Below are 72,089 nucleotides of genomic sequence, written 5' to 3' on the forward strand. Positions count from 1 at the left end.
ATAATAAAGAGCTTCATTTAAAAACTGCATTTTATGTTACTTGTGTTATCTTTGTCTAATATATTTAATTTTGTTTGCTGATCTGAAACATTGTGCGACAACCATGCAAAAGAATAAGAAATCAGGAAGGGGGCAAACACTTTTTCACACAACTGTACAAATATTTTTTTATTTAGTTTTATATACCATTATTTTATTTTTAGACTTACCGTATATACTTTAGTATAAGCCGACCCGAGTATAAGCCGACCCCCCTAATTTTGCCACAAAAACTGGGAAAACTTAATGACTCGAGTATAAGCCTAGGGTGGAAAATGCAGCAGCTACCGGTAAATTTCAAAAATAAAAATAGATACCAATAAGAGTAAAGTTAATTGAGATATCAGTTGGTGAAGTGTTTTTGAATATCCATATTGAATCAGGAGCCCCATATAATGCTCCATACACTTCACGATGGGACCCATAAGATGCTCCATATTAAAATATGCCCCATATAATGCTGCACAAAGGTTAATAATGGCCCCATAAGATGCTCCATAGACACATTTGCCCCCTACAGTACTGCATACAGGTTAATAAGGGCCCCATAAGATGCTCCATAGAGATATTTGCCCCATATAATGCTGCACAAATGTTGATTATGGCCCCATAAGATGCTCCATAAAGATATTTGCCCCATATAATGCTGCACAAACATTGATTATGGTCCCATAAGATGGTCCATAAAGATATTTGCCCCATATGACGCTGCACAAATGTTGATTATGGCCCCATAAGATTATTATTATTATTATTTATTGTTATAGCACCATTTATTCCATGGCGCTTTACATGTGAGGAGGGGTATGCATAATAAAAACAAGTACAATATTCTTAAACAATACAAGTCATAACTGGTACAGGAGGAGAGATGACCCTGCCCGCGAAGGCTCACAATCTACAAGGGATGGGTGAGAATACAGTAGGTGAGGATAGAGCTGGTCATGCAGCGGTTTGGTTGATCGGTGGTTACTGCAGGTTGTAGGCTTGTCGGAAGAGGTGGGTCTTCAGGCTAGTATAAGATACTCCATAGAGATATTTGCCCCATATAGTGCTGCACAAACGTTGAATATGGCCCCATAAGATGCTCCATAGAGATATTTGCCCCATATAGTGCTGCACAAATGTTGATTATCGCCCCATAAGATGCTCCATAGAGATATTTGGCCCATATAGTGCTGCACAAACATTGATTATGGTCCCATAAGATGGTCCATAAATATATATGCCCCATATAATGCTGCATAAATGTTGATTATGGCCCCATAAGATGCTCCATAAAGATATTTGCCCCATATAATGCTGCACAAACATTGATTATGGCCCCATAAGATGGTCCATAAAGATATTTGCCCCATATTGTCAAGGAGAGACTTGGTGAGCGAGAGCTAATAACCCGGGCTCCTGCAATTTCCCTAAGACTAGGGAAATCCTGACTGACCCTCTACCTGAAGTTTACACTGATGGTGTGCATGTTCAGGCCTCGAACCTCACCCTAACTCCTGAGCTCAGCCCTAGGCGGAAACCTCAACCCACCACCCAGTGAAGAGGTAATACTTAAATACCCACAGTTAGCACAGACAAGGGTAAAGGAAAATATACACCACGCCGCAGACACTCAGGAATACACTATAAATGTGCAGGGCAAAATAAACACAAATATAGGAAGGAGTAAATAAGACGAAGGAATATACACCACCAGCAATGAATCTCCAACCACCAGCTCTCCACTCCAGACCGAGATAACAACGCAAGACAGAAGCTATAATCAGCGACGCCCAATGATCAGGAGAACTATTTAAAGGCCATGGAAATGGCCCAGCTTCCAATCCGAGGATCAGGTAAATTAACCCCGGAACAGCTAGACAAAATCTAGCAGATGCCAATGAGTAAATAGTGGTCAAAAGCGGAATTACCGCTGTCTGTCAGACGACCTGGTCTGAACAGCGTCCGACATGACAGTACCCCGCCTTCTACGAGGGACCCCAGAGCCCTCACGGCTTATAGGACCCGGCTTGTCCGGATGACGGCGGTGAAACAACCTGACCAGCCGGTCAGCATGAACGTCCGAGGCTGGTACCCAGGACCTCTCCTCAGGCCCGTAACCACGCCAGTGTACCAAGTACTGTAAAGTGCGACGCACTACACGAGAGTCAACCACCTTGGAGACTTCAAACTCCAAATTACCATCCACCAAGACTGGAGGTGGCATAGGCGCCGCGTCCACAGAACCCACCACCTTCTTTAGAAGAGACCTGTGGAACACGTTGTGTATCTTATACACCGTAAGGAGCTCCAATCGGTACGCAACTGGGTTAATGACGGCGGTGACCCTAAATAGACCAATAAACCGTGGAACCAATTTAAGGGACGATAGCTTGAGTCTTATGTTTTATGTGGATAACCACACCCAGTCATCCACACTCAGGTCCAGACCTGGCACACGCCTACTGTCAGCCTCACGTTTGTACCTAGCACCCACACTCAACAGGCGCTGTTTAACTCTCCTCCAGACTGATGACAATTGTGTTCCTAACTGGTCCTCCTCCGGAACGCCGATAGAGCCTCTCTGACTCAACGTACAAAATTGAAGATGTAGCCCGTAAACACAAAAAAACGGAGACTCCCCAGACGACTCCTGGCGGTGATTATTGATGGCAAACTCAGCCAAAGGAAGAAAGGTAGACCACTCCTCCTTGTTATCCGAGACAAAGCAGCGTAAGTACTGTTCCAAATTTTGGTTCATACGCTCAGTCTGACCATTTGACTGAGGATGAAACACCGAAGAATGAGATAACTTGATTCCCAGCCGTGAGCAAAACGCTCTCCAAAATTTTGCCACAAACTGAGACCCCCTATCAGACACGATGTCAGACGGAACCCCATGAAGTCTGACCACCTCCTGCACAAATACCTGAGCCACAGTCTTAGCGTTAGGCAACGAAGGCAAAGACACAAAGTGCGACATTTTAGAAAAACGATCAACAATCACCAAGATGACCGTGTTCCCAGCTGAGGAGGGCAAATCAGTGATGAAATCCATGGAGATTTCCGTGTCCATGGCTTACTAGGTACCTCAAGAGGAAGTAGTGTGCCAACAGGACGGGAGTGGGGCGTCTTAGCCCTAGCGCACGTGGTACAAGCTGCCACGTATGAGACCACGTCCTGTCGGATCTTGGGCCACCAAAACCGACGTGACACCAACTCCAAGGTACCTCTAACCCCTGGGTGACCAGCCAGGATGGCATCATGATGCTCCGCCAAAACCTTTAGGCGGAAATGAAGCGGAACAAAAGATTTGTTGACGGGATGCTCAGATGGTACCTCCTCCTAAGCCTCGGCAATCTCAGCCTCAACCTCGGTAGTGAGAGCTGAAACCACAACACCCTTTTGGAGGATAGGTACTGGATCCTCCCGAGGTTCTCCCCCCGGAAAACACCTGGACAGAGCATCCGCCTTAGTGTTTTTAGACCCCGGTCTGTAAGTGACCACAAAATTGAACCGCGTGAAAAACAATGCCCAACGAGCCTGCCTGGGGGACAGACGCTTGGCTGACTCCAAATACAGCAGATTCTTATGATCGGTAATAACAGTTACCTGATGGACCGACCCCTCCAAGAAGTGTCGCCATTCCTCAAAGGCCAACTTAATTGCCAACAACTCCCTGTTGCCGATATCGTAGTTACGTTCGGCGGACGACAGTTTCTTGGAGAAATAGGCGCACGGACGTAAACCACTCAAAGATGAGCCTTGAGATAGTACCGCCCCACACCAACCTCAGACGCATCGACTTCCACAACAAATGGTTTAGATACGTCTGGCTGCACAAGAATGGGGGCTGAAACAAAACTGTTCTTAAGAAATTCAAATGCGCGCACAGCAGCCTCAGGCCAAACAGAGAAATTGGTACCCTTTTTAGTCATGTCAGTTAGCGGTTTAGCAATGATGGAAAAATCCTTGATAAATTTCCTATAGTAGTTAGAAAACCCAAGGAACCGCTGAAGTGCTTTCAGGTTATCAGGACGTTCCCAATGCAGCACCGCCTGCACCTTAGCGGTGTCCAATTTAAAAACAGAAGCAGACAATATAACCCAAGAAAGGCAACTCTTGAACAGAAAATACACATTTCTCAAGTTTAGCATACAGCTTATTCTCTCTGAGAAGCTGTAACACCTGCCTGACATGATCTAAATGAGCCTCATGGTTGCAAGAATATATGAGAATGTCATCTAGGTACACGATAACGAATTTCCCCAAAACATGCGAGAACACATCATTGATGAAATGTTGGAACACTGCAGGTGCGTTAGTCAACCCAAACGGCATCACCAAATTTTCAAAATGACCCTCAGGGGTATTAAAAGCCGTCTTCCACTCATCACCTTGACGGACTCTTATGAGGTTGTACGCCCCCCTGAGGTCAAGCTTGTTGAACCACTTAGCACCTGCCACCTGGTTGAACAAATCTGGTATCAGAGGCATAGGGTATGGATCACAAACCGTAATCTGGTTCAACTCTCTGAAATCCAAACACGGGCATAATCCGCCATCTTTCTTCTTCACAAAGAAGAACCCTGCTGCCACCGGCGAGGATGACGGCCTGATGTGCCCTTTGCTCAAGCTTTCCGCAATGTAATCTTTTAACGCTTGTCTCTCCGGACCGGAGATGTTAAACATCCTTGCTTTAGGTAATTTGGCCCCTGGTTTAAATCTGATAGAACAGTCATAAGGACGATGTGGCGGCAACTCTGAACAACCCTTCTCAGAGAACACATCCACAAAATCCTGAAGTGACTCTGGAACGCTTGAAGTCACCGCAGCCACACATGTGGCCAGGCAATTCTCCTGGCAGAACTCGCTCCACCGAATTATGTCCTGAGTTTTCCAGTCAATTACCGGGTTGTGCATAGACAACCAAGGAAAACCCAAAACCACCTGAGCAGGAAGATTCCTGAGCACCTTACATGTAACCCGCTCAGAATGTAGAACTCCAATGTGGAGTTTCACCTCAGCCACAAATTCAGTAATCTCCCCCTGAGAGAGAGGAGCAGCATTGATGGTGACCACGCGGAGAGGATGAGACAGTTTTTCAATCCTAAAACCTGCTGTGCGCGCAAACCCCTCATCAATGAGATTTGTGGCTGAACCACTATCCACAAAAACAGTAATTGGCAGCTCACTGCCAGCAACAAAAACCTTAGCAGGGAGCATGCACTGAGAAACCACCATGGAGGATATACATAAGCTCAGACTGGTCTCCTCCACACCCTCTGAGCTCAGAAGTTTTCCGCCGTTGTGTTTTTCTTAGGCAGCAGAGGACAGATGTTAATAAAATGACCAGTTTTACCCCAGTAAAAACAGGCTCCCTGCTTCCTGAGCTCAGGGGCTCGATGCTTGACATGTGACACCCCTGCGATTTGCATAGGCTCCGTGGGCTCACCTACAGCAACCTCACGTGAACCTAAACCCTCTCCCATAGGCGGTGTCTCATGCTCCCCCTGACGCAAACGGCGATCAATGCGGACAACCAGACTCATAGCGGAATCTAGAGAAGTAGGAGTCTCGTACATCAGAAGGGCTTTTTTAACCCTTCCAGAAGTCCCATGTATAAACTGACTCCGCAATGCTGCATCATTCCATTGGGTATCGATCGCCCAGCGACGAAATTCAGAACAGTAATCCTCTGCAACTCGCTCCCCCTGGCGAATAGAGCGTATCTTAGATTCTGCCAGAGCCATTCTGTCAGGTTCATTGTAGATTTTCCCAAGAGAAGAAAAAAAACTCTCCACAGAGACAAATGCCGCAGAATCAGATGGCAAAGAAAACGCCCATGCTTTGGGATCCCCACTTAACAATGACAACACCAGGCCCACACGCTGAGCCTCATTACCCGAAGATATCGGGCTCATACGGAAATATAGTTTGCAAGCTTCATGAAAAGAAACAAATTTACTGCGTTCCCCAGCAAATTTTTCAGGCAACGGAAATTTAGGCTCAGTAACTCTTCCTGTCGCTCCAGCTTGCACATTGGACACTGCTAGTCCCTGTTGCTGCACTGCCCCCCTCAACTCAGTGACCTGTAGGGACAACGCCTCCAACTGGCGGGTTATGGAAGTCATGGGAGCCATGACAAAACAAAAAAAAAAGAAACCCCCTTTTTTTTTCTTTGTTGTTGTTGGGCCGATTATAATGTCAAGGAGAGACTTGGTGAGCGAGAGCTAATAACCCGGGCTCCTGCAATTTCCCTAAGACTAGGGAAATCCTGACTGACCCTCTACCTGAAGTTTACACTGATGGTGTGCATGTTCAGGCCTCGAACCTCACCCTAACTCCTGAGCTCAGCCCTAGGCTGAAACCTCCACCTACCACCCAGTGAAGAGGTAATACTTAAATACCCACAGTTAGCACAGACAAGGATAAAGGAAAATATACACCACGCCGCAGACACTCAGGAATACACTATAAATGTGCAGGGCAAAATAAACACAAATATAGGAAGGAGTAAATAAGACGAAGGAATATACACCACCAGCAACGAATCTCCAACCACCAGCTCTCCACTCCAGACCGAGATAACAACGCAAGACAGAAGCTATAATAGGCGACGCCCAATGATCAGGAGAACTATTTAAAGGCCATGGAAATGGCCAAGCTTCCAATCCGAGGATCAGGTAAATTAACCCCGGAACAGCTAGACAAAATCTAGCAGACACCAATGAGTAAATAGTGGTCAAAAGCGGAATTATCGCTGTCTGTCGGACGACCTGGTCTGAACAGCAACCGACATGACACATATAATGTTGCACAAACATTGATTATGGCCCCATAAGATGCGCCATAAAGATATTTGCCCCATATAATGCTGCACAAACGTTGAATATGGCCCCATAAGATGCTCCATAGAGATATTTGCCCCATATAGTGCTGCACAAATGTTGAATATGGCCCCATAAGATGCTCCATAAAGATATTTGACCCATATAATGCTGCACAAGCATTGAATATGGCCCCATAAGATGCTCCATAAAGATATTTGCCCCATATAATGCTGCACAAACGTTGAATATAGCCCTATAATATGCTCCATAGAGATATTTGCCCCATATGAGGCTGCACAAATGTTGACTATGGCCCCATAAGATGATCCATAGAGATATTTGCCCCATATAATGCTGCACAAATGTTGATTATGGCCCCATAAGATGCTCCATAGAGATATTTGCCCCATATAGTGCTGCACAAATGTTGAATATGGCCCCATAAGATGCTCCATAAAGATATTTGACCCATATAATGCTGCACAAGCATTGAATATGGCCCCATAAGATGCTCCATAAAGATATTTGCCCCATATAATGCTGTTGCTGCGATTAAAAAAAAAAAGACATACTCACCTCTCGTCGCTCAGGCCCCCGGCACTTGCAATACTCACCAGTCCACATTCCAGCGCCGCTGTGTCTTCAGCGTCTTCTGCACTAACGTACAGGCAGAGGGCGCGCACTAACCACGTCATCGCGCCCTCTGACCTGAACGTCACTGCAGAGGAAGCGGAAGACGGAGTGGCGCCGACGGTGGAACGTGGTCCCTGGCAGCTTCCCTGATGGACTCTCCGGGCGCCGGCAGCTTCTTCCAGCGTTGAGCGGTCACTGTTACCGCTCATTACAGTAATGAATATGAGGCTCCACCCCTATGGGAGTGGAGTCGGGTCCATATTTAAAACTGTAATGAGCGGTACCATGTGACCGCTCAACGCTGGAAAAAGCTGTCAGCGCCCGGAGACCGGAGATGCAGGGACCTCGCCAGAAGCAGGTGAGTATGTCACAGCCGCCCTGACCCCCCAGGGACAATAACTCGAGTATAAGCCAAGAGGGGCTCTTTCAGCCTAAAAAAATGGGCTGAAAATCTCAGCTTATACTCGAGTATATACAGTATATATACTTTTACAAACTTTGATATAATTTTATATACTTTTTATTTAGTTTTACACTTTTTTTATGTATTTTGTTATACTATTATCTAGGCATTTTCTTTACCTATATGTACTTTTACATACTCATATCATTTTATTTAGTTTTTATATTTTCATATACTTATGTATTTTTATATACTATTATTTAGTTATTTTACTCACTGGTATATAAACTTTTACATACTTTTATATCATTTTATATATTTTATTTAGATTTTGTACTTACCGTATTTGTTCTTTAATATAGTTTTATATACAATTATTTTGTTTGTAAAAGCACATATAACAACTAAACAGTATATCAAAATACATAATGTATAAAAACTAAATATAAGTATGTAAAACTATATTAAAGTTTGTAAAAGTGTATATAATGAAATAGTATATACCTGTATAAAAACTAATGAAATAATAGTATGAAAAAACAACATAAAACCATTTGAAGTACATGCAAAATGATAAAGATATCCTATGCAGAAAAGTATAACCCGATACCATATCTTTTTTGTATGTTAGTCTGTGACCATGTTCACACATAGTGTAAATGCTGCTCCGTCTGTGGAGAGCCTAAAAAAGTATGTAAGAAAGAAACAGACTTCAGTTTTTTATCTGATTCTACTAGGGGGGTGTAGCTTGCACACCATAGCATGTTATATGGTGGGTCGCTAGTTCTTCTGGTGCAGACCCCTGTGCTCCTCAATTCATCTATATAGAAAAGTGGTTTGGAGGAACCACCCACCGGTCGGCACAGGTATGCTTTAGTGGTTTTATTAATTGCTTCTCATATCCAAAAATCGCACCATTTCAATTGACTGACATAAGGTGACAGTAGTTTAGCTTGATGGACATCATACCATTTCTCGTACAAACACACAGGACAATCATGGGTCTTCTTACTAGGGATTATTGTTATTCTCACTAATGTAGTTCCAACATATTCTGCAGCGCTGTACAGATATTGTCATCACTGTCCTCATTGGGGCTCACACTCGAGATTCCCTATCCGTATGTTTTTGAGGTTTGGGAGGAAATTGGACCCCAAAAACACTTGGTGCAAATACAAACAGATATTGTCATCATTGTCCCCATTGGGGATTAAAATCTAGATTCTCTATCAGTATGTCTTTGGAGTGTGGGAAGAAACGAGAAGCCCCGAAGAATATCGACGCAAACACTTGGAGACCATGCAAACTTCTTGCAGATGTTGTCTTTGGTGTTACCCAGGACCCCAAAGCTGGCTGAAAGATGCACCAAATTCATTAGTCTTCAAGGGGTTTTCCATGTTTAACACAAATGTGTAATCCACATACATTACTTTCTTGGAAAGCTCCTGAAATAAGGAGGGACCCCCAGGACTCCTGGAAGAGTCAGATAGTCTCCTAGGACCTGACGAAGTTGCCTAAAACATCCTGGATGTTTCTTCATTCAGGGAATCAGGTAATGGTGTGGAGGGGTATGATTTAAGAAAAGGGGCATGGTTACTGGTGAAATTTGTGTTGCATGCCACAATTGGATTCCTCTACCAGATGCTAAAAGTGAAAAGTTGGCAGGTATGGCATGTTGGCACAGCCAAGGCTCTTGGAAGAGTCAGATAGTCTCCTGGGCCCTGACAAAATTGCCTAAAACAACCTGAATGTTTCTTCATTCAGGGAGGCATTGAAAGGTGAGTAGGAAATGGGTAATGGGTATGGAGGGCTATGAACTAAGAAAAAGGGGCATGGTTACTAGTGAAATTTGCTTTGCGTTCCACTGAAATGTCAGGTATCGCATGTTGGTAATCACATAATACATACCACGTTGGAGAACTTGCTCTGCTAGCCCCACCATCCAGCTATTACCCTATGTCCTAGTGATTTCAGGCTATAGTTGGTTGTAAGTCATCAGACCACAAAGACCCCCCATGTAGACAATTGTAGGCTCATATCTAGTAGATGACTTCCACGTTTGCTCTGAACTACTAAGACGGATCTCTTATGTTGGTGGGTGGTTGGGGGGTAAATACTTTTTGGTACCTCATGTCCTGATTCTGGATTTTTATATATAGAACAACAAACATTTCCATCTTGGCTTCTGTCAAAGAAAGTCGTTCAATAAACATAGCCTGGTATCCAGCCAAGGCTCTCAGTGGCAGAGTACTCCAAAATGACTGCGCTTTGGTGGCCTGAGCCTTATGAAAATAGTCCTAGAGTTTACACAACTAAGCCCTGTTTGTTTTATCTGTCTCCAGCCGCCTTTCCGGCCCCCTGTGGAATCTTCGTAGTCATCTTTTATTTTTGGATTTATCTCCTCACCGTGATAAATAACATTATCTAGTATTGTGGAATATCAGTTACACGATATATCATAAATCTCGTCCCGCCATATCTTCTGTTAGGACTATTATATATACAGTACAGACCAAAAGTTTGGACACCTCATTTAAAGATTTTTCTGTATTTTCATGACTATGAAAATTGTACATTCACACTGAAGGCATCAAAGCTATGAAATAACACATGTGGAATTATATACTTACCAAAAAAGTGTGAAACAACTGAAATTATGTCTTATATTCTAGGTTCTTCAAAGTAGCCACCTTTTGCTTTGATTACTGCTTTGCACACTCTTGGCATTCTCTTGATGAGCTTCAAGAGGTAGTTACCGGGAATGGTTTTCACTTCACAGGTGTGCCCTGTCAGGTTTAATAAGTGGGATTTCTTGCCTTATAAATGGGGTTGAGACCATCAGTTGTGTTGTGCAGAAGTCTGGTGGATACACAGCTGATAGTCCTACTGAATAGACTGCTAGAATTTGTATTATGGCAAGAAAAAAGCAGCTAAGTAAAGAAAAACCAGTGGCCATCATTACTTTAAGAAATGAAGGTCAGTCAGTCCGAAAAACTGGGAAAACTTTGAAAGTGTCCCCAAGTGCAGTGGCAAAAACCATCAAGCGCTACAAAGAAACTGGCTCACATGAGGACTGCCCCAGGAAAGGAAGACCAAGAGTCACCTCTGCTTCTGAGGATAAGTTTATCTGAGTCACCAGCCTCAGAAATCGCAGGCTAACAGCGGCTCAGATTAGAGACCAGGTCAATGCCACACAGAGTTCTGGCAACAGACACATCTCTACAACAACTGTTAAGAGGAGACTTTGTGCAGCAGGCCTTCGTGGTAAAATAGCTGCTAGGAAACCACTGCTAAGGACAGGCAACAAGCAGAAGAGACTTGTTTGGGCTAAAGAACACAAGGAATGAACATTAGACCAGTGGAAATCTGTGCTTTGGTCTGATGAGTACAAATTTGAGATCTTTGGTTCCAACCACCGTGTCTTTGTGCGACGCAGAAAAGGTGAACGGATGGACTCTACATGCCTGGTTCCCACCGTGAAGCATCGTGGAGGAGGTGTGATGGTGTGGGGGTGCTATGCTGGTGACACTGTTGGGGATTTATTCAAAATTGAATGCATACTGAACCAGCATGGCTACCACAGCATCTTGCAGCGGCATGCTATTCCATCCGGTTTGCGTTTAGTTGGACCATCATTTATTTTTCACCTCCAGGCTGTGTAAGGGTTATTTGACCAAGAAGGAGAATGATGGGGTGCTATGCCAGATGACCTGGCCTCCACAGTCACCAGACCTGAACCCAATCGAGATGGTTTGGGGTGAGCTGGACCGCAGAGTGAGGGCAAAAGGGCCAACAAGTGCTAAGCATCTCTGGGAACCCCTTCAAGAGTGTTGGAAGACCATTCCCGGTGACTACCAAAGCAGTCATCAAAGCAAAAGGTGGCTACTTTGAAGAACCTAGAAAATAAGACATAATTTCAGTTGTTTCACACTTTTTTGTTAAGTATATAATTCCACATGTGTTAATTCATAGTTTTGATGCCTTCAGTGTGAATGTACAATTTTCATAGTCATGAAAATACAGAAAAATCTTTAAATGAAAAGGTGTGTCCAAACTTTATATACAGTTTATTGGTGCTTGGAGATGTCAAAATTATAGTCAACTTTATAACGGGCCTCTACACCTAAACAAATTCCCAAGTATGTCACTGATATCAGGTGCCTTACATATGTTTCTGTGGGTTCTAAGACACAGACTGTAGCGTCAGTGTCCCTGCTCGCAGCTACTCTTCCCAGGCATGGATGCCGACTCACCGCTGCATCCCCTGTCCTGCATTCCTCCTTCCTCTCCCGGAGCACTATGCACAGATCCCCGGGCACTGTGCTTAGGGTGCATGCGCTCTCCCTCCTTATTGGGGCCACTCGCCATCCTAAAGTGTCCTCCGTCAATGGCTGGGAGACACTTATTATTTAAGGGACAGAGAGGCGTGTGCACTGCAACTAAAAGGTGCATGGGTAGGTTCCCAAACCGTAGTAATCAATTAAACAAAACCCAGCACTCAACTTTGCGGTGAGAAACTAAAAGGAATTTATTGATCCCAATGCGTGATAAAGACGTTTCGGTCCCTACACGGGGCCTTCATCAGTAACGTACAGAGGGATATGTGGTAAGGAAGACGGCTATGGAAGCCAGTATCATGGATGTGGTTATAGAACGAGGGTTTCCACTTAAGGTAGGGACAAAGCCTGTGTCCTGTGGTGCCGCGGTATCCACAGGCTTCCATAGCCGTCTTCCTTACCACATATCCCTCTGTACGTTACTGATGAAGGCCCCGTGTAGGGACCGAAACGTCTTTATCACGCATTGGGATCAATAAATTCCTTTTAGTTTCTCACCGCAAAGTTGAGTGCTGGTTTTTTTTTAATTAATTACTTATTATTTAAGGCACCTCCACCTGCATGGAGGTGCCTGTGCAACGTTGTTAGTTTGTTCCGAACACGCTTGCTAGTTCTCAGGTCCCTGTCCATTAGTTCCTGTCTAGTTCCACTAGTGTCTGTCCGTCCCTATTCCCCGTGCCAGTACCTGCCTTGTCTGTCTGTATTTCAGCCAGGCCTACCTGCATCTGCCATGCCAATCCTTATATCAGCCGGACCCGCCAGCACCTGCCGTGCCAATCTGTATATCAGCCGGACCCACCTGTCATTCCAATAAGTATATCAGCCGGACCTGCCTGCACCTGCTGTGCCAATCTGTATAATAGTAGGACCTGCCTGCACCTGCTGTGCCAATCTGTATCAGTCGAACCCGCCTGAACCTGCCGTGCCAATCTATATATCAGCCGGAACCGCTTGCATCTGCCATGCTTATCTGCATATCAGCCATACCAATCTGCATCTGTGGTTCCTGGGTTCCTGCCATGCCTGCCTGTCTGTATCTGATGTACTCTCCTACTGAGCTGTTCCAGCTACCTGTCCCTTGGGGATCAGCTGTCGTGCGTCCATGATCTGTCCTGGTGTAGCACCTGGTGTTCATCAGGAGCCAAGCCTAACGGAGCCAAGCCTAACCCCACCATCAGAGGCTCTAGTGAAGAGTCAGGTGCTAACCTAGTCACGTGCCTCCAGGCTCTCCTTGGACCACGGTACAGTGGTTCCACCACTCCCGTTACACAAATATACAGTGCTGTGACAAGTTTTAGGCGGTTATGGAAAAAATACTGCAAAGAAAGCTTTAAAAAATAGAAGCTTTAATAGTTCATTTTTATCTAATATAATGTAGAGGGATTGAACAAAAGATAAATCTAAATCACTTCAATATTTGATGACCGCACTTTACCTGCAAAGCAACATCAATTCTTACAGGTACATTTGGAAAAAGTCAGGTATTTTGTATAGTCAGGTAAAATTATAAAAAAAATAGGATACAATAATCATTTTCATATGTGGGTTGTAACCGTCATTAATTGAAACAGAGTTGTGTGAGAGACTTAAAGCTGGGTGAGGAACAGCCAAACTGCTACAAAGTTGAGGTTGTGGAAGACAATATCATGTCGGATGTCATACACCATGGCAAGACTGAGCACAGTAAAAAGACACAAGGTAGTTATACTGCATCAGCAAGGTCTCTTCCAGGTAAATATTTCAAGGCAGAGTGGGGGTTCAAGATGTGCTGTCCATGCTCTTTTGCAGAAGCATCAAGTAATGGGCAACATTAAGGACCATAGACACAGTGGTCGGTCAAGGAGCTTTAGTGCAGCACATGAAAGACACATCATGCTTATGTCCATCCAAAATATGAAGCTTTCCAGCAGTGCCATCAGGTCAGAACTCGCCACAACCAAGGGGGACCATCTAGACCCATTTACTATTCAGAGACGTCTGGCCAAAAGTTTTATTCATGGAAGAATTGTGGCCAAAAAGCCCCTACCTTCTAATTGGAATCAAAGTCAAACAACTCAAATAAGAGCGCAAACATAGGAACTGGGTTGCAGAAAAATAGCAGCAGGTGCTCCGGACTGAGGAGTCATAATGTGAAATACTTGGCTGTAACAAAAGGCAGTTTGTCCTCCGAAGGGCTGGATAGCGGCACAATTATGAGGGTCTGCAGGGACAGTGAAGTTCGGGGGAGGGTCCTGCAAGTTTGAGGCTGCATATTAGCAAATGTAGTTGGGGATTTTGTCAGGATTAATGGTGTTTTTAGTGCTGAGAAATACAGGCAGACACTTATCCACCTTGCAATACCATCAGGGAGGCATCTTATTGGCTCCAAATTTATTTTGCAGCCGGACAACGACCCCAAGCATCCAACCAATGACATTAAGAACAAGGAGTTTCTGGAAGTGATGATCCGGTCCCCGAAGAGCCCTGATCTCACATTATCCAGTCTGTCTGGGATCACATGAAGAGACAGAAGGATTTGCACAAGTGACATCCACAGAAGATCTGTGGTTAGGTCTCCAAGATGTTTGGAACAACCTCCAGCTTTCAAAAACTGTGTGCAAGTGGCAAGTACCTAGAACAATTGATGAAGGCAAAGAGTGGTCACCAAATATCATTTAGATTTCTCTTTTGTGCATTTGCAGTGCCCCAGGGTCCTGGTCGTTGCAGTAATATCATTCTCCTCTAGGGGGCAGTGATGTTACGTTTGGAGGCAATAAAGGAGATCTCCATACCAGGTAACACAAACATACAACACATTTCATACTCCAGTCCACCAGGGGGAGTGTTGTGAAATTGGATTTTGGGCTCCCCCGGTGGCCACTGGTGGAATTGAACTGGTGTGCATCATCCTCTCTGTTCACCTGTTTCCATCAGGATGTGGGAGTCGCTATTTAGCCTTGCTCCTCTGTCACTTCCATGCCGGTCAACATTGTAATCAGAAGCCTTTCTGTGCATGTTCCTGCTGCTAGACAACTCCCAGCTAAGTTGGACTTAGTCCTTGTTTGTTTTTGCATTTTGTTCCAGTTCACAGCTGTAGTTTCGTTTCTGTGTCTGGAAAGCTCTTGTGATCTGAAATTGCCACTCTGATGTTATGAGTTAATACTAGAGTCTTAAAGTAATTTCAGGATGGTATTTTGATAGGGTTTTCAGCTGACCATGAAAGTGCCCTTTCTGTCTTCCTGCTATCTAGTAAGCGGACCTCAATTTTGCTAAACCTATTTTCATACTACGTTTGTCATTTCATCTAAAATCACCGCCAATATTTGTGGGGGCCTCTGTCTGCCTTTCGGGGAAATTTCTCTAGAGGTGAGCCAGGACTATATTTTCCTCTGTCAGGATTAGTTAGTCCTCCGGCCGGCGCTGGGCGTCTAGGGATAAAACGCAGGCTACGCTACCCGGCTACTGTTAGTTGTGCGGCAGGTTTAGTTCATGGTCAGTTTAGTTTCCATCCTTCCAAGAGCTAGTTCGTATGTTTGCTGGGCTATGTTCTCTTGCCATTGAGAACCATAACAGTTTGACCGGCCAGAAGGGTTAAATTAATTGACAGAGAAAGGAGAGAAAAGAGAAGTCTGCTGAAGATTTTTTTTTTTTTTTTTTTTTCCTCAGTTCTGAGTGTGCTTGTAATTGAATCTCTTGCAAGTCTGCCTATATTGCAGCCTTTCTCTCTCTCTCTCCTTCTAATCCTGGAATGGCTCTGTGTTCACCTGTTTAAAATGGATATTCAGAGTTTAGCTGCAGGTTTGAATAATCTCACCACGAAAGTTCAAAACTTACAAGATTTTGTTGTTCATGTTCCTATATCTGAACCTAGAATTCCTTTGCCTGAATTTTTCTCGGGGAATAGATCTTGCTTTCAAAATTTCAAAAATAATTGCAAGTTGTTTTTGTCCCTGAAATCTCGCTCTGCTGGAGATCCTGCTCAGCAGGTCAGGATTGTGATTTCTTTGCTCCGGGGCGACCCTCAGGATTGGGCTTTTGCATTGGCTCCAGGGGATCCTGCGTTGCTCAATGTGGATGCGTTTTTTCTGGCCTTGGGGTTGCTTTATGAGGAACCTCAGTTAGAACTTCAGGCGGAAAAGGCCTTGATGTCCCTATCTCAGGGGCAAGACGAAGCTGAAATATACTGCCAGAAATTCCGTAAATGGGCTGTGCTTACTCAGTGGAATGAGTGCGCCCTGGCGGCGAATTTCAGAGAGGGTCTCTCTGATGCCATTAAGGATGTTATGGTGGGGTTCCCTGTGCCTGCGGGTCTGAATGAGTCCATGACAATGGCTATCCAGATCGATAGGCGTCTGCGGGAGCGCAAACCTGTGCACCATTTGGCGGTGTCTACTGAGAAGACGCCAGAGAATATGCAATGTGATAGAATTCTGTCCAGAAGTGAACGGCAGAATTTTAGACGAAAAAATGGGTTGTGCTTCTATTGCGGTGATTCAACTCATGTTATATCAGCATGCTCTAAGCGTACTAAGAAGCTTGATAAGTCTGTTTCAATTGGCACTTTACAGTCTAAGTTTATTCTATCTGTGACCCTGATTTGTTCTTTATCATCTATTACCGCGGATGTCTATGTCGACTCTGGCGCCGCTTTGAGTCTTATGGATTGGTCCTTTGCCAAACGCTGTGGGTATGATTTGGAGCCTCTTGAAACTCCTATACCCCTGAAGGGGATTGACTCCACCCCATTGGCTAGCAATAAACCACAATACTGGACACAAGTAACTATGCGGATTAATCCGGATCACCAGGAGATTATTCGCTTTCTTGTGCTGTATAACCTACATGATGTGTTGGTGCTTGGATTGCCATGGCTGCAATCTCATAACCCAGTCCTTGACTGGAAAGCTATGTCTGTGTTAAGCTGGGGATGTAAGGGGACGCATGGGGACGTACCTGTGGTTTCCATTTCATCATCTATTCCCTCTGAGATTCCTGAATTCTTGACTGAATATCGTGACGTTTTTGAAGAACCTAAGCTTGGTTCATTACCTCCGCACCGGGAGTGCGATTGTGCCATAGATTTGATTCCGGGTAGTAAATACCCTAAGGGTCGTTTATTTAATCTGTCTGTGCCTGAACATGCTGCTATGCGAGAATATATAAAGGAGTCCTTGGAAAAGGGACATATTCGTCCTTCGTCATCTCCCTTAGGAGCCGGTTTTTTCTTTGTGGCTAAGAAAGATGGCTCTTTGAGGCCGTGCATTGATTATCGGCTTTTGAATAAAATCACGGTTAAATATCAATATCCGTTGCCACTGCTGACTGATTTGTTTGCTCGCATAAAGGGGGCCAAGTGGTTCTCTAAGATAGATCTTCGTGGGGCGTATAATTTGGTGCGAATTAAGCAGGGGGATGAGTGGAAAACCGCATTTAATACGCCCGAGGGTCACTTTGAGTATTTGGTGATGCCTTTTGGTCTTTCAAATGCCCCTTCAGTCTTTCAGTCCTTTATGCATGACATTTTCCGTGATTATTTGGATAAATTTATGATTGTGTATCTGGATGATATTTTGATTTTTTCGGATGACTGGGACTCTCATGTCCAGCAGGTCAGGAGGGTTTTTCAGGTTTTGCGGTCTAATTCCTTGTGTGTGAAGGGTTCTAAGTGCGTTTTTGGGGTTCAAAAGATTTCCTTTTTGGGATATATTTTTTCCCCCTCTTCCATCGAGATGGATCCTGTCAAGGTTCAGGCTATTTGTGATTGGACGCAACCCTCTTCTCTTAAGAGTCTTCAGAAATTTTTGGGCTTTGCTAACTTTTATCGTCGATTTATTGCTGGTTTTTCTGATGTTGTTAAACCATTGACTGATTTGACTAAGAAGGGTGCTGATGTTGCTGATTGGTCCCCTGCTGCTGTGGAGGCCTTTCGGGAGCTTAAGCGCCGCTTTTCTTCCGCCCCTGTGTTGCGTCAGCCTGATGTTGCTCTTCCTTTTCAGGTTGAGGTCGACGCTTCTGAAATCGGAGCTGGGGCGGTTTTGTCGCAGAGAAGTTCCGATTGCTCCGTGATGAGACCTTGTGCTTTTTTCTCGCGTAAATTTTCGCCCGCCGAGCGGAATTATGATGTTGGGAATCGGGAGCTTTTGGCCATGAAGTGGGCTTTTGAGGAGTGGCGTCATTGGCTTGAGGGGGCTAGACATCAGGTGGTGGTATTGACTGACCACAAAAATCTAATTTATCTTGAGTCCGCCAGACGCCTGAATCCTAGACAGGCGCGCTGGTCGTTGTTTTTCTCTCGGTTTAATTTTGTGGTGTCCTACCTGCCGGGTTCTAAGAATGTTAAGGCGGATGCCCTTTCTAGGAGTTTTGAGCCTGACTCCCCTGGTAATTCTGAACCTACAGGTATCCTTAAGGATGGAGTGATATTGTCTGCCGTTTCTCCAGACCTGCGGCGGGCCTTGCAGGAGTTTCAGGCGGATAGACCTGATCGTTGCCCACCTGGTAGACTGTTTGTTCCTGATGATTGGACCAGTAAAGTCATTTCTGAGGTTCATTCTTCTGCGTTGGCAGGTCATCCTGGAATCTTTGGTACCAGGGATTTGGTGGCAAGGTCCTTCTGGTGGCCTTCCCTGTCTCGAGATGTGCGAGGCTTCGTGCAGTCTTGTGACGTTTGTGCTCGGGCCAAGCCTTGTTGTTCTCGGGCTAGTGGATTGTTGTTGCCCTTGCCTATCCCGAAGAGGCCCTGGACGCACATCTCGATGGATTTTATTTCGGATCTTCCTGTTTCTCAGAAGATGTCTGTCATCTGGGTGGTGTGTGATCGTTTCTCTAAGGTGGTCCATTTGGTTCCCCTGCCTAAGTTGCCTTCTTCTTCCGAGTTGGTTCCTCTGTTTTTTCAAAATGTGGTCCGTTTGCATGGTATTCCGGAGAATATCGTTTCTGACAGAGGTACCCAATTCGTGTCTAGATTTTGGCGAGCATTCTGTGCTAGGATGGGCATAGATTTGTCTTTCTCGTCTGCTTTCCATCCTCAGACTAATGGCCAGACCGAGCGGACGAATCAGACCTTGGAGACATATTTGAGGTGTTTTGTGTCTGCGGATCAGGATGATTGGGTTGCTTTTTTGCCTTTAGCGGAGTTTGCCCTCAATAATCGGGCCAGTTCTGCCACCTTGGTGTCTCCCTTTTTCTGTAATTCGGGGTTTCATCCTCGATTTTCTTCTGGTCAGGTGGAATCTTTGGATTGTCCTGGAGTGGATGCTGTGGTGGAGAGGTTGCATCAGATTTGGGGGCAGGTAGTGGACAATTTGAAGTTGTCCCAGGAGAAGACTCAGCTTTTTGCCAACCGCCGGCGTCGGGTTGGTCCTCGGCTTTGTGTTGGGGACTTGGTGTGGTTGTCTTCTCGTTTTGTCCCTATGAGGGTTTCTTCTCCCAAGTTTAAGCCTCGGTTCATCGGCCCGTACAAGATATTGGAGATTCTTAACCCTGTGTCCTTCCGTTTGGACCTCCCTGCATCTTTTTCTATTCATAATGTTTTTCATCGGTCATTATTGCGCAGGTATGAGGTACCGGTTGTGCCTTCCGTTGAGCCTCCTGCTCCGGTGTTGGTTGAGGGCGAGTTGGAGTACGTTGTGGAAAAAATCTTGGACTCCCGTGTTTCCAGACGGAAACTCCAGTATCTGGTCAAATGGAAGGGATACGGTCAGGAGGATAATTCTTGGGTGACTGCCTCTGATGTTCATGCCTCCGAATTGGTCCGTGCCTTTCATAGGGCTCATCCTGATCGCCCTGGTGGTTCTGGTGAGGGTTCGGTGCCCCCTCCTTGAGGGGGGGGGTACTGTTGTGAAATTGGATTTTGGGCTCCCCCGGTGGCCACTGGTGGAATTGAACTGGTGTGCATCATCCTCTCTGTTCACCTGTTTCCATCAGGATGTGGGAGTCGCTATTTAGCCTTGCTCCTCTGTCACTTCCATGCCGGTCAACATTGTAATCAGAAGCCTTTCTGTGCATGTTCCTGCTGCTAGACAACTCCCAGCTAAGTTGGACTTAGTCCTTGTTTGTTTTTGCATTTTGTTCCAGTTCACAGCTGTAGTTTCGTTTCTGTGTCTGGAAAGCTCTTGTGATCTGAAATTGCCACTCTGATGTTATGAGTTAATACTAGAGTCTTAAAGTAATTTCAGGATGGTATTTTGATAGGGTTTTCAGCTGACCATGAAAGTGCCCTTTCTGTCTTCCTGCTATCTAGTAAGCGGACCTCAATTTTGCTAAACCTATTTTCATACTACGTTTGTCATTTCATCTAAAATCACCGCCAATATTTGTGGGGGCCTCTGTCTGCCTTTCGGGGAAATTTCTCTAGAGGTGAGCCAGGACTATATTTTCCTCTGTCAGGATTAGTTAGTCCTCCGGCCGGCGCTGGGCGTCTAGGGATAAAACGCAGGCTACGCTACCCGGCTACTGTTAGTTGTGCGGCAGGTTTAGTTCATGGTCAGTTTAGTTTCCATCCTTCCAAGAGCTAGTTCGTATGTTTGCTGGGCTATGTTCTCTTGCCATTGAGAACCATAACAGGGGAGCTATGCTCCTATTTATTAGGGCACGCTTCACACTTAGGTAAAACTTGTGGCCTGGGGAGGAAGTTAGGCAGTTGCTGGCTGAGCTTTGGTCAGCTAGTTGGTCCCTGACGGGGTGGGAGCCTGTCAGAGGCCTAGACAGAGGGACACGGAGCTGCGCCTGCCCCACGTGCGGCAGTTCCTAAGAAAGGACACGAAAAGAGAACTGTATTGTAGAGAGTGAGAAGAAGTCATAGCAAAGGAGTGGATACCAGAAGGAGTTCTGCCCTGCACAGGCTGCCTCCTTCTGAGGCGCGGGATCCCGGTAGCCGGAACACCGAGGGAGCAACAGTCCTTTATGCCTTGCTCCAGAGACCGGCAGGACAGCTAATTGCAAGTTACTGATCCGCCCCATACCCAGGAGGCAAGGTGGCACCCACGAGAGGCCGGGGCATGATAGAGTCCCTGTAAAAAGCTACTCATGCCACCGGTCATACGGGTTTGTCCTATCCATCAGGGGGACAGAGACAGACATAACATCGATAAGGCTACGTTCACATTTGCGTTGTGCGCCGCAGCGTCGGGTGCTGCAGCATCACCGCATGCGTCATGCGCCCCTATATTTAACATGGGGGCGCATGGACATGCGTTGTGTTGCGTTTTGTGACGCATGCGTCTTTTTGGGTGCACGCGTCAGGGCGCAGAGGACGCAGCAAGTTGCATTTTTTTTGCGTCCAAAATCATGCAAAAGAAGGACGCATGCGTCACAAAACAATGCGTTTTGCATGCGTTGTGCGTTGCGTCACCCATGCATCGCCGACGCAACACAACGCAAATGTGAACTTAGCCTAACATCTACAACATCTGTGAGGACCTTATGAGAGGCTTAGCAGTAAGGTACTACAACACCCAGGCGCTAGAGGAAGGCTACTGATTTCCACCTGGATAAGGGGACTCTGAATTTTCCTCCAAACCGGCCGGACTCTGCCTGCCCTGTGGTCTGGTGCTCTGGACTGTGGATGCTGAAGCCTTTAGTAAAAGGTAAAGAGACTGCAACCTTGTGTCCTCGTTCTTCACTGCGCCTCTCACGAGCCACCATCAACACACTGGGAAGCCCTGGGAGCATACCTTACCTGTGGGAAGGTATACCATCTAGCTGCCATAACATCACCCCAGCGGATCTCTTAAAGCAGCGTCGGTCACCCTGACTGAATACCACAGGTGGCGTCACGAACATTATCCCTTTAAAGACCTTTCCCCTTTTACAACGGACGTCCCTCGGGCCACGGACCGGGTCAGTCACCGTGACATCCCCCTGAGAACCGAAGGACTCGGTACCGAGTACCCCATTGCCCTCGGGGGCGCTCCACATTCACTTTGCATTTTTTTATTTGATAAAAAATAAAATAAATTAACACTTATATTTAAAAAAACAAAAACAAAACATTCTTGCTCTGCAGCATTTATTCCAAACCTGTCTAAAACATTTGCTCTCTACTGTATATTTAAAAAAGTAATGAACATGGTGGTTATATATATATATATACAGTGGGTACGGAAAGTATTCATACCTTTTTACTCTTTGTTTCATTGCAGCCATTTGGTAAATTCAAAAAAGTTCATTTTTTTTCTCATTAATGTACACTCTGCACCCCATCGTGAGTGAGAATAACAGAAATGTAGTAATTTTTTCAAATTTATTAAAAAAGAAAAGCTGAAATATCACATGGTCATAAGTCTTCAGACCCTTTGCTCAGTATTGAGTAGAAGCTCCTTTTGAGCTAGTACAGCCATGAGTCTTCTTGGGAATGATGCCACAAGTTTTTCACACCTGGATTTGGGGATCCTCTGCCATTCTTCCTTGCAGATCCTCTCCAGTTCCGTCAGGTTGGATGGTGGACGCCATTTTCAGGTTTCTCCAGAGATGCTCAATTGGGTTTAGGTCAGGGCTCTGGCTGGGCCTGTCAAGAATGGTCACAGAGTTCTGAAGCCACTCTTTTGTTTTTTTATCTCTGTGCTTAGGGTCATTGTCTTGTTGGAAGGTGAACCTTCGGCCAAGTCTGAGGTGCAGAGCACTCTGGAAGAGGTTTTCATCCAGGATATCTCTGTACTTGGCCGCATTCATGTTTCCTTCAATGACAACCAGTCGTCCTGTCCCTGCAGCTGGAGAACACCACCATAGCATGATGCTGCCACCACCATGTTTCACTGTTGGGAGTGTATTGGGCAGGTGATGAACAGTGACTGGTTTTCTCCACACATACCGCTTAGAATTATCACCAAAAAGGTCTATCTTTGTCTCATCAGACCAGAGAATCTCATTTCTCATAGTCTGGGAGTCCTTCATGTGTTTTTTAGCAAACTCTGTGCGGGCTTTCATATGTCTTGTGTTGCGGATTCTGTTTGTGGGCTCCCTCTGGTGGTTACTGCTGGTACTGGGTGACTTTGGTGGGTTGCGGCTTTTGGTTTCCACCTGTCCATCAGAGACTGGGTGTTTCCTATTTTACCTGGCCTTTCTGTCATTTCCTTGCCGGCTATCAATGTATTCAGATGTGCTCTGTTTTGTTCCTGCCTACCTGCTCCCAGATCTTTCAGGATAAGCTAAGTGCTGATTTTCAGTTGTTTGGTTTTTTTGTCCAGCTTGCTTATTATGTCTTTATGCTAGCTGGTAGCTCTAGTGGACTGAGGTTCTCCCCATGTGCCATGAGTTGGCACATGGGTTCTTGTAATCTCAGGATGGTTTTTTGATTAGGGTTTTTTGCTGACCGCTCAGACCCCTTTTGTATCGTTCTGCTTTCTAGTTTACAGCGGGCCTCTATTTGCTAAACCTATATATATCATCTCTATGTGTGTGCCTTCCTCTCATTTCACCGTCAATACATGTGGGGGGCAACTATACCTTTTGGGGTTCGTTCCTCTGGAGGCAAGTGAGGTCTTTATTTTCTCTGCAGTACTAGTTAGCTCTTAGGCTGGTGCGTGGCGTCTAGAACCAACGTAGGCACGCTCCCTGGCTATCTCTAGTTGCGTTTGTCAGGCGTAGGGCAGCGGTCAGCCCAGGTTCCATCACCCTAGAGCTCGTCCGTTATATATTTGTACCTTGCTTGTCCTGTGCTATCCCTAGCCATTGGGATTCATGAGTCTTGCACTGAGGAGAGGCTTCCGTCAGGCCAATCTGCCATAAAGGCCCGACTGGTGGAGGGTTGCAGTGATAGTTGACTTTGTGGAACTTTCTCCCATCTCCTACTGCATCTCTGGAGCTCAGCTGTTGTGAACTCTGTTTTTGGGCTCCCTCTAGTGGTCACAAGCGGTACTGTGTAGTGTTGTCTTTCTGCAGGTTGGCAGCATCAGCTGGTTCGTTATCCTTGGTTGGTTTCCTATTTAGTTCACCTGGATACTCAGTTCCTTGCCTGCTCTCAATGTATTCAGTGCTCTTCAGATTCCTTGTGACTACCTTGCTCCCAGTCTCTCCAAGACAAGCTAAGTTTTTGTTTGATCATTTTTTGATTATCAGCATTTATTATGTTTTTAGTCCAGCTCGCTAAAATGTGATTTCCTCGCTTGCTGGTTGCTCTAGGGACTGAGTTTCTCCCCCCCACACCGTTAGTTGGTGCGGGGGTTCTTGAAATCTCAGTGTGGATATTTTGTAAGGGTTTTTTACTGACTGCACAGACCCCTTTACTATTTTCTGCTATCTAGTATTAGTGGGCCTCATTTGCTAAATCTGTTTTCACCCCTGTGTATGTGCCTACCTCTTACCTCACCGTTATTATATGTTGGGGGTTTCTATTTCTTTGGGGATTATTTCTGTGGAGGCAAGAGAGGTCTTTCTTTCTCTCTAGGGGTAGTTAGTTCCTCAGGCTGGCTCGAGACATCTAGGATTTTTAGGCACGTTCACCGGCTACTTCTAGTGTGTTTGGATAGGTTCAGATTTGCGGTCAGTCCAGTTTGCCACCTCCCTAGAGCTTGTCCTATGTATGTTACTTAGCTGGAGTAATTTGTGATCCTCAACCACTAAGGATCATAACACTCAGCCACAGTGATCTTGGGGTTCTTTTTTACCTCTGTCACCAAGGCTCTTCTCCCACGATTGCTCAGTTTGGCTGGACAGGTAGGTCTAGGAAGACTTCTGGTGGTTCCAAACTTCTTCCATTTAAGGATTATGGAGGCCACTGTGCTCTTAGGAGCCTTGAGTACTGCAGAAATTCTGTTGTAACCTTGGCCAGATCTGTGCCTTGCCACAATTCTGTCTCTGAGCTCCTTGGCCAGTTCCTTTGACCTCATGATTCTCATTTGGTCTGACTTGCACTGTGAGCTGTGAGGTCTTATATAGACGCGTGTGTGCCTTTCCAAACCAAGTCCTATCAGTTTAATTAAACACAGCTGGACTACAATGAAGGAGTAGAACCACCTCAAGGAGGATCACAAGGAAATGGAAACATGTGACTTAAATATGAGTGTCTGAGCAAAGGGTCTGATTACTTATGACCATGTGATATTTCAGTTTTTCTTTTTTATTAAATTTGCAAAAATTTCTACATTTGTGTTTTTTTTCAGTCAAGATGGGGTGCGGAGTGTACATTGATGTGAAAAAAATGAACTTTGTTTAAATTTACCAAATGGCTGCAATGAAACAAAGAGTGAAACATTTAAAGGGGTGTGAATACTTTCTGTACCCACTGTATATATTGTAAGGTTTTACTCACTCAGCTGCAGTTTGAGGTAGGCACAGGAATCAGTTTCATAAGAAAATGTCCGGTCAGGATTATTAACTGCATATTTCTGTTTATGCAGAAGCCAACAAAGATAGCTTTCTCCAGCACAAAGACAGAAAATGAGATACTTTGCATCCATTTTATCTGCCAAACCACACCCCTGGGGATGGGATATGTGAGCTGTCACTACCACCCATCTCTTATGACTGCTCATAAAACCCACCCTGGAATTGTGGCGCCCCAGGGTCCTGGTCGTCACAGTGGTATTGCTTTCCTCCTGGGGAGAGTGATGCTACGTTTGGAGGCAAGGAAGGATAACTGCATCCAGGTATCACAAACATGCAACACATTCATACTCCAGGCCACTAGGGGGAGCTTCTGATCCTATTTACTAGGTGAATCCCCATATATATAACTGGCAGTCTGTAGGTAAAGTCAGTCAGTCCTTCAGGGAAACTGTTCCTGGCAGGAGCGAATTCCTGTCAGAGGACAGAGGAGAGGGTCCACAGAGCTGTGCATGCCCTAAGAGCTGCAGCTCCCAGAAAGAGACATTTTGAAGGCAGAATTGTATTGCAGCGAGCGGGAAGGAAGGCAAAGCAAAGGAGAGGATACCAGAAGGGGACCAGCCCCGAACAGGCTGCCTCCTTCTGAGGCGTAGAACACCGGTAGCCGGAAGACCGAGGTAGTAAGTACCTCTATGCCTCACTCCTAGATCGGCAGGACAGCTAATTGCATGTTACCTGTCCGCACCTACACCCAGGAGGCATGGTGGCACCCCTCAGAGGCCGGGGCATGCTAGAGTCCCTATAAACAGTCTCAAGCCACCAGTCATATGGGTTTTGACCTATCCTATACGGGGGACAGAGAGAGAGACACTACATCTGTGAGGACCTTATTTGAAGCTTATGCAGTACGTTCACCGGCTACTTCTAGTGTGTTTGGATAGGTTCAGATTTGCGGTCAGTCCAGTTTGCCACCTCCCTAGAGCTTGTCCTATGTATGTTACTTAGCTGGAGTAATTTGTGATCCTCAACCACTAAGGATCATAACAGTAGAGCAGGCCTCAAAAGTGTTTAATGCATCGCAGAAGTGGGATAAAAAGAAGACCTGAGTACATTTTTTTTTTTTCCTCCCGCTTTTCCTTTGCTGCAGTTTGTTTAGCTTCTTTCATCCCCTTGAACTCTGGGTGGTTTTGAGCTCAGCTGCAGACATGCATATTCAGACTCTGACTTCTAGTGTGGATCATCTGACTGCACAGTATTCAGGATTTTGTTATTCATAGCCCTATGTCAGAACCAAAGATACCCATTCCTGAATTGTTTCCTGGTGTTAGATCTAGGTTTCTAAACTTTAAGAATAATTGTAAATTATTTCTATCTCTGAGACCTAGTTCCTCTGGTGATTCCGCTCAGCAAGTTAAAATTGTTATCTCCTTGTTGCGTGGTGACCCTCAAGATTGGGCTTTCTCTCTGGCGCCAGGAGATCCTGCATTGCTTAATGTGGATGCATTTTTTCTGGCTCTTAGACTGCTTTATGAGGAGCCTAATCTTGAGAATCAGGCAGAAAAAGCGTTGCTGGCTATCTCTCAAGGTCAGGATGAAGCAGAGGTGTATTGTCAAAAATTTCGGAAATGGTCGGTACTTACTCAATGGAATGAGTGTGCCTTGGCTGCAAATTTCAGAGAAGGTCTTTCTGAGGCCGTTAAGAATGTTATGGTGGGGTTTCCCACCCCTACAAGTCTGAGTGATTCTATGGCTTTAGCCATTCAGGTTGATCGGCGTTTGCGGGAGCGCAAATCTGCTCATCCTTTGGCGGTATTTTCTGAACAGAGACCTGAGTCTATGCAATGTGACCGAACTCTGACCAGAATTGAGCGACAAAGTCATAGACGTCAAAATGGGTTGTGCTTTTACTGTGGTGATTCTACTCATGTTATCTCAGCATGCTCTAAACGCTTAAAAAAAAATCGCTAAACCTGTCACCATTGGTACTATGCAGCCTAAGTTTATTTTGTCTGTTACTTTGATTTGTTCTTTGTCATCCTACCCGGTTATGGCTTTTGTGGATTCGGGTGCTGCCCTGAATCTGATGGATTTGTCGTTTGCCAGGCGCTGTGGTTTTGTCCTGGAGCCTTTGGAATTTCCTATTCCTCTGAGGGGAATTGATGCTATGCCATTGGCTGAGAATAAGCCTCAGTATTCGACGCAAATGACCATGTGCATGACTCCCGTACATCAGGAGGTGATTCGCTTTCTTGTTCTGCATAATTTGCATGATGTTGTCGTTTTGGGTCTGCCATGGCTGCAGGCTCATAATCCAGTTTTAGATTGGAAAGCTATGTCTGTGTCAAGTTGGGGTTGTCAGGGAATTCATGGCGATGTTCCGTTGATGTCTATTGCTTCTTCCACTCCTTCTGAGGTCCCTGAGTTTTTGTCTGACTACCAGGATGTATTTGATGAACCCAGGTCCAGTGCCCTGCCCCCTCATAGGGATTGTGACTGTGCTATAAATTTAATTCCTGGTAGTAAATTCCCTAAGGGACGACTTTTTAATCTGTCTATACCAGAGCATGCCGCGATGCGGAGTTATATAAAGGAGTCTTTGGAGAAGGGACATATTCGCCCATCCTCTTCCCCTCTTGGTGCAGGATTTTTTTTTGTGGCCAAGAAGGACGGTTCGTTGAGACCTTGTATAGATTATCGTCTTCTGAATAAAATCACAGTCAAATTTCAGTATCCTTTACCACTATTGTCTGATTTGTTTGCTCGGATTAAGGGTGCCAGTTGGTTCACCAAGATAGATCTCCGTGGTGCGTATAACCTTGTGTGCATTAAGCAGGGAGATGAATGGAAAACAGCATTTAATACGCCTGAAGGCCATTTTGAGTACTTGGTGATGCCTTTTGGACTCTAATGCTCCTTCTGTGTTTCAGTCTTTCATGCATGACATCTTCCGAGAATATCTGGATAAATTTATGATTGTTTATCTGGATGATATTTTGGTCTTTTCTGATGATTGGGAGTCCCATGTGAAGCAGGTCAGGATGGTGTTTCAGGTCCTGCGTGCTAATGCTTTATTTGTGAAGGGCTCAAAATGCCTCTTCGGAGTATAGAAGGTCTCCTTTTTGGGTTTTATTTTTTCTCCTTCTACTGTGGAGATGGACCCAGTCAAGGTCCAGGCTATTCATGACTGGACTCAGCCCACGTCTGTTAAGAGTCTTCAGAAGTTCTTGGGTTTTGCTAATTTTTACCGTCGTTTCATCGCTAATTTTTCTAGCGTGGTTAAACCTTTGACGGATTTGACCAAGAAGGGTTCTGATGTGACTAATTGGTCTCCTGCGGCCGTGGAGGCCTTTCGGGAGCTGAAGCACCGGTTTTCTTCAGCTCCAGTCTTATGTCAGCCAGATGTCTCTCTCCCCTTCCAGGTCGAGGTTGATGCTTCTGAGATTGGAGCAGGGACTGTTTTGTCGCAGAGAAGCTCTGATGGCTCTGTGATGAAACCATGTGCTTTCTTTTCAAGAAAGTTTTCGCCTGCCGAGCGGAATTATGATGTTGGTAATCAGGAGTTGTTGGCTATGAAGTGGGCATTTGAGGAGTGGCGACATTGGCTCGAAGGAGCTAAACATCGTGTGGTGTTCTTGACTGATCACAAAAATCTGATTTACCTTGAATCTGCCAAGCGCCTGAATCCTAGACAGGCTCGTTGGTCGTTGTTTTTCTCCCGTTTCAACTTCGTGGTCTCATATCTGCCTGGTTCGAAGAACGTGAAAGCTGATGCACTTTCTAGGAGTTTTGTGCCTGACTCTCCGGGAGTTTCTGAGCCGGCTGGTATTCTCAGAGAGGGAGTGATTTTGTCTGCCATTTCCCCAGATTTGCGACGAGTGCTGCAGAAATTTCAGGCGGATAGACCTGACCGTTGTCCATCAGAGAGACTGTTTGTCCCGGATAGATGGACCAGCAGAGTTATTTCCGAGGTTCATTCTTCGGTGTTGGCGGGTCATCCTGGGATTTTTGGTACCAGAGATTTGGTGGCTAGGTCCTTCTGGTGGCCTTCCTTGTCGCGGGATGTTCGTTCCTTTGTGCAGTCTTGTGGGATTTGTGCTCGGGCTAAGCCTTGCTGTTCTCGTGCGAGTGGTTTGCTTTTGCCTTTGCCTATTCCGAAAAGGCCTTGGACGCACATTTCCATGGATTTTATTTCGGATCTTCCGGTATCTCAGAAAATGTCTGTCATCTGGGTGGTGTGTGATCGTTTTTCCAAGATGGTCCATTTGGTGCCCTTGCCTAAGTTGCCTTCTTCCTCCGATTTGGTTCCTCTATTTTTTCAGAATGTGGTTCGCTTGCACGGCATTCCTGAAAATATTGTGTCTGATAGAGGATCCCAGTTTGTGTCCAGGTTTTGGCGGACTTTTTGTGCTAAGATGGGCATTGATTTGTCTTTTTCGTCGGCCTTCCATCCTCAGACTAATGGCCAAACCGAGCGAACTAATCAGACGTTGGAAACTTATTTGAGATGTTTTTTTTCTGCTGATCAGGATGATTGGGTGACTTTTTTGCCATTGGCCGAGTTTGCCCTTAATAATCGGGCTAGTTCTGCTACTTTGGTTTCGCCTTTTTTCTGCAATTCTGGTTTCCATCCTCGTTTTTCCTCGGGTCAGGTTGAGCCTTCTGACTGTCCTGGGGTGGATTCTGTGGTGGATAGGTTGCAGCAGATTTGGAACCATGTGGTGGACAATTTGAGGTTGTCACAAGAGAAGGCTCAGCGCTTTGCCAACCGCCGCCGCAGTGTGGGTCCCCGACTTCGTGTTGGGGATTTGGTGTGGCTGTCTTCTCGGTATGTTCCTATGAAGGTCTCCTCTCCTAAATTTAAGCCTCGCTTCATCGGTCCTTATAAGATCTTGGAAATCCTTAACCCGGTGTCTTTTCGTTTGGATCTCCCAGCATCGTTTGCCATTCATAATGTGTTCCATAGGTCTTTGTTGCGGAGGTATGTGGTACCTGTGGTTCCTTCTGTTGGGCCTCCTGCTCCGGTGCTGGTCGAGGGCGAATTGGAGTACGTGGTGGAGAAGATTTTGGATTCTCGTATCTCTAGACGGAGGCTTCAGTATTTGGTGAAGTGGAAGGGCTATGGTCAGGAGGATAATTCCTGGGTTGTCGCCTCTGATGTTCATGCGGCCGATTTGGTTCGTGCCTTCCACGTGGCTCGTCCTGATCGCCCTGGGGGTCTTGATGAGGGTTCGGTGACCCCTCCTCAAGGGGGGGGTACTGTTGTGAACTCTGTTTTTGGGCTCCCTCTAGTGGTCACAAGCGGTACTGTGTAGTGTTGTCTTTCTGCAGGTTGGCAGCATCAGCTGGTTCGTTATCCTTGGTTGGTTTCCTGTTTAGTTCACCTGGATACTCAGTTCCTTGCCTGCTCTCAATGTATTCAGTGCTCTTCAGATTCCTTGTGACTACCTTGCTCCCAGTCTCTCCAAGACAAGCTAAGTTTTTGTTTGATCATTTTTTGATTATCAGCATTTATTATGTTTTTAGTCCAGCTCGCTAAAATGTGATTTCCTCGCTTGCTGGTTGCTCTAGGGGACTGAGTTTCTCCCCCCCCACACCGTTAGTTGGTGCGGGGGTTCTTGAAATCTCAGTGTGGATATTTTGTAAGGGTTTTTTACTGACCGCACAGACCCCTTTACTATTTTCTGCTATCTAGTATTAGTGGGCCTCATTTGCTAAATCTGTTTTCACCCCTGTGTATGTGCCTACCTCTTACCTCACCGTTATTATATGTTGGGGGCTTCTATTTCTTTGGGGATTATTTCTCTGGAGGCAAGAGAGGTCTTTCTTTCTCTCTAGGGGTAGTTAGTTCCTCAGGCTGGCTCGAGACATCTAGGATTTTTAGGCACGTTCACCGGCTACTTCTAGTGTGTTTGGATAGGTTCAGATTTGCGGTCAGTCCAGTTTGCCACCTCCCTAGAGCTTGTCCTATGTATGTTACTTAGCTGGAGTAATTTGTGATCCTCAACCACTAAGGATCATAACACTCAGCCACAGTGATCTTGGGGTTCTTTTTTACCTCTGTCACCAAGGCTCTTCTCCCACGATTGCTCAGTTTGGCTGGACAGGTAGGTCTAGGAAGACTTCTGGTGGTTCCAAACTTCTTCCATTTAAGGATTATGGAGGACACTGTGCTCTTAGGAGCCTTGAGTACTGCAGAAATTCTGTTGTAACCTTGGCCAGATCTGTGCCTTGCCACAATTCTGTCTCTGAGCTCCTTGGCCAGTTCCTTTGACCTCATGATTCTCATTTGGTCTGACTTGCACTGTGAGCTGTGAGGTCTTATATAGACACGTGTGTGCCTTTCCAAACCAAGTCCTATCAGTTTAATTAAACACAGCTGGACTACAATGAAGGAGTAGAACCACCTCAAGGAGGATCACAAGGAAATGGAAACATGTGACTTAAATATGAGTGTCTGAGCAAAGGGTCTGATTACTTATGACCATGTGATATTTCAGTTTTTGTTTTTTATTAAATTTGCAAAAATTTCTACATTTGTGTTTTTTTTCAGTCAAGATGGGGTGCGGAGTGTACATTGATGTGAAAAAAATGAACTTTGTTTAAATTTACCAAATGGCTGCAATGAAACAAAGAGTGAAACATTTAAAGGGGTGTGAATACTTTCTGTACCCACTGTATATATTGTAAGGTTTTACTCACTCAGCTGCAGTTTGAGGTAGGCACAGGAATCAGTTTCATAAGAAAATGTCCGGTCAGGATTATTAACTGCATATTTCTGTTTATGCACAAGCCAACAAAGATAGCTTTCTCCAGCACAAAGACAGAAAATGAGATACTTTGCATCCATTTTATCTGCCAAACCACACCCCTGGGGATGGGATATGTGAGCTGTCATTCCCACCCATCTCTTATGACTGCTCATAAAACCCACCCTGGAATTGTGGCGCCCCAGGGTCCTGGTCGTCACAGTAGTATTGCTTTCCTCCTGGGGAGAGTGATGCTACGTTTGGAGGCAAGGAAGGATAACTGCATCCAGGTATCACAAACATGCAACACATTCATACTCCAGGCCACTAGGGGGAGCTTCTGATCCTATTTACTAGGTGAATCCCCATATATATAACTGGCAGTCTGTAGGGAAAGTCAGTCAGTCCTTCAGGGAAACTGTTCCTGGCAGGAGCGAATTCCTGTCAGAGGACAGAGGAGAGGGTCCACGGAGCTGTGCATGCCCTAAGAGCTGCAGCTCCCAGAAAGAGACATTTTGAAGGCAGAATTGTATTGCAGCGAGCGGGAAGGAAGGCAAAGCAAAGGAGAGGATACCAGAAGGGGACCAGCCCCGAACAGGCTGCCTCCTTCTGAGGCGTAGAACACCGGTAGCCGGAACACCGAGGTAGTAAGTACCTCTATGCCTCACTCCTAGATCGGCAGGACAGCTAATTGCATGTTACCTGTCCGCACCAACACCCAGGAGGCATGGTGGCACCCCTCAGAGGCCGGGGCATGCTAGAGTCCCTATAAACAGTCTCAAGCCACCAGTCATATGGGTTTTGACCTATCCTATACGGGGGACAGAGAGAGAGACAATACATCTGTGAGGACCTTATTTGAAGCTTATGCAGTAAGGGACTACACCAGTACAGTGCAAGGGAAGGCTATTGATTTCCACCTGGACAAGGGGACTCTGGACTTGCCTCCGAACCGGCGGACGCTGCCTGCCCTGTGGTCTTGTGCCCTGGACTGTGGATGCTGAAGTCGTCAGTAAAGGTAAAGAGACTGCACCCTTGTGTCCTCGTTCTTCACTGCTCCATTCACCATTCACCATCTACATACTGGGAAGCCCTGGGGACATACTTCATCTGTGGGAAGGTATACCATCTAGCTGCCATAACATCACCCCAGCGGACCCCTTAAAGCAGCGTCGGTCTCCCTGACCGAATACCACAGGTGGCGTCACAAACATAAACTTTATCCCTTTAAAGACCTTTCCTTTTTACACGGACGTTCCAGGGCCGCGGACCGGGTCAGCCACCGTGACATCCCCCTTTGAGCCGACCGGACCCGGTACCGAGTACCCCACTGTCCTGAAGGGGTGCTCCAGAATGACCTAATAACTCTCTCAGCACTATATGTGCCTGAGCATGCTTCTGAGCTCACATCTCCACAGCTAATAACCGCAATGACACATATGTCCCCTCAAGGACCCTTCCGGCAGCCATCTTACTATATATATATATATATATATATATATATATATATATATATATATATATATATATATATATATATATATAGTTAGGGCTAGCGGAACACCTGCGGCGTGTGTACCAGGCACACGCCGCACCAGAGCACAGCGCGGGAGCGCCGCTCTAGATCATAATAACACAGGTCCACTCCATCTAAAGGGAGCCTCTATAGGCTTATCCAGTACATTGCTTCCAGTACATTGAGCGCCGCTCTAGATCGGAATAACACAGGTCCACTCCAGCCTCTATAGGCATATCCAGGACATTGTTTCCAGTACATTACTTAAGAGCATATACACCTCACCTCTGGGACTCTTCCCTCTCTACGCATTATTCTCTAATCGGAATAAGCGAACACGTGACAAAGGCTCTGGTTGAGCCGAAACGTTGTTAATCGCATATACTGTAATATTCTGTTACGCTCCCAATAAATTGATATAACCCTTTCCAGTCAACCTGCCTGGCAGAAACAAAATGTCGTAAATAAGCGACCAGAGTCTGATTGACTCTCTCAACCAACCCATTTGTCTCGGGATGATAAGCCGAGGAGAGATTTAACTCAATACTGAGTAGACGACAAAGCTCCCTCCAGAATCGAGACGCAAACTGGGGACCCCGGTCACTGACAATCTTGTCCGGCATACCGTGTAAGCGAAAGATATGCTTGATGAACAAGGCTGCCAGAGCCGGTGCAGAAGGTAGCCGTTGAAGAGGCACCAAATTAACCATTTTGGAAAAATGGTCGGTGATCACCCAGATAATGGTGCAACTACGAGACTTGGGGAAGCCCACCACAAAGTCCATCCCGACCATCTCCCAGGGCCTGTCCGCCACCGGCAGAGGGTAAAGCAACCCAGCTGGCCGTTGCCGAGGGGACTTGTTCTTGGCGCAAGAGACACACGCCCGAACATAGTCTGCGACATCACGAGCCATATGCGACCACCAGTATGTCCTCGCCAGTAACTCAGATGTCCTTTTGGAACCAAAATGTCCACCCACCCTGGACGAGTGTGCCCAAGAGAGAACCTCCGGTCGCAAACTGGATGGTACAAAGGTCTTGCCCGGAGGCACAGACTCTAGCGAAACCGGGGCCACAGTTCTCAGGCTCTCGGTGGGGACAATAAGCCGAGGCTCCTCTTCCTCCTCCACAGATGACACAACGGAGCGAGAGAGAGCGTCGGCATGAATGTTCCTCTCCCCAGAAAGAAAATGGAGGGTGAAATGAAACCAGGAGAAGAACAGGGACCATCTGGCCTGGCGAGAATTTAACCGCTGGGCTGTCTAGAGGTACACTAAATTTTTATGATCTGTGAAGACTTGGAAGGGAAAACGAGCTCCTTCCAAGAGATGTCTCCACTCCGAGAACGCCAACTTCATGGCTAGCAACTCCCTGTCCCCGATGGAATAATTCCTCTCTGCTGGTGAGAAGGTCTTAGAAAAGAAGAAGCAAGGATGCTTCCGACCTTGAGCATCCTTTTGGAAGAGGACTGCTCCAGCACCAACAGATGAGGCATCCACCTCCATGATAAATGGCTTATCTACATCGGGGCGATGTAGGATGGGAGCACTAGCGAAGTGTGACTTTATGGAGTTAAAGGCCTTGGAGACCTCCTCAGACCACAATTTGGGATTTGACCCCTTCTTGGTGAGGGCAACCAAGGGAGCTACCAAAGTTTACATAGTTTTTTACATAGTTATTAAGGTTGAAGGAAGACTTTAAGTCCATCTAGTTCAACCTATGGGTTATGGCCTAACCTATGGCCTAACCTAACATGCCCTAACATGTTGATCCAGGGGAAGGCAAAAAAAACCCATGTGGTAAGAGTAAGCTCCACCATGGGGAAAAAAATTCCTTCCCGACCCAACATACGGCAATCAGACTAGTTCCCTGGATCAACGCCTTATCAAGGAATCTAGTGTATATACCCTGTAACATTATACTTTTCCAGAAAGGCATCCAGTCCCCTCTTAAATTTAAGTAATGAATCACTCATTACAACATCATACAGCAGAGAGTTCCATAGTCTCACTGCTCTTACAGTAAAGAATCCGCGTCTGTTATTATGCTTAAACCTTTTTTCCTCCAGACGTAGAGGATGCCCCCTTGTCCCTGTCACCGGTCTATGATTAAAAAGATCATCAGAAAGGTCTTTGTACTGTCCCCTCATATATTTATACATTAACATAAGATCACCCCTTAGCCTTCGTTTTTCCAAACTAAATAGCCCCAAGTGTAATAACCTATCTTGGTATTGCAGACCCCCCAGTCCTCTAATAACCTTGGTCGCTCTTCTCTGCACCCGCTCTAGTTCAGCTATGTCTTTCTTGTACACCGGAGACCAGAACTGTGCACAGTATTCTAAGTGTGGTCGCACTAGTGACTTGGATAGAGGTAAAATTATGTTCTCCTCATGAGCATCTATGCCTCTTTTAATGCATCCCATTATTTTATTTGCCTTTGTAGCAGCTGCCTGACACTGGCCACTGAATATGAGTTTGTCATCCACCCATACACCCAGGTCCTTTTCATTGACAGTTTTACCCAGAGTTTTAGAATTAAGCACATAGTTATACATCTTATTACTTCTACCCAATTGCATGAACTTACATTTATCCCCATTAAAGCTCATTTGCCATTTATCAGCCCAAGCTTCTAGTTTACATAAATCATCCTGCAATATAAAATTGTCCTCCTCTGTATTGATTACCCTGCAGAGTTTAGTGGCATCTGCAAATATTGAAATTCTACTCTGAATGCCCCCTACAAGGTCATTAATAAATATGTTAAAAAGAAGAGGGCCCAATACTGACCCCTGTGGTACCCCACTACTAACCGCGACCCAGTCCGAGTGTGCTCCATTAATAACCACCCTTTGTTTCCTATCCCTGAGCCAGCTCTCAACCCACTTGCACATATTTTCCCCTATCCCCATTATTCTCATTTTATGTATCAACCCTTTGTGTGGCACCGTATCAAAAGCTTTTGAAAAGTCCATATACACTACATCCACTGGGCTCCCTTGGTCCAGTCCGGAACTTACCTCTTCATAGAAGCTGATCAAATTAGTCTGACATGAACGGTCCCTAGTAAACCCGTGCTGATACTGTGTCATGAGGTTATTCCTCCTCAGATACTCCAGCATAGCATCCCTTAGAATGCCCTCCAGGATTTTACCCACAGTAGAGGTTAAGCTTACTGTCCTATAATTTCCGAGTTCAGTTTTTGTCCCCTTTTTAAATATTGGCACCACATTTGCTATACGCCAGTCCTGTGGTACAGACCCTGTTATTATGGACTCTTTAAAGATTAAAAATAACGGTCTATCAATGACTGTACTTAGTTCCTGCAGTACTCGGGGGTGTATCCCATCCGGGCCCGGAGATTTGTCAATTTTTGTGATTTTTAGACGCCGCCGTACTTCCTGCTGGGTTAAGCAGGTAACATTTAATTGGGAATTTTTATCACTAGTCATATTGGCTGCCATGGGATTTTCTTTTGTAAATACTGATGAAAAAAAGTCATTTAGCATATTGGCTTTTTCCTCATCCTCATCCACCATTTCACCCAGACTATTTTTAAGGGGGCCAACACTATCATTTTTTAGTTTCTTACTATTTATGTAGTTAAAGAATATTTTGGGGTTATTTTTGCTCTCTCTGGCAATGAGTCTCTCTGTCTCAATCTTTGCTACCTTGATTTGCTTTTTACAGAATTTATTTAATTTTCTATATTTATTTAATGCCTCATCACTACCTACTTCCTTTAGTTCTCTAAATGCTTTCTTTTTGTCACTTATTGCGCCCCTTACAGCTCTATTTAGCCATATTGGTTTCCTCCTATTTCTAGTATGTTTATTCCCATACAGTATATACTGTGCACAGGTCCTATCCAGGATGCTAATAAACGTCTCCCATTTTCTTTGTGTACTTTTATGTCTCAGGATATAGTCCCAGTTAATTGCACCAAGATCCTCTCTCATCCGTTGGAAATTTGCCCTCCTGAAGTTTAGTGTCCTTGTCACCCCTCTACTACACATCTTATTAAAGGAGACCTGAAAACTTATTATTTTGTGATCACTATTCCCCAAGTGACCCCCAACCCTTATATTTGATATGCGGTCTGGCCTGTTGGTTAATATTAGGTCTAGCAGTGCCCCCCTCCTTGTTGGGTCCTGAACCAGTTGTGAAAGGTAATTGTCTCTCATAGTTGTCAAAAACCGATTACCTTTACTGGAACTGCAGGTTTCTGTTCCCCAATCTATTTCAAGGTAGTTGAAGTCCCCCATAATAATGACTTCTCCTTGAGACGCAGCTTCATCTATTTGCTTTACGAGGATATTCTCCATTGCTTCCATTATTTTTGGAGATTTATAACAAACCCCTATCAGTAATTTATTATTTTTTCCCCCTCCCCTTATCTCCACCCACGGGGACTCTACATTTTCATTAGATTCACCTATATTATCACGCAGGATGGGTTTTAAGGTGGATTTTACATACAGACACACCCCTCCCCCTCGCTTATCTGTACGGTCATTTCTGAACAGACTATAGCCCTGCAAGTTAACAGCCCAGTCATGGCTCTCATCCAGCCATGTTTCAGATATCCCCACCATGTCATAATTATGTTCCAACAACATTAGTTCTAATTCCTCCATTTTGTTGGCGAGGCTTCTGGCATTAGTATACATGCACTTGATGTTCCTCTCTGTACCTCTATTCTTTCTTAAATTATTAGCTGTTCTAACCCCACCCCCCATGCCACCGCCACCCCCAACTTCCTTATTTGTGCCCAGGTCTCTATCTGCACTATCTTACCCTCCTATAAAATGAATACCCTCCCCCCCAATCCCTAGTTTAAACACTCCTCCAACCTTCTAGCCATTTTCTCCCCCAGCACAGCTGCACCTTCCCCATTGAGGTGCAGCCCGTCCCTAGCGTAGAGCCTGTAGCCAACTGAGAAGTCGGCCCAGTTCTGCAGGAACCCAAACCTCTCTTTCCTACACCAATTCTTGAGCCACTTATTAACCTCCCTAATCTCCCGTTGCCTCTCTGGCGTGGCACGTGGTACAGGCAGTATTTCGGAAAATACCACGTTGGAGGTCCTTGCTTTCAGCTTGCAGCCTAATTCCCTGAAATCATCTTTAAGGACCTTCCACCTACCTCTAACTTTGTCATTTGTGCCAATGTGCACCATGACCGCTGGGTCCTCACCAGCCCCTCCCAGTAATCTGTCCACCCGATCAGCGATGTGTCGGACTCGAGCGCCAGGTAGGCAGCACACCGTCCGACGATCCCTGTCTTTGTGACAGATTGCCCTATCTGTTCCCCTAATAATTGAGTCCCCCACTACCAGCACCTGTCTGGCCTGCCCTGCTCTCCTATTTCCCTCCTTACTGGAGCAGTCACTCCTTCGGCTTTCAGAGGACATGCCTGGCTGCAGCAGTGCTACCCCTGTACTGGCACCCCCCTCATCTGCCAACTTAGCGAACTTATTGGGGCGTGCCAGATCAGGACTAGCCTCCCTGGCACTCTTCCCTCTACCCCGCTTTCTATCTGTCACCCAGCTAACTGCCTTACTGTCCTGCAGCTCCATCCTACCATCCCCCTCCTCATCTATCCCATTGAGCGTCTGCTCTGTGAGCAGAAGACTCCTCTCCATATTGTCAATGGATCTCAGTGTTGCCAGCTGCACATTTAGATCCAGAATCTGGGATTCCAAATGCACAACGTGCTCACATCTCACACAGCAGTATGCACCCTCGACCGGCTGATCAAGGACTGCATACATGAGGCAAGATGTGCACTGGGTGGCATTAACAATTGTGGAGCACATTTCCTAATGGGGATTGCACCACAGAAACGTTATATAAAAAATAAGTTGAGAAGTGCGGAATGAACTGGCGATAATAATTAATGAACCCCATAAAGCGCTGCACCGCATAGCCTGAAGTTTGGCAGGATCCATAGCCAATCCCTGGGTGGAGATGATATAGCCTAGGAAAGGTAAGTACTCCTGCTCGAACATACACTTCTCCAACTTGGCATAGAGGGAGTTTGCCCGTAGGAGATCGAAGACTTTGCAAACATCTCTCCGGTGGGAGTCAATATCTGGAGAGTAGATGAGAATATCATCCAGATAGACTACGGCAGAGGTGGTGAGCATATCCCGGAAGATGTCGTTCACAAAGTCTTGGAAAACGGCTGGGGCATTACAGAGCCCGAAGGGCATCTCCAGATATTCATAGTGCCCATCCCTGGTGTTAAAAGCCGTCTTCCATTCGGGGACGCGAATGGATGCGAATGGATGCGAATCAGGTTGTAAGCACCCCGCAGATCTAGTTTAGTAAACACCCTTGCTCCCCGAAGCCTATCGAAGAGCTCAGATATCAAGGGCAAAGAATACTTATTCTTAACGGTTATGGCGTTAAGACCCCTGTAGTCTATACATGGACGCAGTTCCCCATTCTTCTTCTGCATGAATAAGAACCCTGTTGTGAATTTGTTTTTTGGGCTCCCCCGGTGGTCACTGGTGGTACTGGACTTGTGTGCTTCACTTTCTCTGTTCACCTGTTTCCATCAGGATATGGGTGTATCCTATTTAGCCTTGCTGCTCAGTTATTCTAGTGCCGGCCATCAATGTAACCAGAGCCTTTCTGTTGCATGTTCCTGCTTCTAGACTACTATCAGCTAAGTTGGACTCTTAGTCCTAAGTTTGTTTTGCATTTTTGTTCCAGTTCACAGTTATGTTATTTTTCTGTAGCTGGAAGCTCTTGTGGACCGAAATTGCCACTCCGGTGTCATGAGTTGACACATGAGTCTTAAAGTAATTTCGGGATGGTATTTTAATAGGGTTTTCAGCTGACCGTGAAGTTCCCTATTGTATCTTCTTGCTATCTAGTAAGCGGACCTCGCTTTGCTGAACCTACCTTCATACTGCGTATGTCTTTTCCTCTGAACTCACCGTCAATATATGTGGGGGGCTTCTGTCTCCTTTTTGGGGGAATTTCCCTAGAGGTAAGCCAGGTCTGTCTTTTCCTCTATTAGGGTTAGTTAGTCCTCCGGCTGGCGCTAGGCGTCTAGGGATAAAACGTAGGTACGCCACCCGGCCACTGTTAGTTGTGTGGTAGGTTTAGCTCACGGTCAGCTCGAGATTCCATCACCCAGGAGCTAGTCTGTAGTTTAAGTTCTCTGACGTTTCCTTGCCATTGGGAACCATGACAGAACCCAGCCCCAGCAGGTGACACTGACTTCCTGATGAACCCTCTTGCCAGATTCTCTTGAATGTACTGAGACATTGCCTCCGTCTCCGGGAGAGATAACGGATAAACTCGACCCCAGGGAGGCTCAGCACCAGGCAAGAAATCAATAGGACAGTCATAGGGGCAGTGGGGTGGAAGGGTCTCCGCCGCCTTTTTGGAGAACACGTCTGCATAAGACCAATATTGCTTGGGGAGAGAGGATAGATCTGCGGGTACCTCTGTAGTCGCAACCTGAATGAACTCCCTCTGACACCTACCCCCACAAGATTCACCCCATCCCAGAATTCTGCCTGAGGACCACTCGATATAAGGAGAGTGGTACCGTAGCCAAGGTATCCCCAATAGGACCTCATCAATTCCCTCAGGAATGACGAGCAGAGATATAATCTCCTGATGGGATGGCGACATGGACAGAGTAAGAGGGATGGTCTGGTGTGTTATCTGTGAGGGCAGTGTCGACCCATTCACCACTCGTACCGTTACTGGTTGAGCTAGCATAACCAGGGGTATTGCGTGACGTTGGGCGAAGGCAGAAGACATAAAATTGCCCTCCGCCCCAGAATCCACGCAGAGCTCTACCGAGTGGGAGGATGAGCCTATAATAATTGTCCCCTTAAAGGACAATTTGGAGGCAAACGTTGCCATGTCTAGTGTACCTCCACCTACTACCACTAGACGCTGACGTTTCCTCGACCGCTGGGGACATCTGGTGGCAAGATGTCCTGACTGCTGGCAAACATGACAGACCTTGAGTGCACAAGCGGTCCGGGACTTAGATCCCGCTCGTGACACTTCCATGGCCTCATGTGACTCAGGAAACAGGACCGGAGATTCCAGAGGTTTGGCGAAGGTGGGAGCCAGCCGAAACCTCTGCCTACACTGGGCTCGCTCTAACCTCTACTCGTTAAAACGGAGGTCAATTCGAGTAGAGACAGTTATTAACTCTTCCAGTGTGGCAGGAATCTCCCTAGTGGCCAGAGCGTCCTTATCGTGATCAGTGTTGTGAATTTACTTTTTGCTCCCTCTAGTGGTTACTAGTTTTTTGACTCTGGTTTTTCTGTCATTCCTTTTATCCGCACCTGGGTCGTTAGTTAAGGGTGTTGCTATTTAAGCTCCCTGGACCTTCAGTTCAATGCCTGGCAACGTAGTTATCAGAGCTAGTCTGCTGTGCTCTTGTCTACTGATCCTGGTTCCAGTTATATCAGCTAAGTCCGCTTTTTGCTTTTTGCTATTTTGTTTTGGTTTTGTATTTTTGTCCAGCTTGTTCCAAATATATATCCTGACCTTTGCTGGAAGCTCTAGGGGGCTGGTGTTCTCCCCCCGGACCGTTAGACGGTTCGGGGGTTCTTGAATTTCCAGTGTGGATTTTGATAGGGTTTTTGTTGACCATATAAGTTACCTTTCTTTATTCTGCTATCAGTAAGCGGGCCTCTCTGTGCTAAACCTGGTTCATTTCTGTGTTTGTCATTTCCTCTTACCTCACCGTTATTATTTGTGGGGGGCTTCTATCCAGCTTTGGGGTCCCCTTCTCTGGAGGCAAGAAAGGTCTTTTGTTTTCCTCTACTAGGGGTAGCTAGATTCTCCGGCTGGAGCGTGTCATCTAGAATCAACGTAGGAATGATCCCCGGCTACTTCTAGTGTTGGCGTTAGGAGTAGATATATGGTCAACCCAGCTACCACTGCCCTATGAGCTGGATTTTTGTATTCTGCAGACTTCCACGTTCCTCTGAGACCCTCGCCATTGGGGTCATAACAGTTTGCCAGGCCAGTATTAAATGTTTAATGCATTGCAGAAGAGGGATTATAAGAAAGAAGATTCTGAGTTTTTTTTTTTTTTTTCTTCTTCCCCTTTACCTCAGAGTGGCTATGCTTGCTGCAGACATGAATGTCCAGACCTTGATTACAAGTGTGGACCAGCTGGCTACTCGTGTGCAGGGCATACAAGACTATGTTATCAGTAATCCTAGGTCAGAACCTAAAATACCAATTCCTGAACTGTTTTCCGGAGACAGGTTTAAGTTTAGGAATTTTGTGAATAATTGTAAATTGTTTTTGTCCCTGAGACCCTGTTCATCTGGAGACTCTGCTCAGCAAGTAAAAATTGTTATTTCGTTCTTACGGGGCGACCCTCAGGATTGGGCTTTTTCGCTGGCGCCAGGAGATCCGGCATTGGCTGATATTAATGCGTTTTTTCTGGCGCTCGGTTTACTTTATGAGGAACCCAATCTTGAGATTCAGGCAGAAAAGGCCTTGCTGGCTATGTCTCAGGGGCAGGACGAGGCTGAAGTGTACTGCCAAAAATTTCGGAAATGGTCCGTGCTGACACATTGGAACGAGTGTGCACTGGCCGCTAATTTTAGAAATGGCCTTTCTGAAGCCATTAAGAATGTTATGGTGGGTTTTCCCATTCCCACAGGTCTGAATGATACTATGGCACTGGCTATTCAAATTGACCGGCGGTTGCGGGAGCGCAAAACCGCAAATTCCCTCATGGTGTTGTCTGAACAGACACCTAATTCGGTGCAATGTGATAGAAAAATCGCAAATTCCCTCATGGTGTTGTCTGAACAGACACCTGATTTAATGCAATGTGATAGAATCCTGACTAGAAATGAGCGGAAAATTCATAGACGCCGGAATGGCTTGTGCTACTACTGTGGTGATTCTACACATGTTATCTCAGCATGCTCTAAACGTATAGCTAAGGTTGTTAGTCCTGTCACCGTTGGTAATTTGCAACCTAAATTTATTCTGTCTGTAACTTTGATTTGCTCACTGTCGTCTTTTCCTGTCATGGCGTTTGTAGATTCAGGTGCTGCCCTGAGTCTTATGGATCTGTCATTTGCTAAGCGCTGTGGTTTTACTCTTGAACCATTAGAAAATCCTATTCCTCTTAGGGGTATTGATGCTACGCCATTGGCAGCAAATAAACCGCAGTATTGGACACAGGTTACCATGTGCATGACTCCTGAACACCGCGAGGTGATACGTTTCCTGGTTTTACATAAAATGCATGATTTGGTTGTTTTAGGGCTGCCATGGTTACAGACCCATAATCCAGTCCTGGACTGGAAGGCTATGTCAGTCTCAAGTTGGGGCTGTCGTGGTATTCATGGGGATTCCCTGCCTGTGTCTATTGCTTCTTCTACGCCTTCGGAAGTTCCGGAGTATTTGTCTGATTATCAGGATGTCTTCAGTGAGTCTGAGTCCAGTGCACTGCCTCCTCATAGGGACTGTGACTGTGCTATAGATTTGATCCCAGGCAGTAAATTTCCTAAGGGAAGACTGTTTAATCTGTTGGTACCTGAACATACCGCTATGCGTTCATATATCAAGGAGTCTCTAGAGAAAGGACATATTCGTCCGTCTTCTTCCCCTCTTGGTGCGGGATTCTTTTTTGTGGCAAAAAAGGACGGATCTTTGAGACCTTGTATTGATTATCGGCTTTTAAATAAGATCACTGTCAAATTTCAGTATCCTTTACCGCTGTTGTCTGACTTGTTTGCCCGGATTAAAGGTGCCAAGTGGTTCACCAAGATAGATCTTCGTGGTGCGTACAACCTTGTGCGCATTAAGCAAGGTGATGAATGGAAAACCGCATTCAATACGCCCGAAGGTCATTTTGAGTACTTGGTGATGCCTTTTGGGCTCTCCAATGCGCCTTCAGTTTTTCAGTCCTTTATGCATGACATTTTCCGGAAGTATCTGGATAAATTTTTGATTGTTTATCTGGATGATATTTTGGTTTTTTCTGATAATTGGGATTCGCATGTGGAGCAGGTCAGGTTGGTCTTTAAAATTTTGCGTGAAAATTCTTTGTTTGTCAAGGGCTCAAAGTGTCTCTTTGGTGTACAGAAGGTTCCCTTTTTGGGGTTCATTTTTTCCCCTTCTGCTGTGGAGATGGACCCAGTCAAGGTCCGAGCTATTCTTGATTGGACTCAGCCCTCGTCAGTTAAGAGTCTACAGAAGTTCTTGGGTTTCGCTAACTTCTACCGTCGTTTTATCGCTAATTTTTCTAGCATTGTGAAACCTTTGACGGATATGACCAAGAAGGGCTCCGATGTAGCTAACTGGGCTCCTGCTGCCGTGGAGGCTTTCCAGGAGTTGAAACGCCGGTTTACTTCGGCGCCTGTTTTGTGCCAGCCCGATGTCTCACTTCCCTTTCAGGTTGAGGTGGATGCTTCAGAGATTGGAGCAGGGGCCGTTTTGTCGCAGAGAGGCCCTGGTTGCTCTGTTATGAAACCTTGTGCCTTTTTCTCTAGGAAGTTTTCGCCTGCCGAGCGAAATTATGATGTGGGCAATCGGGAGTTGTTGGCCATGAAATGGGCATTTGAGGAGTGGCGTCATTGGCTCGAGGGTGCTAAGCATCGTGTGGTGGTCTTGACTGATCACAAAAATCTGATGTATCTCGAGTCTGCTAAACGCCTTAATCCGAGACAGGCCCGCTGGTCATTGTTTTTCTCCCGCTTTGATTTTGTTGTCTCGTATTTACCAGGTTCAAAGAATGTGAAGGCCGATGCTCTTTCTAGGAGCTTTGTGCCTGATGCTCCTGGAGTCGCTGATCCTGTTGGTATTCTTAAAGATGGAGTTATCTTGTCAGCTATTTCTCCGGATCTGCGACGTGTGTTGCAGAGATTTCAGGCTGATAGGCCTGAGTCTTGTCCACCTGACAGACTGTTTGTCCCGGATAAGTGGACCAGCAGAGTCATTTCCGAGGTTCATTCCTCGGTGTTGGCAGGTCACCCGGGAATTTTTGGCACCAGAGATCTGGTGGCCAGGTCCTTTTGGTGGCCTTCCTTGTCAAGGGATGTGCGGTCATTTGTGCAGTCCTGTGGGACTTGTGCTCGAGCTAAGCCTTGCTGTTCTCGTGCCAGCGGTTTGCTCTTGCCCTTGCCTGTCCCGAAGAGACCTTGGACACATATCTCCATGGATTTCATTTCTGATCTTCCGCTATCCCAGGGCATGTCCGTTATCTGGGTGATATGTGATCGCTTCTCAAAGATGGTCCATTTGGTTCCTTTGCCTAAGCTGCCTTCCTCTTCCGATCTGGTTCCTGTGTTTTTCCAGAACGTGGTTCGTTTGCACGGCATCCCTGAGAATATTGTGTCAGACAGAGGATCCCAGTTCGTTTCCAGATTCTGGCGATCCTTTTGTAGTAGGATGGGCATTGATTTGTCGTTTTCGTCTGTTTTCCATCCTCAGACTAATGGACAGACGGAGCGAACCAATCAGACTTTGGAGGCTTATTTGAGGTGTTTTGTCTCTGCTGATCAGGACGATTGGGTGACATTCTTGCCGTTGGCTGAGTTTGCCCTTAATAATCGGGCTAGTTCCGCCACCTTGGTTTCGCCTTTTTTCTGCAACTCTGGTTTCCATCCTCGCTTTTCTTCGGGTCATGTGGAGCCTTCTGACTGTCCTGGGGTGGATTCTGTGGTGGATAGGTTGCAGCGGATCTGGAATCATGTGGTGGACAACTTGAAGTTGTCACAGGAGAGGGCTCAGCGCTTTGCCAACCGCCGCCGCGGTGTGGGTCCCCGACTACGCGTTGGGGATTTGGTATGGCTTTCTTCCCGCTTTGTTCCTATGAAGGTCTCCTCTCCCAAATTTAAACCTCGTTTTATTGGGCCTTACAAGATATTGGAAATCCTTAATCCTGTATCTTTTCGTCTGGATCTTCCTGTGTCGTTTGCTATTCACAATGTATTTCATAGGTCCTTGTTGCGGCGGTACATTGTGCCTATAGTTCCTTCTGCTGAGCCTCCTGCTCCGGTGTTGGTTGAGGGCGAGTTGGAGTACGTGGTGGAGAAGATCTTGGATTCTCGCCTCTCCAGGCGGAGGCTTCAGTACCTGGTCAAGTGGAAGGGCTATGGTCAGGAGGATAATTCCTGGGTGGTCGCCTCTGATGTTCATGCGGCCGATTTAGTTCGTGCCTTTCATGCCGCTCATCCTGATCGCCCTGGTGGTCGTGGTGAGGGTTCGGTGACCCCTCACTAAGGGGGAGGTACTGTTGTGAATTAACTTTTTGCTCCCTCTAGTGGTTACTAGTTTTTTGACTCTGGTTTTTCTGTCATTCCTTTTATCCGCACCTGGGTCGTTAGTTAAGGGTGTTGCTATTTAAGCTCCCTGGACCTTCAGTTCAATGCCTGGCAACGTAGTTATCAGAGCTAGTCTGCTGTGCTCTTGTCTACTGATCCTGGTTCCAGTTATATCAGCTAAGTCCGCTTTTTGCTTTTTGCTATTTTGTTTTGGTTTTGTATTTTTGTCCAGCTTGTTCCAAATATATATCCTGACCTTTGCTGGAAGCTCTAGGGGGCTGGTGTTCTCCCCCCGGACCGTTAGACGGTTCGGGGGTTCTTGAATTTCCAGTGTGGATTTTGATAGGGTTTTTGTTGACCATATAAGTTACCTTTCTTTATTCTGCTATCAGTAAGCGGGCCTCTCTGTGCTAAACCTGGTTCATTTCTGTGTTTGTCATTTCCTCTTACCTCACCGTTATTATTTGTGGGGGGCTTCTATCCAGCTTTGGGGTCCCCTTCTCTGGAGGCAAGAAAGGTCTTTTGTTTTCCTCTACTAGGGGTAGCTAGATTCTCCGGCTGGAGCGTGTCATCTAGAATCAACGTAGGAATGATCCCCGGCTACTTCTAGTGTTGGCGTTAGGAGTAGATATATGGTCAACCCAGCTACCACTGCCCTATGAGCTGGATTTTTGTATTCTGCAGACTTCCACGTTCCTCTGAGACCCTCGCCATTGGGGTCATAACAGATCAGCCAGGCCCCTCCAAAACATGGGGATAAGGACTTTATCCGACCACTCCAGCTCAGAAGCTAAAGTACGAAAGCGGACGGCAAAATGGCTGACCAAGGACTCACCCTGAGTTAATGCCAGCAGTTGGAGCGCCGTGTCATGGGTGACTTGAGGTCCTAAAAAGACCTGTTTCAGAGTGCTCAGGAACAGCGGAGCACTCTGCACCACATGATCGCCATGCTCCCACAGCGGCGTAGCCCATTCCAACGACCTGTCCGACAAGAGAGACAGAATAAATCCCACCTTAGCCCGCTCAGTGGGAAAACGTGCAGCCAGAAGCTCGAGGTGAATAGAGCACTGACTCACGAATCCCCTACAAGATTTGCTATCTCCAGAAAATTTTTCTGGCAGCGGGAGGCGAGATAATGTCGGAACAGGAGTGGCAGTGGACAAGGTTGCTGCAGCCACGCTAGCAGCCTGTACAGCAACTGCGGTAACATCCACAGCTGAGGTTGAGCTCTCGAGAGCCGCCAACCTACCCGCCAGCTGCTGGATATACCGCAAGGATTGCTGAATGTCCGCCATTTACTAGCCAGACCCGGGCGCTAGTATTCTGTTAGGGTTAGCGGAACGCACCGAGTAAATAGAGATGTTTTTATTGATATTGGTGCGTTCGCAGCCCGGGGTCCACCGTACAGGAGTACCTGCTGCTAGCAAACGGCGGCACTATATGGCGGTATGGACTAACTCAGTTAATTCACCGAGCAGCCGTGAAAGCAAAGCACTGTGCCCTGTTAGACTTCACAGAGGCACAGGCTAACTGCCAAAATAGAGAGCAGTCAGTGGTCACGCATGCACACAAAACTCGCCGGAGGTGCCAGCATTCTAGGGGCTTATTTCAGCCAGGTCCCTGAATACATACAAACACAAACTCCTCGCCGGAGGTGCCAGCATTCTAGGGGCTTATTTCAGCCGGGTCCCTGAACACACTCTCACGTGACCACAATGGCGCAAAGCACATAACAAGGAACAATACTAGCGCCGTGCGGCCATGCGAGCCTTAAATAGTTGCAGCACGTACAGGACCTTCCTAGAAGGACCAATGAGAGGCTGCTGGAGCGCCCCCACACCGCCGCAGGGCCGAGGGATACCCGGAGCCGGGCCTCTGAGAGTCTCTGTTCAGTTCTGGGGTTGTCACGGTGGCTAGACCCGGTCCGTGGCCCTGTCTGTCAGTGGGGGACGTCCGGTGCAATAAGTGGTGGTGTAACGGTGCAATTGTGAGGTGCAGGTCGCGGTAAATAACGAGGACACCGGGTTGCAGTCTCTTTACCTCTTTACTGAAGATCTCTGAGTCCTCAGTCCAGAATACGGTTTACCAGGCTGCGCAAGTCCGGCCGGTCCAATGGCACCTCCAGAGTTCTCTTCACAGGTGGAGATCTGTGCCTTCCTGCTTGCGCTATGTGTTGTGGTCCTTCCCTGCTGTGCTTACGGAAAGTCCCCACAACTGTTGTGTCTGTTTCTTAAGTTCCCTCACAACTCGACTAGATGATGTTCTGCTAATCCTCCGTCCCTCCCTGAGGTTCGGGTAGGAACGGCACCCGTTTGACGGGTAGGCTCGGAGCTCTTCCGGGACCCTAGAGACGCCCCTCTCCACAAGTTGCCCCCCAAGACTTCATAGGTGATTTGAGTTAGACAGCCCGCCTGAGACTGACTGTCCTGCCGCTGTTTAGAGTATTGCTTGAAGCTGGATATTATGATACTCTCTCGGCGTTCCGGCCACCGGTTGTGCGCCTCAGTAGAATGTTGCCTCGGTCTTACAGCATGACTCCTACTGGTATTCTCCTATCGCTTTGATCTCGTTTCTCACTCAGCACAATCTATCTCTCTTCTAATCCCTTCTTGGGCACCGCCGCTACCCGGAGCAGGCACGGTCCCGTTACGTTCGTTCTCGTTGCCAAGCCTCTGTCAAGATACCACCCCTAACAGAGACCCTACTGTCTCTTCCCCTACAACACCCTCTGCCACAAGGTGTTGCCTGGTTCCAACCCAGTCAGCTTTCTCTCTAACTTCCTGCCTGACCCCCAGTTTTACCAGTCTGTGAGGAGTGGCCTAATGAATAGAACCCTTAGCTCCCCCTGAAGGCCCGGCGGTGAAATGAATTGGTGTCTGTGATACCTGATTAGATGAACTCCTTCAGTGCCATCAGACGCACCATAGCTCCCCATAGTGGCGGAGCCACAGTACTGCAACGACCAGGACTCTGGGGCGCTGCACTGCCACAGAGCGTGAGCACCTACAGGACCTTCCTGAAGGACCAATGGCCTTAGCTGCAGTATCTGATCATGTGACCCTCGATCTCCACTGAGAGATCTTACTCTGGGCATGCTCAGAACGAGAAAAGCAGGACTTAGTCCCAGAAGCGTCTGCTCGCCGCTGCCCAGCACTGACTTCAATGGCAGAAGCAGGAAAGGCAGCAGTAACTCTTTGTACAGAGTCAGACTGAGCGAGACACTGTGACCGATGTCTCTGCTGAGCAGGCTGCACTGCGGCAGGAGAAGAATGGGAGACTGCAGCGGAGATGGCCCAAGATTCCCCCTGTGCAAGGACGGGAACTCAACCCCTAACATATATGTATAATTTTTTTTTTACATTATCCCACTAAATCATTATTGTTAGCCTCTTTATAGGTTAAAATATAATTGCACAGCAAATGGAGATAAGATACATTTTTTGTTATCGTGCCCCCTCTAAGACTGTGGTCTTTAACCTATGGCTTACCTGCAGATTTCCAGTAAAATCTGAAACTCCAGGTAAGTTTAAAGACAGACACTATATTCTCCTCTCCTGGTGATTGTGGTAAAGCTTTCCGGGGGCTCTGACAGTCTATGTACTATGTGTATTGTTGCCACAGGAGTGTGCGTTTACATTTTCCGCTTCCAATACGTGTGAATGTACCCTTACATGTTCCCTAAATAATCCCTGTAGTTTTGTGTGCAAATTACATTATTTATAAATCATGCTCTTACCTCTGAAAAGTACCAGCTACAGAAAGTGGATTAGGGTCTAAGTCTTTCTGCTCTTGTTAAACTATTGAACTGCTTGAACACATAACAAAAAAGTGAGATTTCAGTTCAGGAAGTTCCTGCACCTATCGTTCTGTCAGAAAGCTAATCATGAGGAACTGCCTTTATCTCTCTGCAGGAAGAGGGACAGGTCTTTGTCTCACTACAGGAAGTGGGGACAGGTCTTTGTCTCGCTATAGGAAGTGGAAACAGGTATTTGTCTCGCTACAGGAAGTGGTGGCAGGTCTTTGTCTCGCTACAGGAAGTGGTGGCAGGTCTTTGTCTCGCTACAGGAAGTGGTGGCAGGTCTTTGTCTCGCTACAGGAAGTGGTGGCAGGTCTTTGTCTCACTACAGAACGTGAGTGTGAGTATTTGACTCTCTTGAAGAAGTGAAGCAGGTCGTTGCCTCTCTAAATGAAGTTGAGGGGTCTAAGTATTTGTTAAACTGCTTGAAGACATAACAGAAAGGCGAGCTTTCAGTCCAAGAAGTTCTTGCACCTATTGTGCTGGCAGAATGCTGATAAGGAGGAACTGCCCATGGAAAAAGAGTGGATTTCAAGTTAGGGAGAATGAGAGTCGGGAAAGTTCCTGGACATATTATACATATACTGTATATTCCAAAATTATCTTTAGCTTCTGAGAGATTAGGGCAGCAAGACTATATTTTCTACTGAATCTGCGTTGAAGATAAGGTATATTTTAATAAATGTACATGTTATAATAAACATATCATGTATTAAATTATAACAATCTTCCACCACTAAATAAAAGACTGGCAACACAGATCAATTCTTTGTCCACCATTAGGGGAAGCTTAGGAGCTAAAGTATAGTGTGTTACTATTGAGTTCAATGTATAAACAGTCTACAGTCACCTCCCAAGCTCCCCCTAGTGGTGGCAGAACTTTACCATTTAGCTATATGGCAATGCAGAAGATTTCAAGTTCACATAAAAACAACGGAGCCCTGAGCTTTATAAAAATATACTAATACGGTAATTAAAAAAGCATAGAACATAACCTAAAAACCAAAAACCTATAAAACATTCTTCTGCAATTCGCAACTGTGAAAATGATCGTTTGCCTTATGATGTTCCATCAAGATGTCTACAGGCATCCATAAGGAGTCACTGATGTTGATGCTGTTTGTAATATTTTTATGGGGATTGTATGCAAGGCTCCTCTTGTTTTATAACACAAGGCTGCACCGTAGACAGTTTGGAGCCTTTGGCGCAGTCGGGAGATTATCCGTGACCATAATAGAGGATACATCTTTACTACTGAGTCAGAGTTTTCATAAGCAGCCACAAAGGTGTCTGCTGAGGATGAAATATGTCTTGTTATGGAGGAGGCCTGTCTTGGGTGTAAGTGGTTCCTATGAGTAGAGGGGAGCATATATCAAGGAACGCCTAGCTGTCATCGACATAACCTATCCATATCTAGGGTCTCAGGTGCTGTGAATTCCATCAATGTAGCATTGACCTTCATTCATGACCGAGAGGAGATAGATCTGGGCCAGCTGTCAGGAGCTGTCACTTTTAGGATAAGCTGGGTCTGGAATGTGACTCTTCTGTTTTGTTTCTGTGTAAACTCTGGAAAGATCGACCACTTGTGCTGTCAGCCCCGACTTCTGTCTCTGACTTTACTTCTTGGATAAAAGATTACACCCGTTCCTCATAGATCTGTTTTTTGTTGTCAAGATAAAACTACAAAAATTTCAAAAAGAAAGGCGAGTCCTTGAGCTGTCTTCACCCTAGATTCTCAATTTATGTTGTTTCCTACCGATATGCGCCATGTATCTTTGGGGTATGTAATGCCATCAACTGGAGGTTGTAGGTTGTCAATGTCCGACCCTTTATCATTTTTTGCCCTTCACTATTGCCGAGCATGGTACTGATGGTTGGATGCAATTCCTTTGTCTTAGAGGTGCTAGTTCTTCTTGTGAAGACCACTGGTTGGCGTTGGAAGGATTGCTGGTTCTTCTAAGGGGTGCTGGTTCTTGTGAAGACCACCATTTGCTCTAAGGGCTGTTGGTTCTTCTTGTGAAGACCATTAGTTGGTGTAGGAATGGTTGCTGTTTTTTCTAAGGGGTGCTGGTTCTTGTGAAGACCACCATTTGGTCGAAGAGGTGCTAGTTCTTCTTGTGAAGACCACTAGTTGGCGTAGGAAAGGTTGCTAGTTTTTCTAAGTGGTGATGGTTCTTCTTATGAAGACCACCATTTGGTCTAAGGGGTGCTGGTTCTTCTTGTGAAGACCACTAGTTGGCGTAGTGGTGCTGGTTCTTCTTGTGAAGACCTCCAATTTATCTAAGGAGTGCTGGTTCTTCTTAGGAAGATCACCAGTTGCCGTAGGAAGACTCATAAGCCAGGTTAGTCACATTTGGCTTGTGATGTGCCTTATAGGTACCAAAGAGTGTATAGTGGCACCATCTATTGTACAGGGTGACTCAGTGGCATAGCATCGAGGTAGCCCAGAGTGTGCCAAATTCTGTAGCAGTGGAAAGTTTTGTGCCCTCCTCAGGGGCTTTATGATTCAGAATGGCAGGAAAATCCTCTAGGGAAACTTTAGTGAGCAGCCAGCAAAAACGCTTCTAGTACAAGCACACCTGGCGCCCAGTAAGCACCAGCAGCTTCATTAAGGCAGCATACTCATCACTGACTGCAGTATAGAGCTTTGCAGTAGAGATGACCTGGGCATTGGCTGCTGTGCTCTGCATAGCCAGTGACCAAACTGTCAAAGTGTTCAGTATAATGAATGCCTTCTTGGTCACTGGCTATGCAGAGCGCGGCAACATGGCAAAGTTATTTCACCTGTTGCATAGGCAGTAACAGAAATACTGTAAGACAGACCATGCAGCTCTTGTTGAATAAACACTAGTGATGAGCGATCGTGCTCGGATGAGGTGTTATCTGAGCATGCTCAGGTGCTAACCGAGTGGCTTTGGCATGTACAAATAATATGTTTGAGTCCCCGCTCTTGCATCTCTCGCTACTGTTTGACAGCCGCAACACATGCATGGATTGCCTGTCAAACAGCAGGCGTCGGGACTAAAACATATTTTTTGAGCATGCTGTAGACACTCGGTTAGCACACGAGTAAGTACGGATAACACCTTACCCAAGCACGTTCGCTCATCACTAGTGACCAATTATAAGGAACGAGCATTCCTAGGATTGCCAATCACCCGATGACCAAACAACGCACTTGTTCGTCAGCTGAAATGATTTTTAATAAATCATCATTCTCAGCAGCACATTGTCCTCTGGCTCTCGGTAGCACATGGCCTGCGTTAACACAGTCTATTCGCACAGAACCATTTGTTATTAATCTTTCTGTGCTTATCGCAAGTACAGTTGACGTGTCTAACCATGGGATTAAAGAACAGCCGATTGGCAAACCTGTAACCAATCAGTGGTAATTTTCGGCAGCCCTACAACACGAAGGGGTGGACACAGGAGCAATTGCATAAAGCTAAGTTCAAACTTCTGAACATTCCGATTGTCTGTTCCGTCCATGTGCTGCCAACATTCCACCCAAACATTTTGGTGCCCTGTTCTTGGGATCGATAGGGGTCCTGGCAATCGAATCCTCCCCAATCAGCAAGTTATCACCAATTCTTTGGACCGGTGCTAACTTTAAATGTTGGCAATAGCCCAATCACAAGTTCACTTTAAGGGATGGGAAAAGTTGAATAGATACGAATCTGCAGACAATAATAATGGGATGTTTATGCAAGACAGTCTGTGGTTTAGGATTATATCCCCCTCGCTAATGAACGCCAGTTGACAGATACAAAATTATAAGGCTTCTCGATAACATTTTAGGCACTGTATATTTTTCAGTTCATTAATCCGATCTATAGAAACATTAGACTATACCAAAGCTGAAAGGAAATAAGCATCAAATATACACGGACGGCCAATAACGGCTGGAATCATCGGACGTCCAAACATAGCATTTGGGAGAGGCGTCAGGAAAGGAAATTCATTTTCAGAATACATTACAGCCTGTCCTCATTACATTTCGTGAATACGTCTGGTACAAAGACTGAATTCCAGGAAAGTCGTCCATCTACTTTCCAACAAAATAACGATAAATGACTTTTGAGAAATCAAAGATAGTGATGGCAGAGGTCTGCGTGTTATACCATTTCTCATGAAACAGGACCCAGCTGTTAAGACCAACAATATAACCTCTGTAAAATGGGACATAAACCTAGAAAAAAGGGAAAAAAACACTTAAAGGGGTTATCCTATAAAAAACGTTTATTACTAGAAATGAGCGGATTGATCCATGGGACTCTTGTCCAGGTTGATGGGATCTAGACGGGAGGCCCTCAAATTTCTTACATTCTGGTGTCCGTCCAGTTATCATTGGAAACCACACTGATTATATGAATAAGGGACCCACATTCGCCTATTAGAGAGGCAGTGAGCATGTGCGACCACCACTCGATTCACTGTGCATAGGAGTGGTGGTCGCACACGTTCACAACTACTCCATTCACGTAATGTACACTGGGACTTCCATTCCCGTGATCAGCGATAGTTCCAGTGGTCAGATCCCGAGTGATCACATGATTATTGTCTATCCTGAAAGTAGGTAATACAGTGGACATAAAAGGTCTACACACCCCTGTGACGACACAGCATTTATTCTTAATTAGGCCAGACATATTTTTCTTCAGTTGGTCAAGAAACATAGGCCATTTTTCATATGAGCCTGAACGTTGACTCTTGAATTGATGTACTTTTCTTCGGTGTTCATATGCCATTGTTAATATGAACCTAAGTGTTGGCTCTTGAATTAATTATTATGTTGCTATCATTGGAGGAACAGGAAAGCTTAGTAATTGAGCAATCGATGTTTGCTAATATGTAGATTACCCATTGTACCTGGCCATGCAGTTTATTGTCCTGCAAATATTGAAGGACAAACTATGCAAGTTGATTGAATACTCGAACAGTGAGAGTTCACCTCATCCCACCTTCCCCCTGACCTCTGGATGGTGGCCTGAAGGACAGATGTGGGTTTTAAAAAAGGACCTTTATCCTTCTGCAAGGAGAGAACCGAACTACAGAACTGCAGCCGGGATACCATGGCTCCAACCAGAAGGATACAGATTTGAGAGATTCTACAGGATACCATCTTAAGGGACCATGGCCCAAGCTGGAGGAACACAGGTCTACTCCAATGACAATCAGTGAAGCCTCAAAGACATTTGGAGAAGCCCGGTTGGGACAATCAGGTCACCTGGCCCCGTGAAGACGTTCGGAAAAGCCAGGTTGGATCAATCAGGTCAATCATAAAAAAAAATAACAAGCAATAATACAAGAAAAAAGAAAAAGCCAGTAATACGCAAAAACCTCTCCATTGGCAGCGGGGCAAGATGAGGCACCTCAAAGGCTCATTACTTTTCTGTCTGTACGATCTCCTAGCCATTAAACTCTGTTCAGATAGGAGTTTTGTAGAAGAGGGATGAAATAGTTAACCAAAAGAAAGAAGACCATTTTATGAAAAATATTTTTTGGATTTTTTTTTTATTTGCAGTTCATACAATCCAGAGGTCAGATGGGCCATTTTTCCATTGAAAGCTAAAACGCGCTGTGTGTTTCTGTTGCTAATTGTTATCGCTCTGTAAAAATGGTTGGGTATTCATAGTTATCCTCATAATGGCTTCACACAGAAAGGTCCACACCTGTGTATCGGCTGACAATGGCTGTTTTATTTCACATGCTACAGTTTTCTCTCTACTGTCCGTTTTCAAGCCATGAATGCAGACACTACCAAAACAATGATCCCCCTACAAGAAAGTTACCACTCAACGGATGTGAAACAATGGTTAACCGCATGAGAAACACAGAAAAAGCAGCACAAAAATAATAGTTAAAAAAATGATTGCAAATCTCATGATGTGTAAATAGATAATTCGGGACTGAAGTATTATTAGTTTCTTTATTCAAAAATCTTTAGAGAAATTTTCTTAAATAATTGTCCATGGCAGCACTTTTATATTTTCAAAACCATTGCCTTTCATTAGTTTGTGCCTAAGTTTTTACCTTGTACATTGTATGAAAATTTTAGGAACTTTTCAGAAATTGATGGATGGTAAGTAGGTCCTGGATCAATTAAAGACAATATATGACCGATTGAGAAAATCAACTGTCTGAGTGCTTTAAAGAGGTTTTCAAGGACTTTGATATTGATGGTCTATCCCAAGGACAGGCCATCAATATCAGATCAGTCCCCATCAGCTGATTAATTGTTAGCAGGTCTTACGGAGGTTAAAAGAAACTGTACAGAGTTGCAACAGCTGTACCAGGTGTACAAAGTTGGAACAGCACAGCTCCATACACTGTGTACAGAGCTGGAACAGCACAATTCCGTGCACTGTATATAGAGCTGGAACAGCACAGCTCCATACACTGTGTACAGAGCTGGAACAGCACAGTTCAGTACACTGTATATAGAGCTGGAACAGCAGAACTCCATACATTGTGTACAGAGCTGGAACAGCACAATTCCGTGCACTGTATATAGAGTTGGAACAGCGCAGCTCCATACAGTGTGTACAGAAATGGAACAGCACAATTCAGTACACTGTATCTAGAGCTGGAACAGCGCAGCTCCATACACTGTGTACAGAGCTGGAACAGCACAATTCCATGGACTATATAGAGCTGGAACAGCACAGCTCCATACACTGTGTACAGAGCTGGAACAATTCAGTACACTGTATCTAGAGCTGGAACAGCGCAGCTCCATACAGTGTGTACAAAGCTGGAACAGCACAATTCCTTACACTGTATATAGAGCTGGAACAGCGCAGCTCCATACAGTGTGTACAAAGCTGGAACAGCACAATTCCTTACACTGTATATAGAGCTGGAACAGCGCAGCTCCATACACTGTGTACAGAGCTGGAACAGCACAATTCCGTGCACTGTATATAGAGCTGGAATAGCACAGCTTCATACACTGTGTACAGAGCTGGAACAGCACAATTGAGTACACTGTATATAGAGCTGGAACAGCAGAACTCCATACATTATGTACAGAGCTGGAACAGCACAATTCAGTACACTGTATCTAGAGCTGGAACAGCGCAGCTCCATACACTGTGTACAGAGCTGGAACAGCACAATTCAGTACACTGTATATAGAGCTGGAACAATAGAACTCCATACATTATGTACAGAGCTGGAACAGCACAATTCTGTAAACTGTAAATAGAGCTGGAACAGCGCAGCTCCATACACTGTGTACAGAGCTGGAATAGCACAATTCCGTACATTGTATACTGAGCTGGAACAGCGCAGCTCTATACACTGTGTACAGAGCTGGAACAGCACAATTCCGTATATTGTATACTGAGCTGGAACAGCGCAGCTCCATACACTGTGTACAGAGCTGGAACAGCAAAGTTCCGTACACTGTACAGAGCTGAAACAGCACAGTTCCGTACAGTGTATATAGAGCTGAAACAGCACAACTCCATATGCTGTGTACACAGTGGGAACAGCACAGTTATGTACACTGGACATAGAGCTGGAACAGTACAGCTCAAAACACTGTATACAGAGCTGGAACAGCACAGCTCCGTACACTGTGTACATTGAAATTATTGGTTCAGATGACTTTTATCTAACATGCATAGCGGTCTTTACTTGGCAGTGTTCCCACGTCACGAGTGTTATGGGAAGTGTTATAAAACCTCACTGTCGCCTTGATTCACTCCCACCTGGATTACTGTAATGCTCTATTAATTGGCCTCACCCTTACTCGACTTTACCCTCTCCAGTCTATCCTTAATGCAGCAGCCAAGGTTGTCTATCTAGCCAATCGGTATTCAGACGTGTCCGCTCTTTGCCAGTTGTCACACTGGCTGCCCATTCATTATAGAATCCAATTCAAAGCACTTCCACAAAGCTCTCCACAGTGCGGCACCCCCTTACATCTCCTCCCTCATTTCTATCGGCCTAACCGACCGCTGCGCTCTGCAATCGACTTTCGACTAACCTCTGCACTAATCCGGCTCCAAGACTTCTCCCGTGCTGTGCCAATCCTCTGGAATGCTCTACCCCGAGATATTAGGACCATCCACACTTTGCATAGTTTTAGGCGTTCAGAGCGGCCTATCATGTTCCCTAATCAAAGTCATGATATGACATGTCCATGAAAGAAACAAGCGATCCGCACCACTAATCCGTCACTCTGTGAGCATGTGAATGGGTTAACCCTTCGCTGGTCTGCAGAGTGTCGGGTGCTATAGCCAGAGAAATACGCTGTGGTGCATATGATTAATGAAGAACGCGGCAGCACTCACCAATCTTCTGTGCAGATCACTTTATTATACCGACATCTTCACGGCACGGGGGTGTATGTACAAGGTAATGTGGCAGCTGAACAACGGCCGTTTCGCACCTGTCCGGTGCGAAACGGCCGTTGTTCAGCTGCCACATTACCTTGTACATACACCCCCGTGCCGGGAAGATGTCGGTATAATAAAGTGATCTGCACAGAAGATTGGTGAGTGCTGCCGCGTTCTTCATTAATCAAAGTCATGTTATGTTTGTGTGTAGCCCATTCACTGCTTCCATCTACCCCCCACCCCCTGAAGATGGCTGTAAATACTCACCTGTACTTTGTATCTCCCCCACCTCATTGTAGATTGTAAGCTCACGAGCAGGGTCGTCTTATTTCGCTTTATTACTGTATTGTTAACGTTGTTACTTATGACTGTCGTGTTTGAAGCTGTTAAACTGTAAAGCGCTGCGGAATATGTTGGCGCTATATAAATAAAGATTATTATTATATACTAGACCAATTTCATAAACTCATCATTAAGGGGTTATTCCCATCTTTTACACACACCTGGGACCCATATCTGTGAGAAGAATGGAGCCTTGTCATGCATCGCTGTTGCAGACGAGGTGGCCACGCATGCACGATTCTCTCCATTAATTTCTAAGAGACCTTCAAAAGTTAGCAATTTTTAAACATTTTTTAGAAAGCATAAAAAATTGTATGTTTTCACGGCAGATTTCTAGCCCTATCCGTTGTCTTTCATGGAAAAAAAAGCAACAAAAAAGCTACGGTGTCAGTGTGCTTTCAGAGATCCGTAGACCTGTATGAGTAAATTAATATAAGCATAACAATGAGATGGAGAGCGCCATGTGTACAAGGCCAGAACTCACGTCCTAGAAAAGGGTGGAGGTAACTTGATTGTATAATTATCCCATCCAGAAGGAAATGGACTGTAATTGTGAAATTTCTGCAATTGAACCAGTTTCTCTATTGTCTATTATGCTCCTCTGAAATGACTGTAACTTTGACGCCATCGTATAGATTAAAAAAACAAGAGTGATTTTGTCCAAAAACAGCGCCACTACTTCACACTGGTTGTGTGCAGTATTGCATCTCATCCCCATTCCCTTTGTACTATTCTTGGCCTTTACATGACTTATATTCTACATTTTCATCAGTTTTCACCTCTGCTTGCTTTATCTCGTCATTTACAATTGACTCTGAGCTGGTGGCACGAAACTAGCTGTGATCTCTTCCATACACAGCACAGCACACAGGGATTGCTGGTCTTCATTCCTTTTTTTGCACAGAAAAAAAAGCTGTAGCAACATGAAGGACAATACACATCAGTGCTGAGCTTTCTGGACATGAATCCAGCTCTGGGATGAGAAAAAAATTTGTAAAAAAACCTCAGCACAATCTTCCTGTGTCTCTCCATGCTTGTTTGATCTCCTGGCTCTTCATTCCTTTTTTATACACAGAAAAGCAGTAACAGCATACAAGACAATACACAACAGTACTGAGCTGTCTGGATGTGAATTCAGCTCTGGGGTGAGATAAAAATCTCATAAAAACCCTCAGGACGATCTTTCTGACTCCATCTGCCTGTTTGACGTGGCCTCTATAGTCACCAGACCTGAACCCAATCGAGATGGTTTGGGGTGAGCTGGACCGCAGAGTGAAGGCAAAAGGGCCAACAAGTGCTGAGCATCTCTGGGAACTCCTTCAAGATTGTTGGAAGACCATTCCCGGTGACTACCTCTTGAAGCTCATCAAGAGAATGCCAAGAGTGTGCAAAGCAGTCATCAAAGCAAAAGGTGGCTACTTTGAAGAACCTAGAATATAAGACATATTTTCAGTTGTTCCACACTTTTTTTGTTAAGTATATAATTCCACATGTGTTAATTCATAGTTTTGATGCTTTCAGTGTGAATTTACAATTTCCATAGTCCTGAAAATACAGAAAAATCTTTAAATGAGAAGGTGTGTCCAAACTTTTGGTCTGTACAGTATATATATATATATATATATATATATATATATATATATATATATATATATATATATATATAGTGTATAAAGCAGAAATCTGGCCACTAGGTCTTATACTAAACTCACACTGATCTGTACAGTTGGCTATTCAGCTGTGTCATCATCATCACAGGATTACAGTGAAGGGTAAAAGCTCTATATACTGGACAGTAGATAATAAAAATGCACCAGTCACAATGGGTGATGTCACAGCTCACCTCCTCCTCCTCCTGTACAATGACTGATAACACCTCTATATACAGTAGATGACACAGGATCCACCATTCACAATAGGTGATATCACAGCTCACCTCCTGCTCCTGTACAATGACTGATAACACCTCTATATACAGGAGATAACACAGGATCCACCATTCACAATAGGTGATGTCACAGCTCACCTCCTCCTGTACAATGACTGATAACACCTCTATATACAGTAGATAACACAGGATCCACCATTCATAATAGGTGATATCACAGCTCACCTCCTCCTCCTGTACAAGGACTGATAACACCTCTATATACAGTAGACAACACTGGATCCACCATTCATAATAGGTGATGTCACAGCTCACCTCCTCCTTCTGTACAATGACTGATAACACCTCTATATACAGTAGATGACACAGGATCCAGCATTCACAATAGGTGATATCACAGCTCACCTCCTCCTCCTGTACAATGACTGATAACACGTCTATATACAGTAGATGACACAGGATCCACCATTCACAATAGGTGATGTCACAGCTCACCTCCTCCTCCTGTACAATGACTGATAATACCTCTATATACAGTAGATAACACAGGATCCACCATTCATAATAGGTGATGTCACAGCTCACCTCCTCCTCCAGTACAATGACTGATAACACCTCTATATACAGTAGACAACACTGGATCCACCATTCATAATAGGTGATGTCACAGCTCACCTCCTCCTCCTGTACAATGACTGATAACACCTCTATATACAGTAGATAACACAGGATCCACCATTCACAATAGGTGATGTCACAGCTCACCTCCTCCTGTACAATGACTGATAACACATCTACATACAGTAGATAACACAGGATCCACCATTCACAATAGGTGATGTCACAGCTCTCCTCCTCCTCCTCCTGTACAGTGACTGATAACACCTCTATATACAGTAGATAACACAGGATCCACCATTCACAATAGTTGATGTCACAGCTCACCTCCTCCTCCTGTACAATGACTGATAACACCTCTATATACAGTAAATAACACAGGATCCACCATTCACAATAGGTGATGTCGGGGGACCTGTTATAGGTCCATGGTCTAGGTGCCATTAGAGGGTCGGGGGTCCTGTTATAGGTCCATGGTCCAGGTGCCATAAGAGGGTCGGGGTCCTGTTATAGGTCCATGGTCCAGGTGCCATAAGAGGGTCGGGGTCCTGTTATAGGTCCATGGTCCAGGTGACATAAGAGGGTCGGGGGACCTGTTATAGGTCTATGATCTAGGTGCCATAAGAGGGTCAGGGGTCCTGTTATAGGTCCATGGTCCAGGTCTCATAAGAGGGTGAGGGTCCTGTTATAGGTGTGTGGCCAAGGTGCCATAAGAGGGTCAGGGGTCCTGTTATAGGTCCATGGTCCAGGTGCCATAAGAGGGCCGGGAGTCCTGTTATAGGTCCATGGTCCAGGTGCCATAAGAGGGTCAGGGGTCCTGTTATAGGTCAGTGGTCCAGGTGCCATAAGAGGGTCGGGGGTCCTGTTATAGGTCAATGGTCCTGGTGCCATAAGAGGGTCGGGAGTCCTGTTACTGGTCCAGGGTCCTATAAAGGGCTCATTAATAGGATAACTTATTATGGCCAGCGGAGTGTGTCCCTGAAGCTGAGGTCGTAGTTTTGTTAACCCTTTCCCAGACTGACATGGTACGTCGTTCCCAACCAGGTGTTTATTTTTGCCTTTCAGGTCTCTCCACCTGTTTTTTTTTTTTTTTAAATATTCAGTGAACGATTTCTTTCTGTCTGGTTAAAAGACCCCGCTATTTACCAAAAACAAGTAGGTACTGTGGAGCGTCTCAGTCGCCCTCTTTGTTTGCGTCTCCTGCATTAGGTGGGTTTTTTCTATTTTTTTTTTCAGAGACCAGATGCACAGGACTCGACGACAACAGACAGTCCCGGGACCATCTGTGCTGTGATGGTGGTGGTGGTGGTGGGGGGGAATGTAGGGAGTCAAAGAAAGGCTGTTTGTGTAAGTCGTGGGAAACCTACTGCTTGGTCTGCCAGTGGGCCGCATGAATTGAACTAATTGAGGTTTATACTCCCGAGCTGGCTGTGGCCTAGTCGGAGCATAATCCTTCATCAGCTGCAGTCGCGGGCAGTAATTGGAGCTTATTACAAGGACGGATCTCCCTGCAGTGATGTCGAAACCGAGAAGCTTTTTTCTCTAATTACCGGCTCTCAATAGGGATGAGAAAATAGGGTTCGGGGGCTAGAGATGGAGCGCTGTGACTTGTGTTGGGAAGAGGAGGAGGACCCATTGATGTAGCCCCTGCCAGCCGGGGCCTAGACATCTTTTATCAAGAAGAACAACATTGTAGAATATATAATGAACTCTAGTTGTTGGTAATTAACCCCCCGAAACAGAACTGCTGAAGCTCATTTGCATTTCTGGAGAGATTTTCTCACGCTGGGACAGATTAGGAAGTGGTCTAGAGAGTAGTCATCACCTCGGCCTGCCCCGAGGAGACCCCTCTGCACCAAAAAAACCATAACCAGAGGGGGCACTAAATATATTACCAGTAATCTTAGGAATCGTCTGGTGGTCAGAGGGTCAATACATGTTAATATTGTACTTCATCCCTATATATTCCCTTCAGTGTCGATGCGGCTCTTGTATGTGTGCAAGAAAAATGTATTAGATTTGCTGCTGTTATGGTGAAACTTTACCATCATTCTTAGTAGTATACGCTTATATCAGTGTTTCTCAAATTTCAGTCCTCATGGGCCCCCCAACAGGTCATGTTTTCAGGATTTCCTTAGTATTGCACAGGTGATGGATTTATTATCAAGGTTCCAGAGGATGCCACAGGTTCCCTCACCTGTTCACTACTAAGGAAATCCTAAAATTATGATCTGTGGGGGGGCCGTGAGGACTGGAGTCTGGGGGAACACTGCCTTATAGTGTCAATGTCTACTATGGTCGATCTACGTAGGTTTCTATCTATATTGTATCTGTTAGGCGATAGATAGATAACAAATAATACACAGATAGATAACAGATAAGTTCTTAGCGATAAATTGACCAATTCATGTGTGCCTGTCACGGTGTGACCCGACCCAACGGGTGGTCGGTCAACGGACGGCACAACTCACAATCAACGGGATGGAAAAGGTGAGAGAAAGGCCCTACCCGTAGGGAATGGGGGATGGTCACCACCTGAGCTCAAACCTGAGCCTGTCCCTGCACTCCCCTAATGCCCTATGCGGGTCCTTCCCCCCGCCAATGTCAGGATACCTCGTCTCTAGTAGTCACCTATTACTGTCCTGGCTAGTGCACTGGCTGGCAAGGAACACTATCCTCACCTCTGCAGATAATACACACAGGGGGACAGTGACGAACACCAAAGGGACAAGGTAAAAAAAATACCACCCTTAGCTTATGAACACCTCTGCTAAGATCCACACCACAGAAAACAACAGCAACTGAACTCCAAACACCAGACGTGGCTGACCCCAGAGCGCTGCACCTGTTAGGCTGGTCTCCAGAAAGGAACTGGATCACCAACAGTGAGCTGATGCATCAGGTGCATTAAAGGATGGTGGGAGTGATCACCACCTGCATCAGCTGACCCAGCAGCACTGCAGTGGCATCAGATTGCCAGGGGGAGGGAAGAAACTGACATTTATCCCCAATGGTACAAAAGGAAAAAAGTTCTGAGTGGAACCAGAGCTGCCACAAGTCCAAAAATGGATCGTGACAGTGCCCATCAACCATGGGAAGGTGACACTTATCTGATGGGTCCTATCATAACCCTTCCCTATCCTACTGTACATGCCACAAAAATTTAAGTAATGAAAAATAAGAAGGAAAGAATAGAGGAAAAATATAGATAAATATGAAGCAGTTACACATGCGATAGGCAGATAGGTGTCCAGATATATCTATTATCTATCTCTTTCTTGTAGGAGTAATGCTGATGTCACAGATTTATTTTGCTATAACCTTCATTGTGCTCCAGGGATATATTAGTTTGATATGTTATATACATCGTACTGATTGATCTTATTCCTATGTTTGGTGGAAAAATGCAGGATCCAAGTCATATAATATCCAGAAATACTGTTAATTTTCATGTACACTCACATTACAGCTTATTTTGAAAAGTCACCTCAAATGATGGGGTAATCATATCATTTTGACCACCAGTGTCCACTAGAGGGAGCCCAAGTGCTGGTTGCATACTGTTCATACACTCAATAATAATACAGTATGCAGTAAACCCATGAGCTCCCCCTAGTGGAGGCAAAATATATAATTTTATATCTATTTTTTCTGCAGGGGATTGGGAGCTCTTTATAATATAACAGAGCTATGAAAACTACATATATCTAGTGAGAAATTAATCAACACAGAATATTAGACCTAAAAATTGACATTCACTTTAAGCTACCGAATCGCATGAGAAGTAGTGATTTTTTTTTCGCGGTTCAGCCAATATTTAACCTATTAATTCACCAGGGTTGATTACATTTTCAAAAATTTTTTTTTTTTGGTCCAGTTCATGGAACAGAGGACTCCGCTGTGCGGAAAGTGAGGTGAATAACACATTTCACAGTTGGCAGTAATCAAAAATCATGACAAAGATCCAGTCATAGACACTGAAACCAGGTGTTCTCCATTTTACACGTCTGGGGAATTCTGGCAGTGCTGTTTTTAATGATAACTATATTGGGGAACAGATGGGGCAATTAGTAGCATGTCATTTTGACTGATCCAGCTAACATCCTGGCCTGCGAAGGGTCCCCGGGGACCAGTGTTGTCATCTAGCGCTATTCAGATTTCCTTTTAAAACACTACATTCGCAATATCCCGGGGAGCATCTGAGGGCAGGTGGATTTATACCAGTGGATCTGTCATGTTCTTGTGGAAAAGATCAAAATCGAGCAAAGTGGCCAAAAAAAAAGTTGGGGATCATTTACCCTTTTTTTCCCACAACTTCTGCCTTGACACGTTTTTCCTTGTATATAGAGCAGAATCATATTCGAAGGAGGGGATTTTTAAACCCCTCCATGCCAATTTTCTGGTATGCAAAAGCGGCAAAATTTGATACAATAGGAACTTCGTTGGTGCAAGAGGCTCAACAGTTGTGTGACTTTTTTTGCCCTTTTGTATCCTCGTGGGCAGGACTTAGGAAAAGGCGTGACTACAGCTCTTGATGGGATGGGAGTGTTAGAGAACCTTCCTAAGAGTGAGTTAGGAGTTATAGAGTCTAATGATGTACAGGTTCTCTGACTTTATTAGTTGTACCTATTTAGAGGGGCTGACACGGTTCCACCTGGGCCCTGAAGCTTGATAGGACCCCCTATAAAACAGTGCTATAAATGATGCATCATAGTTGGGTAGGGGGTTTACATGTTTTGAATTAGGATCCTTGAGCTTCAATTATCCCTTCGGTATTCTTACCCATTATTTCAATTTTTAGGGTTTTTTTGGCCATGTAATAAAATTGTATTTTTGCCCACTTTATTTGGTGTTTGTGCTTTATTATACCCTAGAATGTTGCTTAGGTTCTCTTTAAGTCATGGACATTGACCAATCGCCTCCTGAAAAACTTCACGAAGTAGAGCAACATAGAAAACCTGAATTATATATAATTAGGAAAAGTAAAAAATGTAGTAACAATGGCTCTGGACCTTTGAGAAGGACAGACTGACTTGGGTTGAAGCTGGTCTGCTGTCTCCATGTTGTGACAGCTGTGGGAGACTCAGTGCTTCTGAGCTTGGAGATTAGACTGTGTAGGTCAAGACTGGGAGAGTGCCGCATAGAAACATGGTGAAGGTGCTGCTGTCTTTCTTCATGATGGATGTAGTTATGTAAACAGATGTTAGATGGATTCCTGTGTATTTTAGAGCAGCAGAAGAAGGTTAGAAAATAGCAACGGAGGTAAATACCGTTACATTCTTTTCTTCATTGTGCATTGTGAAGTGGATCCTCTTCAAAGTCCATTAAAAAAAACCCTCAAAATACTCTCTAAATGTGCTTTAAAGTCGATTTTGGAGCAATTTAAAAAAATTCCCTTAAATTGAATGTCAAATTCTGAACACAATTTTAGATCTACTATTCCGTGCAGATTAATATCATACTATATTGTGACTTGAGAGTAGTCAGGGTAGGATTTATCTGATACACAAAATCCAATGTAAACTTCCTGTCTCCACCACTAGAGGGTGCATATGATTTACGGTATAAATTATTGAGTTCAAAGTGGGGTGTATGCAGTAAGCTCCTGTGCTCCCTCTAGTGGTGTCCGCAGGCAGACAGAATTTTATCGTGGAACACTATGTATGAAGAGGATTTGGTGCTTTTTAAATAATTGTGAGACTAATCAGCATGACCTTTTTGACCTTTATAGATTAAAAAAATGGTGATCCTATGCAGATATTCAGTCGTGAATCATTTTTGCTGATATGAGTTAGAGCTAAAATGTTGCCCCTGAACCCTAGTGCACATGGGTGTAAAAGGACCTTTCCACCACATAGATAAAATTATATCACTATTCTAGAAACATCAAGTTACACCTCTGGTGAGAAGTTTAGCCACAGGTTGAAGGGCACATGTTGTCATTAGAAGGTCCAAATTAATTTATCTTTGTGATTACTGGGAGTAATTTGTGTTTTATGGGGCAAGTGTCGTGCATGAATATAAACTAGTAATCGTAAATGTTTATGATCCTCTTCGGAAAAAAAATGTTCTCTTGTGGTCCGAGGTTTGTAGAGCACGCAGAGTCCATCCATGTTCTGAGACGAGAACTCTTGGCTCTCAGAAGAGAGCATAATGTTATTCTGCTGAGTAAGGCCGTACTAAAGACCAGTAAATCGGTTGGAAGGTTTAACACGAAATCATAAGATAAGTACGTTGTGTCCTCTGATTAAATTTTTGAGACGGCTGCGCATAGAACTGTCTGTCCTTCGCAGTTTTTCTCTGTACCCTACACAGGTGCCAAAATGCCAAAGTTCTCGAGGTGACGGTCACATTGGCGTGGGCTGTCTAGAAGGGAAATTAGAAAGTTGAAAGGCGTGTCAACAACTACAAAATGTTTGCAGATCAAATCTGGATTTAGGTTTTTTAAAATCGAATATGAATATAAAGATAGGCGACTTAAACATGGATGAAACCTCCACAGTCAACTCATTCCTACCATGAAGATTAAACCCTTGCTGATGGTGTCTCCTGGAAATCTACTTTGTGCCCTAGTTGGGAAATACTGGAGTAGAAGAGCAAATGTATGGCTGAAGTTCAGTAAGTAATAAGTAATTTTACATTCATTTCACCCATTGGTACTTAAGGTACTTAGACTCTTAGACAATTTCTAATGTGGAATGGCCAAAAACCAACAAAAATTACAAATGGTACTTACAAACTTTGGTTGCTTCTACTTTAAAATGAATGAATAGTATCACTATTGGAGATATAGGATCATTATGAGATATGAATGTAGGACTATAGATATGACAACATCAACCCTCAATCCAAAAATCTTTTCTGGTTTTGTAGCTTTGAAGGTTAATTAAGGTAGAACTGATGAAATCTAATCTCAAGCTGGTTCTGAACCAGTCGATCAAACCTAATCACTCAAAAGTGAATTAAGGCGGGTTAAAATTAAGTTTAGGGTCAGGACTGGATTGAAAATCTCATATCAGTAAGAAGAATGCATAGGTCAAGGAAAACCAAAGTAAAATCTATGCCTGATGGTCAGAAGGATAGTTCAGAAGTTGTAAAAGTTAAAAGGGGTTGTCCCATAAAGAAAATATATCACCAATCCACAGGATATGGGATGAATGTACGAACACTGGGGTCTCACTGCTGGGACCCCCACAGATCACGAGAGTGGGAGTTACAAATTCCGTAATTATACACATACAGAAGCTACCATCAGGGCAGTGTAGGTAGAGTCAGGGGATCATAGATTCATAGGGATCAGATTCAGGGGATCATAGATTGTAAGCTTGCGAGCAGCAGGGCCCTCATTCCTCCTGGTATCTGTTTTGAACTGTGATTTCTGTTATGCTGTAATGTCTGTTGTCTGTATAAGTCCCCTCTATAAGTTGTAAAGCGCTGCGGAATATGTTGGCGCTATATAAATAAAATTATTATTATTATTATTATGATCATGCATATAAGAAACCCAAGTCCACCTGTTGACTACAAGGATGGGCAAACCTGGTGTCCAAGATGACGACCTTCTTTTTGCAACTGTTTTTACATCCTTAATCCCACATTTAAGCTCCAGAAGCCGGGACTGGGGGAAACTATATAAAAATGGGTAATTAATTGGCTAAATGACCGGAAACAAAGAGTCGTTGTAAATGGTATGTTCTCTAAATAGGATATAGTCAACAGTGGGCACCACAGGAATCTGTACTGGGAGCTTTGGGAACTGCAAGGATCTGTACTGGGAGCAGTGGGGACCACAATGATCTGTACTGGGAGCTTCGGGAACTACAGGGATCTGTACTGGGAGCAGTGGGGACCAAAGGGATCTGTACTGGGAGCAGTGAGGACCACAGGGATCTGTACTGGGAGCAGTGGGGACTGCAGGGATCTGTACTGGGAGCAGTGGGGACTGCAGGGGTCTGTTAGGCTGATTCTTTTTAATCTCTTTATTAATAACATTTTGGATGGGATTGAGAGTAAAGTGTCAGTCTTTGCTCACAACACCAAACTAAGTAGGATAAATCCGACCTTGACTTTACAATATTACAAAACGATTTGGATAAGAAGTCTGAACAGGCAAATACTTGGCAAATGAGGTTTAAAGGGAATCTGTGACCCCAAAATTCGCCTATAAGCTAAGGCCACCGGCATCAGGGGCTTATCTACAGTATTCTGTAATGCTGTATATAAGTCCCCGATGTCACCTGAAAGATAAGAAAAGCAAGTTAGATTAGACTCACCCAGGGGCGGTCCCGGTGTGGTCCGGTCCGATGGGCGTCGCGGTCCGGGTCCGCCGCTTCCCTTCTTCATATGATGATATCCTCTTCTTTGCTTCCTGCCGCGGCTTCGGCGCAGGCGTACTTTGCACAGTTGAGGGCAGAGCAAAGTTCTGCAGTGCGCAGGTGCTGGGCCTCTCTGACCTTTCCCGGCGCCTGCGCTCTGCAGTACTTTTCAGTTTTTGAATTTCCACAAAAATTTTAAATAACCAATAAATTTCGTTCAGCTTCACAATTGTGTTCCACTTGTTGTTGATTCTTCATCAAAAATTTACATTTGGTATCTTTATGTTTGAAGTATTATATGTGGGAAAAGGTTGAAAAGTTCCTTTCGCAAGGCACTGTATATGCAACCTGGTATATTGCAACAGATATATGTTTATATGCAAGAACAGCAGAGTTGAAAGTGTCTGATTGCACCATCATAGCTCAGAGCTGTACTTTTATAAGACAGATGGGTTTGCAATCATGTATCTTGACACAGCAGAGCTGAGAATGCAATGGCGACAGGATTAACTGGACTTTCTTGGAAGTTGTAGCTGGTTGCGTTCACGGGTAGCTTGGAAAAATAATTAGGCACCTGGCTAGAGCAAACCAGGGTCGAAGTTGAGACAAACTCTTGGAAGAACTCGTGATAGCAGGATGTTCTACTTACTAAATACTCAGGTGGCACACAGACACCCGAGCCGGACTAATGAGGTTTTCTAGGCAAAGTTAACGTTTTAGTGGTGTAATAGTGTACTCATATGCAATATGTTTGTATATTGGCTACAGTGAATGTGCATACTATATATGTGCTGGACCTTAGTACTTTTTTGTTTTGTGCATTGGTGGATGTGGCCCCATCTTTTTTTTCCCAGAAAGGTTTTAATTAGAGCTAAACTGGATCCTATTTTTCCCATTTTCTTTGAGACTGGGATGGCACATAGAGAGGTAAATTAAAAGATGTAGGGTTCATCCATTGAAGTCATCTTTTCATGCTTGGTTGGTTTATATGCTTTTCTTATACAGTTATAATGGTAGATGAAGGTGAGAGAGGAGATGTAAGGCAGTACAGAATTGGGGAAAGCTTTTCAGGTGAGTGTGATAAGTTTATATTGTATCCTGAAATGGAAGGGTAACCAGTGCAATGACTGTTACAGGGTGGAGGCATCGGTGTAGTAGCTGGACGGAAATATGAGCCTGGCTGCTGAATTCAGGATAGATTAGGGAGTAGAGAGTTTAATGAGCGGAAGATTGATTTTCAGTGAGTTGCAGTTGTCAAGACGAGTTGGAATCATAGCGACATCATTTTTGCACTTTTGATGGTAAGGAGGCAGAATTTCAAGATGTTTTTTTAAGGTGTCTTGAGCATGCAAGTGATTGAATATGGGAAGTGCTGCCTAGCAGTTATAGTAGTACCACATACAGAAATGTAAGTATTAGATAGAGCAAACACATGAAGTTCAATTTTGGAAAGATTCAGCTTCAGATACAGGAAGGACATGGTGTCAGAGACAGTGGTGAGGTGTGGTAATCAGTGAGTGATGTAAGGAAAATAAGTGTATAATTGTGTGTCCAATCTACTAATAGTTTGTCCAATAGGGGCTTGTATAGAGAGAAAAGAAGAAGGGATCTAGAAAATCTCTTGTGCTGCTTCTCATGAGTATAAGGTGACTTGTTGCTGTCCAGGTCTCTCACTCATTCCCTGAATCTGAGCACAGTATAGCCCTGTTCTGTTCTCATCCAGTTACTCTCGTGTGGTGCCTGGATTATGTCACAATGATCCTGGTCCCATTT

This window comes from Ranitomeya variabilis, chromosome 5 (assembly GCF_051348905.1).
Source record: "Ranitomeya variabilis isolate aRanVar5 chromosome 5, aRanVar5.hap1, whole genome shotgun sequence".
NCBI lineage: Eukaryota > Metazoa > Chordata > Amphibia > Anura > Dendrobatidae > Ranitomeya > Ranitomeya variabilis.